This window comes from Silene latifolia, chromosome 5, assembly GCF_048544455.1.
Source record: "Silene latifolia isolate original U9 population chromosome 5, ASM4854445v1, whole genome shotgun sequence".
In the NCBI taxonomy this organism is placed as follows: domain Eukaryota; kingdom Viridiplantae; phylum Streptophyta; class Magnoliopsida; order Caryophyllales; family Caryophyllaceae; genus Silene; species Silene latifolia.
The window spans coordinates 15,827,883-15,899,189 of NC_133530.1; the positions used below are offsets into that span (position 1 = coordinate 15,827,883).

The 71,307-nt window shown below is 38.8% G+C and overlaps 5 protein-coding genes across 16 annotated transcripts in view; 1 reads left to right on the plus strand and 4 right to left on the minus strand.

Moving 5' to 3' along the window:
* Positions 1-1,487: 1,487 nt before the first annotated feature.
* Positions 1,488-9,067, minus strand: LOC141656838 (disease resistance protein RGA2-like). Of its 4 annotated transcripts, XM_074463911.1 has the most exons (3): positions 8,840-9,067; positions 8,489-8,592; positions 3,006-6,336 (listed from the first exon to the last, which is right to left on the minus strand). In XM_074463911.1, exon 3 carries the CDS (start codon positions 6,215-6,217, stop codon positions 3,266-3,268), a length of 2,952 nt encoding a protein of 983 aa, XP_074320012.1. In that variant the 5' UTR covers positions 6,218-6,336; positions 8,489-8,592; positions 8,840-9,067; the 3' UTR covers positions 3,006-3,265. The 4 variants fall into 4 exon arrangements, 2 of the variants coding, with proteins under 2 accessions (XP_074320012.1, XP_074320011.1); XR_012548579.1 differs by lacking the exons at positions 8,489-8,592; positions 8,840-9,067 and adding an exon at positions 1,488-1,984 and having other exon boundaries at positions 3,142-6,917; XR_012548578.1 differs by lacking the exons at positions 8,489-8,592; positions 8,840-9,067 and adding an exon at positions 1,488-1,984 and having other exon boundaries at positions 3,122-6,917.
* Positions 9,068-23,180: 14,113 nt separating this feature from the next.
* LOC141656839 (disease resistance protein RGA2-like) lies at positions 23,181-39,595 on the minus strand. 3 transcript variants are annotated; one of them, XM_074463913.1, is made up of 4 exons: positions 39,330-39,595; positions 37,067-37,716; positions 26,448-26,492; positions 23,181-26,407 (listed from the first exon to the last, which is right to left on the minus strand). In XM_074463913.1, exons 2-4 carry the CDS (start codon positions 37,069-37,071, stop codon positions 23,359-23,361), a joined length of 3,099 nt encoding a protein of 1,032 aa, XP_074320014.1. In that variant the 5' UTR covers positions 37,072-37,716; positions 39,330-39,595; the 3' UTR covers positions 23,181-23,358. The 3 variants fall into 3 exon arrangements, with proteins under 3 accessions (XP_074320014.1, XP_074320015.1, XP_074320013.1); XM_074463914.1 differs by having other exon boundaries at positions 26,448-26,481; positions 39,330-39,594; XM_074463912.1 differs by having other exon boundaries at positions 23,181-26,481.
* Positions 29,255-32,598, plus strand: LOC141657911 (uncharacterized). The gene is made up of 3 exons (XM_074465307.1): positions 29,255-30,099; positions 31,098-31,286; positions 32,404-32,598. Exons 1-3 carry the CDS (start codon positions 29,347-29,349, stop codon positions 32,596-32,598), a joined length of 1,137 nt encoding a protein of 378 aa, XP_074321408.1. The 5' UTR covers positions 29,255-29,346.
* Positions 39,596-44,798: 5,203 nt separating the features above from the next.
* Positions 44,799-51,217, minus strand: LOC141656851 (disease resistance protein RGA2-like). 5 transcript variants are annotated; one of them, XM_074463934.1, is made up of 4 exons: positions 51,016-51,217; positions 50,099-50,378; positions 49,159-49,403; positions 44,799-48,420 (listed from the first exon to the last, which is right to left on the minus strand). In XM_074463934.1, the coding sequence occupies exon 4, from the start codon at positions 48,299-48,301 to the stop codon at positions 45,335-45,337; it is 2,967 nt and encodes a 988-aa protein (XP_074320035.1). In that variant the 5' UTR covers positions 48,302-48,420; positions 49,159-49,403; positions 50,099-50,378; positions 51,016-51,217; the 3' UTR covers positions 44,799-45,334. The 5 variants fall into 5 exon arrangements, with proteins under 5 accessions (XP_074320035.1, XP_074320036.1, XP_074320034.1 ...); XM_074463935.1 differs by having other exon boundaries at positions 44,799-48,409; positions 50,099-50,437; XM_074463933.1 differs by having other exon boundaries at positions 50,099-50,437.
* A 16,488-nt stretch (positions 51,218-67,705) lies between these two features.
* LOC141656849 (disease resistance protein RGA2-like) overlaps positions 67,706-71,307 on the minus strand; it is a 6,235-nt gene continuing 2,633 nt past the window's right edge. The window contains exon 3 of one of the 3 annotated variants that reach the window (XM_074463931.1): positions 67,706-70,865. In XM_074463931.1, the coding sequence (XP_074320032.1) occupies positions 67,872-70,757 (2,886 nt within the window). In that variant the 5' untranslated portion in view covers positions 70,758-70,865 and the 3' untranslated portion in view covers positions 67,706-67,871. Of the gene's footprint in view, positions 71,050-71,307 lie in introns of all 3 variants that reach the window. The other 2 variants (XM_074463930.1, XM_074463928.1) reach the window with 2 other exon arrangements.

Consider the following 71,307-nt stretch of genomic DNA (forward strand, 5'->3'; position numbering starts at 1 on the left):
GTCTTTTAAACATTTGAATCTTCTCAACGAGGCACTTGATGACTTTGAGCTTCCTGTGAAATTTGAACCGCATAACAAAGATGTTAATCGGGAACTCCTTTGTTTGGCTGACCTTTTAGTTTTTAATGTTAATGGGAAACGAGTCTGTTCTCCTTTCAACCCTTTGGTCTCAGTCAAGAAAGGTAAGAAACTTTTGCTAGCCAATGATGTGGTTAATACGTTTGAAATCCCTTCTGTTTTGGATGAGCGTCTTATAGTAGCGTTCCTTTGGGTTATAGATGATGTTTCTTCTTCTCTTGCTGCAATTACAACTTCTGCTATTGATTCCGAAATCCCTTTTGTGAGTGATTCTGACATTAATATGGACTCCGAAAATCTAGTTTCTGCCACTGGTGGTTCTGGTTCTAACATTATTTTGAACTCGGAAAGCCTAAATGAGGCTTTGCCAGCTAAGGATGACTCTAAATCCTCCAATACTTTTATCTCAAGATATGGAAAATACTCCTTCACTAACAAAATACATCCTAATAATAATTTGCGTTTGTCATCCCAAGATTATGAGAGTTTGTTACTTAAGAGGAATCTCCTTTTTTACCATCAAAGATCTTTGTCATTCTTGAAGGTTCGTCCCCTTATCTCACAAATTTTATCCCGACGAGAACTCTCGTGAAGAAATTTCAAGAGAAGCAGCAGTTATCATTCCTTATCCTTTACATGAAGAACACTGTCAGTTATCTTCGCATTTGGGGTCTGAGAGTGATGGGTTGGGTCTTGTGGAGTCTGATTCGCATATTGCCAAGAAGAAACGTCTTTCGTCTGATACGTTTGTGGTTAACAAAGTATCCTTGGTTCAGTTTCAATTTGTTGCAGTCAAGGAGAAATCAGTCATTAAGAAATCGAGCATGGAGTGTTGTCGCAAGGTGCAGCATTCTATTCGCAGGGGTCGAATGGTTAGGTCAGGTGTTAATTCGAGGAAGAGATCGATGGTTTCTGTTGATAATTTACCTTTTTTTTTGCAGGTGCACGGAAAATGCTACTTCAAATAATGTTGCAGTTAAAAGGTCTAAAAGGAAGGAGGCAGATTTACTATAGTTCGAGGACTACTATCACCCATCTTTTAAGAAATTTCATATTTTAATTTCTGTTAGTTTGGCTTGTAATTTTCGCTCAGTTAGTCCTAGTTCTAGTAGTTTTGGGTTATCTAATTCCCCTAAGTTTGTATTGTAAGTTGTTTGTTTTTCCTGGTTGTTTAATCGTATACTGTGTAATATCGTCTTTATAGTTTCTCCCTCCATTCAAGTCCACTTTGCATGTTTCTCTTGTGCACACTATTCACAAACGGGTATTCAACTTCAATTTTCTCTCGATACATAAGTTAAAATATATTCATGTGAGATCTTATTTGATTCGTCTTTAAGAGTACATTAAAAATATCTAACTTTTGTAATTTTTGCAAATACGTAGCTAAAGATATTTACTACGTAAAAGTCGCGTTGACAAACGTAATAAAACAAACATGTAAAGTAGAGTTGAATAGAGTGAGTATAAAATAGCACAAGTTTATCTTAAAAAAAATAGGACTCCACTCCTCCAGTCCTCCTTATGTATGTGGATTTTATGGAAAAATCATATTTTGTGATGTAAATTTGTTATAGTGTTTTTTCACAAACTTATTTTACTCTTTCATATACGTCTTTTACAATTTTATCCCTGTTATTTCTTTTTCTCTCTTAATCAATTGATTTTTTTTCATCTTCCTTTCCTTCATTTCCCTACGGCAACCCGCTCTGACTAACTTACTCCAGTCAACCCGTGCTCCGGCCGACCTCACTCTCCAGATGATGACCATAATGTCGCCTTCCACACTGACGATGATAAAGATAACAGAACAAATCTCTTCGTCGGGATAACTGTTGGAGACTTGGTGCTAAGTCACTTGCTGCTTCCACTTGTCGCATTCCAATTTCCAAGTAACACGGCTCCCCTGCAACATTTATCAATTTGTGTTTCATTTGCATAATCTTCCCCTAGTAAATCAGGCCACTATTTATAAAATCAAACATCTCCACTATTTATTCGATTTATTAATTTACGAACTAAAGAAATCAAATGGATCCAACCATGTCCATGATAGTGATAAACAATTAAACATATTAATTTCACTAATTGATAAACTAATCATAATAATTTTAACAAAACATATTATTATTGATAAACAATTAACTTACTTCATTAAATGAAAAATTGTGATCCGTTGTTCAAGTTTTTAGAGCAAGTAGATCAATTTTAGGGAAAAAAAATATACATACAATAGTCAATTTGTTTAGGTTCAGCCTTTTAGGAAAAAAGGGTACGATTTGGAAAATTAATGAAAAGTGTATGTGAAAAAGTAAAGTCCGTATGTGAAAAAAAGTAATTCCGTTTAATAAAAGTACGTAATTTATTTTCGCATTACGTATTTTACTCATTACAGTACTTTTTGTACCAAACTTTCCATTTGTTTACCCTTCACTAAAAAAAACATTAAACCTAATTCTCTCTTCCTCCTCTTTGGTTGAAACCTTAGCCATCTTCAACCACATTAAAATTCTTCAATTATGAACGATTATTCAATTGACGAACGGGTAATTAATTCGTTATTTTATACTCCCTCCTATTCTTAATAACCCTCCCCTTTTATGGAGGGGGCACGGGAACTAAGGGAGGGCTCCTATTCTTAATAACCCTCCCCTTTTATGGAGGGGGCACGAGAATTAAGGGAGGGGAGTATTGTATTATATGGTAAAGTATTGTAGTGGGTAGGAGATTGGAGAGAGGAAATGTATTGTGTGATTAAAATAAGTATTGTTGTGGGGTAAGGTGATTAAAATAAGATAAAGTATGAGTATTGTGGGGTATTGTTGTGGGATGGGTGATTAAAATAAGTATAAAAGTTTGCCAAATAAGAAAATGGGGAGAGTATTGCGAATAGACGAAAAAGGAAATAGGGAGAGTTATTTAGAATAGGAGGGAGTATTATGACTATTTCTTATTAATTTGACTAAATTGAACATATGCTGTGGTATATAGAAAAAGGAAAAAAAATAATCAATGTAGTATAGTGCAATCATTAGAAACGTACTACACAATGCGGCATCTCACCACAACCGTCCTCTCACAAACGGCCACTCACAGGCGTTCAATTGACCACCGGTTACTCACCACCGTCGCATCCCCACTGGCAGCGAAAAACCCGGCCAGCATATCTCCTCCTTCGGTGTCGACATCAACAGCCGAAGTCATGGCGATTGGCGGGTCGAATAGTAATGTTGAGAATATGTTGAATTTTGGGCCAGTCTTCTCCTGATGGCGATTGGCATCTCTCCTCAAGCTCGCTTGAGCATCCTACAAGGCTTAGTGTCTTCAAGTTGGATAGGTTACTGATCTCGTGCGGCAGCGATTTCAATCTTGGGCATTTAAATATACGAAGGCTTTCGAGGGAGGTGAGGCTGTCAATCCACTCTGGAACCGCCTCTAATAATTCACAGGAGTCTATCCTTAGGAATGTCAAAGAAGACATACCTCGAAACTCCTCAGGGAGATGTTCCATTTGATTATTCGAAAAAAATAGGTGACGGAGCCAGGGAAGGTAGCTGTTGAGGAAAACGACAGGTTGTCTCTGCTTAGCAGGCATATTTGAAGGACCACATGTTTGCTCCACTACAGAGAGAGAATGTAAAGAAGAAAGACGTTGTAGAAACACTTGTGCCAATGAAATGACCACCTTCATGTCCATTTGCACACTCCCCAATTTGGGAAATGCAGGCATCGATTTCAGGAGTTGATTCTGACTGCAATCTTGAGCAGACTCTGTCATACTCCACCATCCCTTCAATTCAGGTATGTCTTTGAGGTAGAGTTGTGCCAGGGATGGGAATAAGGGAGCAGAAGGGCACTCGTTTGCGAGAACTACCATGTCACTTTTGTTGCTACTACCATTTTCTTCTATGTACTCCACCTTATCCAATCTCTCTAAGAATAGATATATAAGATGAGGGAGTCTTCCAAAGGAACACATATTTATGCATTCTTTGCACTCATCTATAGTAATACGAACCAGATTCGGAAGCCATAAATGGATTCCTTCCCTCATCCAACATGGCAACCTTCTTCCTCCATACTTATTTATATTCAGGTATTTTAGATTAGCACCGGGTTTGAGGTTCTCTAGCACCATCCCATCTTCTATATTGCTCTCTCTAAATATCATAGTAAACTCAGTAATCTCTTTCCTGTCCAGATTTGCAGCTTTGGCTTCTGACACTATATCCTTTGATCGATCATCCAAAATGATTTTCAACTCGTCCTTAAGATTATCAAGACAGCCTAGGTCTGCTAGGTCACACGCCAATTTAGCCTTGGATCCATAGGAAGTGAGAGAGGTTTTTGGTTTTCCTACGGCAAAATGGCCTAGTGTTTCAAGACTCGTCAAACTTCGCAACCCCTTGGGCATATGACTCAATTTGTCACAACCAAGGAGGTTAAAGTGTCTCAGCATCACTAGCTTGTTTATGTCCTCGGGCAACTCTTCAAGGCTTCGACAATAAGATAGGTTAAGTAAGTAAAGATTCACTAGCTCTGTAATTGATTCGGGGAGTTTACGGATAACGTTGTTCGAAAAATCGAGATACCTCAAGTGGATCAGTTTGCCTATTGATCTTGGCAGTTTATTAATCCATAGCCCATGCATCCGCAGTGCCCTCAAAGACTCAATTCTGGATGTAAATATATCATATAATTGGGAAAGTCTACTTAGATTCAAGAACACCCAATCCCAATCATTTGCTGGAAGAGGGAGAAGTAACGACTTCAACTGCTTTAGTTTTAATAGTGACGATGGGACTTCCCAAACCGAGTCGTCTACCATGTGGAATGATACATGACAGACTCTTTCATCAAATTCTTTTGTATTTGAATCTGCCATCTTATACTTATACCCGCCAATCGAGAGCACTAAATCATGCATCAGGTTGTGCATCTGAAAACTGTCAGGGCACTTATAATACCCATCCATGTTGTTACAGTAGAAAAATCCTCGACTTAACAAGCACAACACATATCCTTCTCCCACCTCTTCTGGATTTTGGTCTGTGTACTCGGCTTCACAATATCCCATGGCGATCCAAAGACGAACGAGAGTAGTTTTTTCGAATCGGAATCCCTTTGGGAACAAAGAGCAGTATACAACACAGAGTTTTAGCCTTGTACCTAACTGATCGTAACTGAGTTTGAGTGTGCCCATGACATCACTTCCATAGGAGGCAAAATTTGCAAGCTGAGCATTCCTAAAAGCTCGCCATTCCTGGACAGTATGTTTCCCCGCTAAAAGGCTTCCAATTGCCCGTATAACAAGGGGAACTTTAGGACACATCTCTGCAATCTCCTTCGCGATGGCCTCCACCCCTGGCTCATGCCATTCTGTAGCAGCCACATATTGAAAGAGGAGGAATGAATCATCATCTTTTAAATCGCCAACAATTAATGGGTCTTGGGTCCCAATAATTCTAGCCACTGTTTCGCTGCGTGTGGTAAGGAGAACTTTACTCCCCTGAGCCCCGACCCTGAGCAGTGCTCTCAGTTCTATCCATTTTGCTCTCAAACTGTCGTCATCCCACACACCATCCAAAACAAGCAGAAACCTCTTCCCAGCAATTGTTTGGTATACACGACGTTGGAGCTGATCAATCCCGCAGTCGAGAGCTTTTTCATCATCAGTGGCACACGTCACCATTTGCCGTAACACATCCTTGACATTAAAATCTTGGGTGGCGGAAACCCAAAGCTGCAAATCAAAATATGTTTGAATCCTTTCATCGTTGTACACATACTGTGCCAATGTAGTCTTCCCAACTCCACCTATTCCAACAAAGGAAGCAACAGGGAGGACACCAGCAGCAGGGGAGGAGTCTAACAGCGAGCTTACCATATTATCCCTGTCTCCATCTCGTCCAATTACCAAATCAGTACTCATATAAGACCCCGATACATTGCTCAATATTCGGGTTTGGTTCAAAGTTGAAGAGCTAACTATGCTTCCAAATTGGGCATAGTTTCTTGCAACGCGACTGAGTTCCCCCGTAATACCGTTGATTTTCCTAGCATCCTTGAAGGGGGATACAAGCTGGTTTGAAGTAGAAAAGAACAAGCGCGCCTCTTTAGTGAACTTACTTCCTCCCATGAGTTGTTTCTGCTTGGCTTTTGTAGCTTTTGCATCTTGGAAATCGATTAGTTTGGCAAGCCCACATTCAAGCTTCTCAAGCACGAGTCGTTGAGAATGAGTGCACACCTGGGATGAATCTGCATCAAGAAGTGCAGCTTCAATTGTATTTTTGTATTCCTGAAGCTCTTTTATTTGAGAATCAATATCAGCTGCACCAACTATTTTTTTCCAAACTTCAGAACCCACTTTCTCCCCAATAGTTTTGACCAACTCAGTCACTATCGATTCAGCCATTTCGTAATCCTAAACTGCCTTCTTAGGAAAAGATTTTGTGTATGGTATTGAGTAGTTGAGTAGATGTATTTAAAATGAGGATTTGTGAAATGTGAATAATAAAATCGTAAAACTCAAGTAGTTTTGTAGTGAAGAGGATGTTGATTGGTTTGAAGTGAACAAGGAAATTTCCAAGAATTACAGTGTTGGCTTGATTATTGTGTTGAATTTTTTTATGAACAGAAAGTCATGCATTCATTGACTGAAGGAAATTTCCAATAATTTTCTTTGGTTGTACCTTATTTACTACAGTACACTATATGAGGTTCACAGGCATTCAAAAAGATATGAGTGGTTAGCAGTGAGCTGATCAGTTGGCCTACCAGTTTTTGTATAGTTGGGGAATCATGAATTGATGTCGGCAAGGGTACGGTAAAAAAAGACAAAAAAAAAAAAAAACGAGCTAATGGCTTTATACTGTTGGCTTTATTATTGGGGAAAAAATGATATAGATTAATTGGTACCATTTCCAGCTTACTATCACTTATATTGATATAGTGAACAAGTAAATTTCCAGGAAACTAAGCATTACGTGTTGAATTTTCTTATGAACATAAAGTTACGCACTCATTAATTGATATAGCAATAATTTTCTTTCGTTGTCGATTACCTTATTTTCTTCCCACTTGCTACGCTATATGAGGTTCACAGAAATTCAGCACGATTATTATGTTAGAATTTTCTGTTGGCCTACAAGTTTTTGTATTATTGGGGACTCATGAATTGATGTCGGTAACGATACAGTAAAAAAAACGAGTTAATGATGTTACTAGTACGATATAACTTTGACTAGTGTTGGACACCGTTATGCAAATAAACATTGGAACTTCTGAGGTACTCGTCCAACACTAAGTACTGTATAATACTGATGTTTAGCAATGAAATTAATAAGGGTTATTTCATGACAATAATCCAACCTATGTCTCCCCTTCTTATATTAATCCACACCATGCTTTAACTGAGAATAATCTGATTTATGCACACATTATTCTCATAATACACTGAGTAACCGGCTACCCATTGATCAGGTCAATTTTTTTTTTTTACAAAAATAAAAATTCATTAAATCCACCCGAGATTCTTCTTCTCTCTTCTCTATCCATCAATTTCCAACCAATATATCACCTGCCATTCTGCAAACACGCTACCTATTTACTTTCTAATTACTTTAGCACTTTACTTATCCAAATTCACAGTAAGTTAGAGAAGATGGTTGTTCACAGTCGAAGATCGAGGACAAACAAGCAGTATTCCGTTGTAAAGACCGTAAAACCCTCATGAAATCTGCCGCACACACCAATACACCATCTACTCCATGTCTCGGAAACACGTCGGCGCCGCTCTTAGTTATTTCGCCGCCGGCGAAGTCCACGGCTCCACCCCAATCATCGTCTTTCCCTATCTTCCTCCTCCTCCGCTCCGGCGAATCTCCCAGTCCGCTCCTCACCACTCCTTCCGCCACCTCACCACTCCTTCCGCCACCTCACCCTTCGTCTAATCCAGCCAAATTAGCCCCAGAAATTCAAAACAAACCCAATTTTTAAGTTTAGGGGTTTTGATTTTTCTGGGTTTATTTTATTGGAATTTGCTGAGATCGATGTAGGGTAATAGGTCGCCGGCGATCAGTGACTCTGCCGGCATATCTCATAAGTGTTATGGTGGTGGTTTGTGAGGAGACGGTAGTGGCAGTAAAGGGGAATGAATGAATGATGGAGGAAGAAGAGAAATGAAAGAAGGTTATAGATTCAGAAATAAAATAGGAAAAAAAGGGGGCCACACTCTAATTACCTGAAGCTCACCCACGGTATCAGGTCATATTTGGGACGAGTTCAACGCAAGATAAATGGTGCAATAGTTTGGATTTTTCTGAGTTAAAACATAGTATGGATTAATATGAGAAGGAGGGGCATAGGTTAGATTATTCCTATGAAATAACCCAATTAATAAAGGATTTACCTCATCTTTCTTGGTATCAAGTCTTCTCTTCTAAACACAAAATTTCTCATCATGGCCTAGGTGTATGGAGTACGGTACTCCCGGAGGTCATGTGAATTCTTCACCTATATCATAAAATCCACAAATCACAGTTTCCATTCATTTCAGAAACACTTGTCAGAAATCGGTATCGCCGGAACAAAATGACTGAAACGTAGGAAAAATAATCGGGAAATTGAAAATTACTGTTTTCATTTTCAGATTCCATGGAAAACTAATCATAACATCTAAATTCTAAATTCCATGGAAAACACAAAATTCAGAAATCAGAAATTGAAATGGCGGAAAAGGAAGAATAAAATAGTTAGTTACCTATGATGAGAGAGTAAATGAGGAGGTAATTGTAGCGACGATTTCGTGGATTCAATTGTACCGAAGATTGAAATTAAAGATACGAAGGAGAATTGTTAGAACACTTTTGTTGATGATGACAAACCCACTCTAATCTTGCCTTAAGATGTTTTATTTCAGGATTTAGTCCAACCTCCGAATCAAGTGATTATTAAGTGATTGTGGTCAAAACATGTTAAACAAGCTACACAAGGATTGTGTTGTGTTGTAATAATGACTCACTTATGTATAGGTAAAAGGACTGTTGCTTCAACTCGTGTCACTTGGAAGAAGTCTTCATTTTCAAAATATTCATATTTCGAAAATACTGTTCCGGGTTTAATTCCAGAGCAGGTGTTTGTTACCACTCGTAGCTAGTAGAATGATGTCCTTGCTTGAATCCTCCTTGCGGTCTCCTGAAACGATGAACAAACTGAGGGCTCGGCTTTGGCCGAGCGTACTCACTCCGACGCTCAAGTCAGTGAACTTAGAGAGAGGTTGTTGTAACTCCGGCTAAGAGTGTATTGTAGAGATAAGGAAGATATTGAGGATGAATAGTGGTTATTAGGTCAATTTGTGGATCCTTTTCTCAATGAAGATTGAGGAGTATTTATAGGCATTCACCTTTTGTCACGTAGTGGCCAAGTGGCTATCGGTGAAAAGATCGTTATACCCTCGGCCGATGGACTGTGGCGGGCTCGCCGAGGGTCTTGGATATGAGTACGCGGTTGTGTCGGGCTAGCTGGTTCCTGCGGCGAGACCCAGTGTAATGGTAGCCGATGGGCTTCACCGGCTAGTCTGTCTTAGTCGTTGACTTTCTTTGTGAATACCCTTGACCTTGCTCGATGTGTTGACTTGGTCGTGGTGCGAATATCCCCATCAATTTGCCCCCGGCGTAGTCTATGCCGTGGTATGGGCTTCGATGTATGTGAACGTATATTCTGCGCAAGTATTTTTGCAAAATTTTGGTATCGGCTTCTTCTGAAGCATCGGCGTGGTTCTTTGTTAGGCCGTACCATACATCCCCCCTCCACATGGATGGATTTTGACGGCCGAAGACTATGGAGGCGGCGAAACAAGTTAACTGATGGGACCTCCCCCCTAAAAAGACAGATCCACACAAAGCTGACTATCGTCCTCATGGCGGCGGATGCGGTTGGGCCACGCGACGTTCATAGCCTTGATAATGGCCATGACGTGCTCATTCAAAGGAAACCGGAGCCCATACTCCAGATGCCTAATATACACGCCAATATGACCCGGGGGAGGACAGAGACCGCCTTTGACCCTCCTCGGGGATAACAATCTTATACCCTCACCGAAGGAGAAATGATCTCGAAAAGAGTCTCTCCGGAATCGCTTGCGAATTTATTTGTAAATACACGGTCGAGGCGTCGTGCGAGCCTCACCATGATCCGGATTAATCGTCCTTCCACCATCAACGGAGCCCCTCATCATCGTCATCATCCTCATCCTCCAAATCCTCCGGAGGGGCGGACCAACAACGGGAGAGGGAGACCTAGGGCCCCCAAACCTTAACGGGACGGCTTCTAGTATCTCCTCCTCGTCAAAGCGACGGGAACCCCGGCGCAGAAAGTACTAGCCCCGGCATCAACAGAGGACATGTTCGCAAATTACTAACGAAATATCTCACCCTTTCCAAGTATCTCACCATCCCGTCATCCCGAGCCTCAAACTCTCCTCTGATTTGGTTAGTAACCAAAAGTGAGTCTGTCTTCAACACAATGTGTTCTGCTCCGCGGCTCGGCCATCTCGACTCGGTTATCACCGTCGTATTCGGACTCGTTGTTGGACGCCGAGAAGGTAAATTTCAAAGCGTACTCAAACTCGTCTCCGTTTGGGCTGATGATAAGGATGCCGGCTCCCCATTTGTTCGTCGTGGAGGAGCCGTCGGTGTAAACCTCCCATACACTTGGGTTTGGCTCTTCTTGATATGTGCATTCGCCAGGAAATGCAAGTGCTTGCCCCTTTATCGAAGGCCTTGGTTTGTCTTGAATCAATGCCGAAGCCAGAGAGTTCTACCGCCCATTTGATAAGCCTACCGGATTGTTCGAATTTCTCCAAAGCTTTTTCCAAAGGCTGGTCGGTTAGGACCGTCACGGGATGAGCGGTCAATTTGTGGATCCTTTCCTCAATGAAGGTTGAGGAGTATTTATAGGCTTTCGCCTTTTGTCACGTAGTGGCCAAGTGGCTATCAGGTGAAAAGACTGTTATACCCTCGGCCGATGGACCTGTGGCAGGCTCGCCGAGGGTCTTGGATATGAGTACGCGGATTTGTGTCGGCTGGCGGTTGTCCGGCCGAGACCAGTGTGACAGTCGATGGGCTTCACCGGCTAGACTGTCTTAGTCGTTGACTTTGCTGTGAATACCCTTGACCTTGCTCAATGTGTTGACTTGGTCAGCGGTGCAGAATATGCCCCATCAATTTGCCCCCAGCGTAGTCTATGCCGTGGTATGGGCTTCGATGTATGTGAGCGTTTCAACGGTATTTAGTGTTTCCACTTTGCCTCTGGCTTGGCCGAGGTCTTTTCCCGTTCTTGTCCGAGTTGTCCTCTTACGTTTATTAATTGAGCGTTTCTTTTTGTTTGAGCCTTGGTTTGGCCGAGGCGGTTTAGAGTGTGCATCTCAACTGTTTTTAACGCTTTTAAGGCATTTTGATTTGCTTATCAACTGCGCTGGCCGCGACTGTCGCGGTGTCTGCTTTCTGATGGAGACTGCCGCTCTTGTCGGACGGCGATGAAGAGTCGGCGTCTGGATAGCGTGTTACGCGGCGTCTACCACTTTAAGTGATCTGCCAAGCGTCTACTATTTGGGGTGACGCCATAAAGACTACATTTCTTCATGGGGACCGCCGCTCTTGTCTATGCGTGTGAGTCAAGCGCCCGGATAGCGTGTTACGCGGCGTCTACCACTTTAAGTGATCGCCAAGCGCCTACTATTTGGGGTGATCGCCACGGCGCTACATTTCTTCATAACGATCGCCGCTCTTGTCGAATCGATGCGAGACGGGCGTCGGCTTGCCATTAACGATGCGCTTGCTAGCTCTTGTTTAATCGACAGATGAGACGGCGTCGGCTTTTTTAACGATCGCCGCTCTTGTCGAATCGACAAAAGATGAGGGCGTCGGCTTTTAACGATCGCCGCTCTTGTCGAAGTGACAGATGAGACGGCGTCGGCTTTGCATTAACGATCGCCGCTCTTGTCGAATCGACAGATATGAGACGGCGTCGCTTTTAACGATCGCCGCTCTTGTTAATCGACAAAGATGAGACGGCGTCGCCATTAACGACGCCGCTCTTGTTTAATCGACAAAGATGAGAGCGTGGCTCGTGCTTTATTAACGATCGCCGCTCTTGTTAATCGACAAGATGAGACGGCGCGTTCGCTTTTAACGATCGCCGCTCTTGTCGAATCGACAGATGAGACGGCGCTTCGGCTTCATTAACGATCGCCGCTCTTGTTTAATCGATAAAGATGAGACGGCGTCGCTTTTTAACGATCGCGCTCTTGTTAATCGACAGATGAGACGGCGTCGGCTTTAACGATCGCCGCTCTTGTTAATCGACAGATGAGACGGGCGTCGGCTTCATTAACGATGCCGCTCTTGTCGAATCGACAGATGAGACGGCGTCGGCTTTCTTTAACGATCGCCGCTCTTGTCGGGTGATGAGATGAGACGGCGTCGGCTTTTTTAACGATCGCCGCTCTTGTCGAATCGACAAGATGAGACGGCGTCGGCTTCTTTAACGATCGCCGCTCTTGTCGAATTGACAGTATGAGACGGCGTCGGCTTATTAACGATCGCCGCTCTTGTCGAATCGACAGATGAGACGGCGTCGGCTTCTTTAACGATCGCCGCTCTTGTAATTGATGATGAGACGGTGTCGGCTTCTTTATTCCTACCGGTGATTTGTGGGGAAAATGGACATCTTCATGGAGACTTGGTCGATTTTACATTTGATATTAACATGCGTCGGGATGCCCATTGTTGTTTTGGGCACCTCCGGCGCTATACAAGGTCTGTCGGTTTCCTAATGCCTTATCTAGAGGCGCTGTTCCCCGTCACCGTCGGTTGCATCCATAAGGTCGCCCTTCGGTTGTGAGGATGAGCTTTTCCCCTTTTCTCGATCGCTTCGCCACTTTGAGGGATTGCATGTTGCATCCTCCGCGAGATATCCGGATGTTGACCACCTCGTCCTTCTCGTCTGTGGAGACGAGCTTATGCGCTTCCCCGGTCGAGACATACATTAGTGTCGGGCTCGGATGGACATCACTGCGTCGGCATCGCTCGGAGTAACTCGGCCTATTAGGACGTTGTAGGCGGATGAGCCGTTGATGACGACGAACTCGGCTAGGACATTCTTGGCCGCATTCCCCTCGCCGAACATCACCGGTAGTTTGATTGAACCTGGGGTACCGGCCACCCGGAGAAGTCTGTATAGTGGATGGGCACAGGGGCTCAAGTCCTTGATTCTCGGGCCGAGGCGCGGAAGCACTCCGAACATGATGTTCGTGTAGGCGCTGTGTCTATCGACATCTCTTCACTAGGTGGTTGGATATTTCCAAGTTAACTACGAGTGGGTCATTTTGTGGGCGATGACTCCTCGTAGTCCTTCCTCCAATAGTCATATTGGGAACGCTGGAGGCGGCGGTCGCTGCGTTGGGCACAAATTTGATAGCCTGATACAGCTCGTTCAGGTGCCGTTTGTGCCCATGAGCGGACCCACCGTTCTCGTTACCTCCGATTACTACATTGATGACTCCTATCCGTTGAAAAACGGATGTCTTATCCTGGCCGCTGGCGTCCGTCTTCGGCCTTTGGCCACATACTTGTCGAGGCTCCCCTTAGGATTAGCTCTTCAATGGCATTCTTCGAGATCAGCGATTGTCGATGAGGTGGCGGCGCAACGTGGTACTCGCAGATCTTGGTTTGAGTCACCGTCTCCTTTTGGCTTGGGAGGCCGTTCCCACTTCGGCCCTCGTTTCGCTCGGGCGAAGACCTTGGCGGCCGATGCGACGGAGAGGGGTTTTGTCATGGTAATGCCTTTGGTAAAACATTCCCGAACTCCCCTCGGCGCCCGTCGGGCCCATTTCTTGGCGGATCTATCGAGACCGTGACCTCGTTATTGTCACGGCGTTTATCATCGGATCGTGACTGTTATTGTCACGGCGCCTCTCATCCGGACTATCATCCCGGCGCTTTTCCTCTCTCTCCGAGGGCTCGGCCTCGCCGGGGCCTACCAGTCTTGTGGTAATCTTCCACCTTGATGGCCTGGTCGGCCATCTTCCTCGCAGCGTCTAGGCCAGGCCCCGTGCTTGATGAGCTCGTCTTTTAAGTTTCCCTTTGGGAGGCCCTTCATCGTCGAAGCCGCCGCGATTCGGGATTGATTTCCGAATCTGCTTGGACCTTGCCGTCGAACCTCTTCATATAGCTTCGTAGAGATTCGCCCTCCTCCCCGCTTGATAGTCGGGAGGTCCGACGTCTCCACGACCGTCCTTTTGTTGCAAGAGTCTTGGGCTAAGAAGGCGTCCTTTAGGTCGGCAAAACAAAGATATCGAACCGTCGGGAAGCCCTTGTACCGGTTTTGAGCCATCCCATGCGAGTCGTTGGGAAAACTCGGCACCGGACCTCGTCAGGCTGCTCCCATACCGAGCATGTAAGACTCGAAAGCCTCGGCGTGGTCGGTCGGGTCGCTGTCTCCTTTATATGTGAACGCAGAGGCAACTTCGACTTGGTTGGCACGGCGGTGTCAGGACATAATCACCGAGGGCTGTTTGACCACGTGTCGGATGACACGCGGCGACCGACTCCTCGCGTTCCTAGTCCGGCTTCTCTCCTCGTAGCGGGAAGGACTTCTTCTCCGGCTCGGGCTTCTTCTCCGGCTCTCCGAGTCGGGCCATTAGTTCTCCGGGGGTGTGCCTCGTCGGTGTTGCGGCGCGATGTCCTCTCCCGAGTTCGAGAAGGACTTACGTTTACCACGACCACTTTGGGCTCCTCCGGCGTCTTGGTAGGCCGCTTCTCCAGTGCTCGTTCGGGTTTCTTGGAGTCATGTTCGGGCCCCTGTCTCTCGGACGGCTTCCGCCACTCGTGTCGGCGTGCCTATGTGAGCTGGTGTACTCCCAATCAGGTCCAGGAGTGTTTTTAGTTTTTTATGTCAACCACCCGTCCCATGATGGTGACCTGGTTGGCGGGCGGCGCGTGTCCGATGTTATCGGCATTCAATTCGGTTGGACTACTCCGCCGGTGGAGGGTTGTACTACTCCAGAATGATGAAATGTATCATATTGGTAGAATGTGGCTTCGTCGGTCGCGACTACCTCTTGTTGTTTCGACATCTTAGCTTTTTGGGTGGGTTTTTTGTGTTTTTGTTTTTGTTGTTTGGGAATGAATGTGACTAGCTTCTAGTTTGCCTTCCCCACAGACGGCGCCAATTGTTCCGGGTTTAATTCCAGAGCAGGTGTTTGTTACCACTCGTAGCTAGTAGAATGATGTCCTTGCTTGAATCCTCCTTGCGGTCTCTGAAACGATGAACAAGCGAGGGCTCGGCTTTGGCCGAGCGTACTCACTCCGACGCTCAAGTCAGTGAACTTAGAGAGAGGTTGTTGTAACCTGGCTAAGAGTGTATTGTAGAGAGATAAGGAAGATATTACCAGATGAATAGTGGTTATTAGGTCAATTTGTGGATCCTTTTCTCAATGAAGATTGAGGAGTATTTATAGGCATTCACCTTTTGTCACGTAGTGGCCAAGTGGCTATCAGGTGAAAAGACTGTTATACCCTCGGCCGATGGACCTGTGGCAGGCTCGCCGAGGGTCTTGGATATGAGTACGCGGATTTGTGTCCCGGTGGCTAGTTGTCCTGGCCGAGACCCAGGTGACAGGCCGATGGGCTTCACCGGCTAGTCTGTCTTAGTCGTTGACTTTGCTGTGAATACCCTTGACCTTGCTCAATGTGTTGACTTGGTCAGCGGTGCAGAATATGCCCCATCAAATACAAACTTCTATTTTCAAATATACATTTCTGATATTTGAATCTTGTAAAAGGTTATTGTTTAAGAAAAAGGATATTCTATTGGCATCTTTCAAAAGGTCTTAACTCAAAGTGGCAATAATTTGCATCATGATTTTTAGAAAGAAGAACTTGTTTCTTTCCAAATTTGTTCCTCTAAAATGTCCTCACTTGATTGTCCATCTTACCTTGACTGATTTTCAAAGGCCCTTTCAAGATAGTAACAAGGCTCCTTTTTCTTCTTTAACCTTTGGAAGAATGCTCTATTTTGTGCAAACTTGGGCAAGTCAAAATTATTTGTTTTCTACCTCATGTCTTGACTTCTAAACCCTAGTTTGCTTCCCTATAAAAGGAGCACTCTTCTCCTTCATTTTCTCAAGACTTTTTCCAGAGAATTTCAAAGTGTTTTCCAAACTTGTTTTTAAGAACTCAAAGCTTTTTATTTCATTTGCAAAATATTTTTAAGTCTTCCAGTGGCAACAGTCTTCACTACCGTTGCCTTAAGTATTACATTCTCTTGCCTAGAATCGATTGATCTATAAGTTGTCCTTATCAATTCTTTCATAGAATCAGTTTGAGGAAACTTGATCTTTGTAATCATTCTAGTAAGAGTCTTAAGTTTCTAGACGGAGTAGTCTTGAGACTTGTGTCGCAACCGGAGTAGGTTGTTGGTCCTTTTATTTGTAAGTATCTAAATAGTCGGAGTAGATCACTTAAACTTATTAATAAAAGAAGATTGGACGTAGGCCTTTATGAGTTGGCCGAACCAATTCAAAAGCATCGTGTTAATCTTTGTTACTTTAATTTCCGCTGCATTTTCATTACTCGATTGTTAATCCACGTTTTATTTAACAACGATCGACATCGTTGCTTTTGGTGATAGCCTTCTCTTATGAGCTAAGACATACAAGCAACGATCGGATCAACCGTTTGCCTTACAAAGAATCTTCTTAAACATCATGATACACTCTTAATGAATCAATATTACTTGATGTATCCATTTGTTCTTCACATTATCAACCAACTTGCTTTAATTCAATAAAGACTAAGTTAAAATTTTTAAAATAGTACCTAATTCACCCCCTCCCCCTCTTAGGTACTTGAATCCTAAACTCTTCAATTGGTATCAGAGCCTCGTGCTCTTGATCAAGGTTAATCACCTAAGAGTTTAAATCTTGGGAAATGGATTCCTCAAAACACTCCAAGATCCCGGTCTTTACCGGTGAGAATTTTGGGTGGTGGAAGCTCAAAATGGAGCACTACATCAAAAGTATTGATTATCAATGTTGGAAAATCATCGAGAACGGACCTCTTACTAAGGTCAAAGATGAGAAAGATTACAATGAAAACGATTTTAAATTGGCCGAGAAAAACTCGAAAGCGATGTCGATTCTTCAATGGTGTGTTGGTGGGGCCGAAGTGAGTCGGATTTCTGGATGTCCTACGGCTAAATTAATTTCGGATTCCCTTGTTCTTGCCTATGAAGGGACGTCTCAAGTTAGAAAACACCGTATTGACCTTCTCATGCAACAATACGAGATGTTTCACATGTCAAAGCACGAGTCCATAAATAGTTTTTCATCTCGCTTTTCGTGTATTATAAATGAACTAAAAAGCCTAGGGAGAAATTTCGAGTCCGAGGACACCATTCGAAAAATTCTTCGTAGTCTTACCACTAAATGACAACCTAAGGTTACCGCCATAGAGGAGGCCAAAGACCTATCCACTCTATCTCTTCATGAACTAATGGGATCACTAATGGTTCACGAGTTCAATCTCGATAAGCACTCTAGTGAGTCCTCAAGGGGAAAGAGTCTTGCTTTAGCATCCTCTTCAATTGATGATGAGGATGAAGAAGAAGATGAATTTGCTTTGTTCTCTAGGAACTTAGTTGGAATGGTGAATGGTCATGGACATAAGAAGGTCAACAATAACTACACGAAAAAACGCTTTCCAAAGAAAAGACCCTTCACCACTATTTAGTCCTAATATGTTGAATGGCGATGACATGAGACTATTTTCTTCGGTCCTTGTAAAACCTGCTTAGTTAAATCTTTATTAAGGTTGACGAAGAAACGGGAATTTTTTTTATTAGAAAGTGACACGTGTTCAAATTGACGTGGAGTAGTTCTTTCATAATTTCAATTGAGAAGAGATAGATTGTAGTGACCATCAGTGCATCATATAAGAAAGTTACCAAAAATAAGGGTAAAATTAATAAAAATATTTAAAAGATCATACATAGAATTGTTTGACCCTAGTAAAAGAACACAAATACTTTGGTGAGTAGAATCATCATCAACATGCTAGCGTTGAATCTATCATAGTGATTAAAGACATAAAAAACACTAATTATAAGAGGATATGGTTTCTTAAAATTAAAATCAAGAATTAGATGGTGGACTAAAAAGGCTTCCCTCGTATATTGTGTGAGTTACAAAAAACAAAGATATGTCTCATCTTTATACCTAAGCTTTATAATAATCCATTTGGTGGATTGCGCTTTAGGAAGTAAGGAGGACGGTCCATCCAGGAAAACATAAGAATTTTCCTAATGTAAAATCTACCACAGCAACGGAATTTTAGCGGACTATGGTTGTACCGGTACAATTATTCGGGCATAGTCCAATGCTCTCCGGGTTGCATATCCAAGAGTATGAGCACAAGTTTATACTATAGCCTATCTAACAGTAGGAGCCAACACAACACAGGTGAGGTGATGCTAAGCACACTTTTCAAACTACGTAAGCACGAAAGATTAGTATTCTTTTTCGGTAGTTGCTCTAACTTCCGTGTCCCAGTTTGTGTGAACAATAGAGGTAGTTACTATCATATTCTGTATTAGTACACCAATATCATATCTTCCAACAACTTTTAAGGCGGCCATCTTATTGAAAGGTACATACATAAAAACACAACCCTAAATTGGAGAAGATGCACACTGTCTAAAATAGATGGGAGTGTTGAGAAAGCATTAGGATGTTACCTTTTGTACGAAAATATACATGTAGATATTGGGCTGGAATGTAGTAACTATAACTACACTATAAACATAGAGAAGAATAATCGTTATTTATGTACAATCATGATAAAAGTAAAAGAAGTGATAGCTAATACAACAATTGAATAAGCTCCCTCCTCTAATGCTTATATTTCCAATTTTGTCTTATAATCACAAAACAACATTAGAGCAAAGATGATGGGATTGAAGGCACAAGCATATATATAATTTCATACTAATTTTATTCGTTAGACGAGATACTAAAATACAGAGTAGCTTAGATGAATAAGCTCTTATAATAATAGTTATTCAAGTCGCACTTTTTGTCTTATAATCACAAAACAACATTACTTAAAGCGAGCTGCCAAAAAAAAAAAAAAAAAAAAAAAAAAACATTACTTAAAGCGTCGTAAACTTCCGTCATTAGAGCAAAGATGATGGGATTGAAGAAACAGATCTTTAACCATATGGTTTATTCAATTTCATGTCTTAGGTACTTTCGAAAAGAGGAGTATAAACATCGAATTTACTACACTGTTGATCTTAAAAAATCAATTATGATCATTTTGGGAAAATTCTTAAGATAATTATTCAAAATAAAGGGCGAAATATATTCAGTACTAAAATCAAGATTTCAGGTAACTCTCACAATAAGTTGAATCAACCAACTTATGGAAGAAAAAAATTTCACCTCATTATCAACTCGGTCGGAAATAGTTAATTATTCGTGAACCCACCCAACATATAACAAACAGCTCTTCATTATCATAAACAATACCTTCTGATGAATTGTCACCCATAAATTCTAGGATTATATCCACAGTAAACCCTTTCCCCTACATAAATTGTTCCTAATGCCCACAAGAACTGATGACAATTGAACTATTTTACGGCTATAAGAATTCCAAAAATTGAAGCTTTATCTTAATGTTGGCCTTGCTTCCATGATGACTTCAGTTGTTATCCTAACTTGCTTCATTCTAGACCTCTTCCGGTTTCGAGTATTGTCATCGGATCCTAAGCAATAAGTTGAGAAGACGATATCAGTTACTCAATGTCATATCCAAATTTCCAAACGTAACAGTACAACGAAATGATGGTTGATGAAGCAGGATAATATAGTACAAAAGAGAAAATTAAAAACAAATGAAGATTTGTAAAGTTATACAGCAGCATCATATATATGAGATGCATACAGTCATGACTCAACATAATACATTCAAGAATCGAATCTGATATGAAAACATCACAACTATAAGTAACTAATGCAGTACAACATTATCTATGGATTGCTGAAAAAATAGATTATTATACAATAACAACATTAAAACCCATATAAGTACGTTCTATTAAAAAAATACTCTTAGTAATAGTATAAATTGTTAATAACTTTGCAAACTTGACCAAATAATAATAAACTAAGAATTATGTAACAAAGAGTAATATATCCGTCTTTGATGTATTCTTAGTAACTCTTTGCATGATCAACAATCAACATTATAGAATTTTAAACTCATAAATCATAAATGCCTTCTAAGAGGTAGAGTCAGTTTTTTTTAGGTAAGAAATCTAGGTTGATCCTCTAGGATAGGACCAACCTATATCATCCTTTCGAATGAGGGAGGTAAGTTGAAGCCACCGGCTATCAAACCACCTCGAAAGAGTTGGACATGAATGTCCAATAGTAGCCATGAAGTCAGTAACCTTGTTGGCTTCACGAAAGCAATGTTTAATTATCACTTCATCGAAAAAATGAAAGTCTAATTTTACATCCTTGATAATATTAGAAATTTCCCAAGGAATTTGCCAAGTACCTCGAATTGAGTTAAATAACACATAAATTATCACCCTCCACAATTAACTTTGAGATTCCTAAGTATTTAGCTGCTAAAATACCTTCTTTTAAAGCCAGAGCTTCCGCAACAAGGATACTATTGGATCCGCACTTTTTTGTTCCCAACAAAACGACTTTACCATTGTGATCTCTTATAGAATATCCTAAAGCAACTTTATTACCTTCTATTCTTGATCCGTCAAAATTTAGCTTTAGGAAACCGTTTCTAGGGTTTTTTCCACCAAATTTCTTCCTTACTAGAGTTGTTTCTAGCTGGCTCTTCTATCTCGGGATTGTTGAGATCCTTAAATCTAGTCACATTCCAGGTCTTAGTGCTATTATTACATAAAGTAATAAGTTTGCTGCTACTTAAATTAACATTATTAAATATATTTTAAGTGATGACACTACTACCTAAACAAAACATAATTGGTTGCTTTGGAAGTTTAGAACTGCAAGTTATAACATTCTAGTCTCAAACACAGTTTCTCAGACGAAGATATCTATATAGTTAAAATTATAACCTTCAATAAGCTAGCACCTTTACTAAACGGTCTGGCAGAAATTTCTACATAACACTATATCGAATTAAAGTGTGAAACTGTGAATATAGGTTTCTGAAAATGTTAGGTTTAAAGAATGGATGCTTTTGATGATCAAGTCGATGCAAAATTCCGGTGCGATTATCTTAATTCAAGAAGCTTTTGAGAAACACAATGTACATTAAACTTCCTCAATTCATTATCTTGTTTAAAAAATGCTCATGAGAAAGACAATGTATATTCAACTTCCTCAAACCCGTCATTTATGTGAGCCCTTGGGTTTTGGAACACCAAATTACTTTGTTATTTATAATCTAATTTAAGTATAAGCATGGTGTTACTAAAATACGGATTTTGAACATACCTTAATGACATATAAGATGGCATAGTAGCATTAACTAAGTCCGTAACATTTGGGTTTTACCATGACATGTAATAAGCAATTGATATATACTCAGCTCGTACTCCGTACAGTGCTCCCTACACTGTAAGGTGTGCCTATTCAAGATTTCAAGCAGCACTTTGTAGACAGATAATGAGTATGAATTTGCCATTGATGAATTGTTATGAATATGAAACTGAGAAACAAATAGAAGAGAAATAACACTATAAATTTGTCTTTCGAACTTAAGATTACACATAATCAATGCATATGATTATGTTTGATTATGTTATCCATAAGATATATGAAAAATGAATGAATTTATCATTAGAAAATTCATTAACTATGGTTCTTGAAAGGTAGAAAGGAGAAATTGGAGAAGACAGGGAATGGAGGTACTCGTATATTAGAATGACGGTTTGGTAAATGAAATTAAGTAGCAACGGCTTAGGGCTAATAGGTTAGGCGGGAAAATAATTAAGGAGGAAAGGACACATGTAAAACATGATGTCAGCTCGTTCTTGTTTTATAATTTTATATAGATATAGATAGATAGATATAGATATATAGATAGATAGATTAGGAGGCGTTTGGCAAAGGAGTAATAAGGAAAGGGAAAGAGAATGAAGCACCTCAATTGTTTCTCGAGAAAAAAGATTACGCATCGGATGTATTCCCTCAGTTGTTGAGTTTATATGTATTTTTTGAGCATTTAAAATTTACAAGTTCTATAATAATTTTTTTATAGCAAAACTCAAAATTAATTGAATTTATAAGTATAGTTTTTGACGAATTTTGTATTTTTTTCGCTTAATGTTTAAATGAATGAGCTCAACAACTTTATACTAAAAACTCCTATTTTTTAAAATAAAACTCAAAAAATTTATCATAAAATTAAAAATGTACAAAATCCTGATGAACTAGCTCTGATGTACAATCTATAATATCACAAATTCTCATTATAGACGGACACTATCCGTCTATACATATAGACGGATACCATTTTCCCTCACAAAATACCCATTTGCCCATAAAGTGGGAAGCACATGGGGGTGCCCCACCTTGTCCCCCTACCCATTTTATTAGAGGTCTTTACCCGTCTGTTCACCCCACCCGTCTATACCAAGACCTATTGCTATAATATACTGTCATTTCTCTTTGTTAGTGTTTGTTTGACACTTTTTTCTATTCCCTTTCCCCAATTTTTCAGAACGGGTTTACTCCAATTTCCTCTTTCAATTTTATTTTTATTGTTCTTTTTTTTTCTTCAAGTTCATTCAAAGTTTGAAATTTAAGTCTCGGTTTTAGTGACAGAGATACTTTTAGCACAACAGAATCAAAACCATAATTCGTTCTCACTCCTTCCGTCTCATTCAATAGTTTACACCTACTTTACTTTCTCTCCACAAAATAAAGTTAGTATAAACTATTCAGTAGGATTAGGGGGGAGTAGTTAAATTTATTTGATTTGATCAGTAATGCAACAAAAAAAAGTAATGGACAATTACAACACCTATGCAGACAACATGGACTCTGAAAATAATGGACACATGGTTACTTTACTTAGAGAGGGTGAATAAGTTTAACATAAAACACAACTTCTCATTTTATTGAACGGAAAACCAAAAATGAGAATAAATGTACCACTAGAATACCAGATACTCTTCTTAATCATCTCCATAGAAATTAACTCTTCACTTGATTGATTCATTTCATTCTTCCTCATTTTTAAGGGGTTCAATTCTAATGTTGGGAATATGTTGAATTTTGGGCCAGTCTTCTCCTGATGGCGATTGGCATCTCTCCTCAAGCTCCCTTGAGCATTCTTCAAGTCTTAGTGTCTTCAAGTTGGATAGGTTACTGATCTCGTGCGGCAGCGATTTCAATCTTGGGCATTCATATATTTCAAGGCTTTCGAGGGAGGTGAGGGTGTCAATCCACTCTGGAACGGACTCTAATGCTTCACAGTTGTATATTTCTAGGGTTGTCAAAGAAGACATACCACGAAACTCCTCAGGAAGACGCTCCTTTTGACTATCCCGAAAACATAGGCGACGTAGCATGGGGAGGTAGTTTTTGAGGAGGATGGCTGGTTGTCTCACATTTGAAGGACCGCATGTTTGCTCTGCTACATCCTCGGTTTTGCCACAAACAGAGAGAGAATGTAAAGAAGAAATACGTTGTAGAAACACTTGTGCCAACGAAATGACCACCTCCATGTCCATTGTCACTCTCTCCAATTTGGGAAATGCAGGCATCAATTTCAGGAGTTGATTCTGACTGCTATCTTGAGCAGACTCTGTCATACTCCACCATCCCTTCAACTCAGGTATGTCTCTGAGGATGAGTTGTGTAAGGGACGGGAATAAGGGAGCAGAAGGGCACTCGCCTGTTAGAACTACCATGTCGCTTTTGTTGCTACTACCATTTTCTTCTATGTACTCCACCTTATCCAATCTCTCTAACCAAAGAAATATAAGATGAGGGAGTCTTCCAAAGGAGCACATATTTATGCATTCTTTGCAATCGTGTATATAAATTTCAACCAGATTTGGAAGCCATAAATGGATTCCTTCTCTCATCCAACATGGCAACCTCCTTCCTCCATAGTTTTCTATATGCAGGTATTCTAGATTAGCACCGGGTTTGAGGTTCTCTAGCACCATCTCGTCTTCTATATTGCTCTCTCTAAATATCATAGTAAACATAGTAATCTCTTTCCTGTCCAGATTTGCAGCTTTGGCTTCTGACACTATATCCTTTGATCGATCAACCAAAACGATTTTCAACACGCCCTTAAGATTATCAAGACCGCCTAGGTCTGCCAGATCACCCGCCAATTTAGCCTTAGATCCATAGGGAGGAGTGAGAGAGTTTCTTGGTTTTCCCACAACAAAATGGCCTAGTGTTTCAAGACTCGTCAAACTTCGCAACCCCTTGGGCATATGACTCAATTTGAAACAGTTGAATAGGTTAAGGTGTCTCAGCATCACTAGCTTGCTTATGTCCTCGGGCAACTCTTCAAGGTTTCGACAATAAGATAGGTCAAGTAAGTAAAGATTCACTAGCTTGCTTATGTCCTCGGGCAACTCTTCAAGGAATTCACAGTTGGATAGGTCAAGTAAGTAAAGATTCACTAGCTGTGTAATCGAGTCAGGAAGTTTACGGATATAGTTGTCTGAAAAATCAAGATACCTCAAGTGGATCAGTTTGCCTAGTGATCTTGGCAGTTTATTAATCCCCAGCCTATGCATCCGCAGTACCCTCAACGACACCATTCTGAATATAGATATATCATTCAATGGGAAAAGTCTAACTTTGTACCAGCGGTTTACGGATGGAAGAGGGAGAAGGAAAGACTTCAACTGCTTTACTTTTAATAGTGACGATGGGACTTCCCAAACCGAGTCGTCTGCTAAATGGAATGATACATGACAAACTCTTTCATCAAATTCATTTGTATTTGAATCTGCCATCTTATACTTCAACCCAGCAATCGAGAGCACTAAATCATGCATCAGGTTGTGCATCTGAAAAAAGTCACGGTACTTACACCCATACCTGCCTGTAGAATAGAAAAATCCTTGATTTAGCAAGCACAACACATATCCTTCTCCCACCTCTTCTGGATTTTGGTCTGTGTACTCGGCTTCAACATATCCCATGGCGATCCAAAGACGAACGAGAGTAGTTTTTTCGAATCGGAATCCCTTTGGGAACAAAGAGCAGTATACAACACAGAGTTTTAGCCTTGTACCTAACTGATCGTAACTGAGTTTGAGTGTGCCCATGACATCACTTCCATAGGAGGCAAAATTTGAAAGCTGAGCATCCCTAAAAGCTCGCCATTCCTGAACAGTATGTTTCCCCGCTAAAAGGCTTCCAATTGCCCGTATAACAAGGGGAACTTTAGGACACATCTTTGCAATCTCCTTCGCGATGGCCTCCACCCCTGGCTCATGCCATTCTGTAGCAGCCACATATTGAAAGAGGAGTAATGAATCATCATCTCCTAAATCGCCAACAATTAATGGGTCTTGGGTCCCAATAATTTTAGCAACTGTTTTGCTACGAGTGGTAAGGAGAACTTTACTCCCCTGAGCCCCGACCCTGAGCAGTGCTCTCAGTTCGATCCATTTCCCTCTCAAACTGTCGTCATCCCACACCCCATCCAAAACAAGCAAAAATCTCTTCCCAGCAATTGTTTGATATAGACGCCGTTGGAGCTGATCAATCCCGCAGTCGAGAGCTTTTTCATCATCAGTGGCACACGTCACCATTTGCCGTAACACATCCTTGACATTAAAATCTTGGGTGGCGGAAACCCAAAGCTGCAAATCAAAGTATGTTTGAATCCTTTCATCATTGTACACATACTGAGCCAATGTAGTCTTCCCAACTCCACCTATTCCAACAATGGAAGCAACAGGGAGGACACCAGCAGCAGCGGAGGAGTCTAACAGCAAGCTTACCATCTTATCCCTGTCTCCATCGCGTCCGATTACCATATCAGTACTCATATAAGACCCCGTTACATTGCCCAATATTCGGGTTTGTTTCAAAGTTGAAGAGCTAACTATGCTTCCAAATTGGGCATAGTTTCTTGCAAAGCGACTGAGTTCCCCGGTAATACTGTTGATTTTCCTAGCATCCTTGAAGGGGGATACTAGCTGGTTTGAAGTAGAAAAGAACAAGCGTGCCTCTTTAGTGAACTTACTCCCTCCCATGAGTTGTTTCTGCTTGGTTTTTGTAGCTTTTGCATCTTGTAAATCGATTAACTTGGCAACTCCACTTTCAAGCTTCTGGAGCACGTCTCGTTGAGAATGACTGCACACCTGCGATGAATCTGCATCAAGAAGTGTAGCTTCAATTGTATTTTTGATATCCTGAAGCCCTTTTATTTGAGACTCAATGTTAGCTGCATCTACTATTATTTTCCAAACTTCAGAACCCACTTTCTCACCAATACTTTTAAGCAACTCAGTCACCATCGATTCCGCCATTTTGCTGTCCTCCCCGTCTTCTTAAGAGAAGATTTTGTATTTGATATCGATAACTTGATTTGGTGGATTTAGAATGAGGATTTGTGAGATGTGATAATAAAATCGTGAAACTGAAGTGGTTTGGAAGTTAAGGGGATGTTGATTGGTTTGTAGTTAAGAAAATGATATAGATTAATTGGTATCACTTTATTGATTCCAGCTTACTATCACTTTATTGATATAGTGAACAAGTAAATTTCGAGGAAACTAAGAGCACCCACATTGAAGAGGATACACCATCCTCTTAGGACTCTCTCTCATCTAAGAGGATGTCTTCTTCAATGCGATCATCCTCTAAAGATCCTCTTTCGAAGAGAAAAGGAAGACATCCCTATTTATGGAAAGATGTCCTTGTTTTTTTGCTTGTCGCGCATATATAAAGAGAAAAAGTGTGATGGGGTCCTACTTTAAAGGTGGAAAGGAGAGGAACACAACATCCTCTTTGATGTGGAGAAAAAGAGAGGAAGAGGATGAGAAATTGGAAAATGTGGCAAAAAATAAAGAAAATATTGTACCCAATGAAAAAATTGGAAAAATAAAGAGGAAGAAGACCTCCTCTTCAATGTGGATGCTAAGCATTATACTGTTGGCTTTATTATTGTGTTGAATTTTCTTATGAACATAAAGTTATGCACTCATTATTGTGTTGAATAAAGTTATCACTTTATTGATATAGCAATAATTTTCTTCCGACTTGCTACGCTAAATGAGTGGTTAGCACCTAGCAATAATTATTGATATAGCAATAATTTTCTTTTGACCAGTTGGCCTACAAGTTTTTGTATTATTGGGACTCCTGAATTGATGTTGGTAAGAGTACGGTAAAAAAACGGATTAATGGTGTTACTAGTACGATAACTTTGACTAGTGTTGGACACCGTTATGCAAATAAACATTGGAACTTCGGAGGTACTAGTCCAACACTAAGTACTGTATAATACTGATGTTTAGCAATTAAATTAATAAAGGATTATGTTAGACTTATTTTATTGATGATGACAAGTCCTTCGTTTAATTCCCTATGTTTGTTAAGCTGTTGACAGGTTTATATGGATAATACTTTCGCTGAAGACGTATGGAGCGTGTATTGCATGAAGACCTAATTTTTCGTCTCGGTCTAGTCATTTGTACGGATATGGAACTTGTGCTTTGGATTAATTCAAGATAGTATGGCTTATCTTTGAAATAGTTTTAACTAGCAAAAGGATTTTCAAATCATAAATACTTTGTTAAATTTGTTTTGAAAAGAAATAAATAAATTTGTTTTGAAAAGAAATAATTTATTTGACAAAGTATTGTTAGTGCTTCCATGTTTTAAGTAGTGCTTCCATAATTCAAGTAATGCTTCCTTCTTTTAGGTAGTGCTTCCACCTTTAAGGAGTGCTTCCTTCTTCTAAGGTGTGCTTCCCCTTTCCTACGGAGTGCCTCATTTTAAGGAATGCTTTCACTTTTCAAAAGCATAGTTGATTAGAAGTTTTCCACTATAAATATTCATTTGCTTGGCTTCTACGGAGTAGTAAACACATCAACAAAAACAAAAGAAATTATTTTTGGTGAAAATCCTTGAGAGCTTTAAACCGTGAGCTTCCCTTGTGTGCTTAAAACAATTTTTGCAAATCCCACTTTCATATGCTTTATTAGTTGTTTTGCAAAATTTCTTTTTAAGCCATCCTTTGAATTAATTTCTAAAGGATAAGTTCTCATATTCATTAGGAAATACTATCTCCATTGTTCCAATTGTTAAACCATATAAGGAGATATTTTATGTTGTAATTTTCACTTTTGTGAGAGAGAGTTTTTGGGGTACGGGTTGTACTCGAGTCGCACGATCGGGTTGATCGTGGGGGTTTGCTTTGTAATCGGGGTTGGTTATCAAGTAAACATTAATAAAAGAGAGGTGGACGTAGACCTTTAGAGAGTAGGTCGAACCACGTTAAAAATATCGTGTGTTGTGCTTTCTTTTGTTTGGTTTTCGTTTCATTTTGTTATTTGTTTTCGTTTATTCTCTTACGCGCTCAAACAGTACTGCACAACTCAGTTGTTTGAACAGTCACCGAGACTGTTCATATTGCCTGTGTACTAATCTGCGATAAAACGAAAACAAATCTTTTGCTTATTTTTCGAATTTTTAAAAAGGGTACTTAATTCACCCCCTCCCCCTCTTAAGTACCGGGTCAATAAACTCAACAAGTGGTATCAGAGCCTCGTGCTCTTGATTGCTTTACCGCATAGAGTTTGATCCTTTGAGTTTATTTTTATTTTCGAAAATGAATTCCAAATCATCAAATGTCCTGTCTTCGATGGCACGGACTATGGTCGGTGGAAAAATCGCATGATGCATTTCATTCAAGGAATAGATTATGAATGTTGGGTCATCATTCAAAACGGTCCACTTGCGATTACTGTCACTAATGCAACTAATGTGGTTAGTGAGAAAAATCCAAAGGACTACGACTCCGATGACTATAAGAAAGCGGAGAAGAATTCGAGGGCTATATCACTTCGCAATCCCAGATCGGTGATTCCGAGACTAGTCGGATTGCGGGGTGTAAAACGACCAAAGAAATTTGGGACAGTTTAGAATTAGCTTATGAAGGAACTGATAGAGTTAAGCAGCAACGTATCGATATTCTTACTACTCAATATGAGTCTTTCAAAATGTTTCCAAATGAGTCGATTAAAAGTATGTCTTCTCGTCTTTCAAATATTCGTAATGAACTTGCAAATCTCGGTAAAACCTATGAAACTCAGGAGATTCTCAGAAAAATTTTAAGGAGTCTTTCTAAAAGATGGTTACATAAAGTTACGGCTATTGAGGAGGGAAGAGACTTTCCTACTCTCACCTATGAGTCATTAATTGGTTCTCTTATGGCACACGAGAATGTTCTCGTAGATTATCCCGATGAGGAACCTAAAGCTAAGGGGATGGCCCTCAATGCCTTCTCAAGTGATAATGAAAGTGATCTTGAGGATGAAGTAGCCTTGTTGTCAAAACGAATTGCTAAAATAATTAGAAAACAAAATCAAGAAAAGTTTGACAATTTTAAATCTAGAAAGGCTAGTCCTTCAAAATTTTCATCTTCTTCTTCTTCTTCGTCACGACCTATCTCTAGAATGGGCTGCTTTAAATGTGGCGATAGGGATCATCAGATCCGAAACTGTCCTAAATGGGAAGAAGAAAAATCTAGAGATAAACGTGAGAAAACTAAGCAGGAGTACAAACGTGCTATGATTGCTGCTGTTTGGGGTGAATCTGATTCTGAGGATGATGAACCTTCCAAAGAAGAGAAAGAAGAGAAGCTCTGCCTTAGAACAACCTACAAGCCGAGATCACAAAGAAAGACTCAAAAGGACTCTCTAAGATGTCTCATGGCAAATTCGGAAGCATCAGAAAGTGACTCAGATAACGAGGTAAGTATTTTGAATCTTAAAGATCAAATTAGACTTTTGCCTAAAAATCAAATTATAAAATTACTAGATGAGGCACTAGATACTAATTATGAACAAGGTAGACGTCTTGATGCTATGCAAATTGAAATAGAGAGTATTGCAAGTGAGAACATTGATTTGAAATACGATCTCAAGAGTATGTCAAACGAACAAAGAGACCGATCTGTCCATGATGAACTTTCTGCAGAGAACGAAATTTTAGCCATTAAAGTCCACGACTTAACTAATGAACTAAATAAGGTTAAAACTCAAATAGACGACCAAATCTGTTCAAAATGAACTTTCTGCAAAAAACAAAATTTTAGTCAAAAAGGTCCATGATTTAACGAATGAACTAATTGAGATTAAAACAAGACATGTTACTAGTTCAAACACATATTATTCAAGTTTGTTCCAAGTTTGATAGACTCAATTCGATTATGATGCTTTAATCATTAAAAATAAAGACTTGTTATTACGAGTAAGCAACTTGGAATTTGATTTAAATAATGCTCGTAATGTGGCCGCTAAATGGGAAGGAAGTGAGGTGGTGTTAGACTTTCTAGTTAATCAATCTAAAAACACCAACAAGCTTGGATTAGGTTATGATCCACGTTCTGATTCCAAGCAATACGATCATCAATATCGTACCGTTTGGGTTCCTGAACAAAAAGTAAACACACCTCATGACCGTCCAAAACAGAATGACTCTGTTTCGATAGCATCAAACGACCGAACTTTATGAACGAGATTTTCGCAAGCGTAAGTACGTGGGCCTACCTGAATATATTCTTTGCAAATTTTGTGGTAAGACAGGACACGTATTTAATGCATGTAAAAAACGACTAAACTATCTAGATAAGAACTTTCGTGTTGTAAAGAAAATATGGATTAGGAAAGATGTCTTAGATTTGGTTCGTCATAACAAGGGACCCAAGCTTGTTTGGGTTCCTAAAACCTCTAACTAATTCTTTTTATAGGGCCTGAAGAGAGGAAGCAGCCGTTGGTATCTAGATAGCGGATGTTCACGACATATGACAGGTAATAGAAATCAATTTCTCTCTTTATCGGCCCATGATGGTGGAAATGTGACATTTGGAGACAACACAAAAGGTGAGGTTGTTGGTATTGGCAAAGTCGGTAAGTCTCACACACTTTCCATTGATGATGTCTTTGCTTGTTAGAGGTCTAAAACACAACTTGATTAGTATATCCCAATTATGTGACAAAGGGTACAAGGTTGAATTTCATAAAAATTTTGTTATGTAATAAAGGGAAGTACTAATGAAATTGTGCTTGAAGGTAATCGAGTGAATAACATTTATATGGTTGATTTAGAAAAAATTCCAAAAGAAACCATTAATTGTTTATCTGTGATGCAAAACGATCCTCATTTATGGCATAAGAGATTCGGACATGTCGGCTTTTCTTCAATGAACAAATTGTGCAAACTTGAACTAGTTGATGGTCTACCATCTATGAAATTTGAAATTGAAGGACTTTGTGATATTTGTGCTCGTTGTAAACATGTCCGAAGCTCTTTTAAGTCCAAAAAATTTGTTAGTACCACCAAGCCTCTAGAACTCATTCACATGGACTTATGTGGTCCGATGAGGATTAGAAGCCGAGGTGGGAGTCTTTATGTGTGTGTTCTAGTGGATGATTATTCCCGGTTTGTTTGGACATTATTCTTGCATGCTAAAAGTGAAACTTTTGAAGAATTTCTTGTCTTGATCAAAAAACTCCAAAACAAACTTGGTCGAAATTTAGTCTCCATTAGAACCGATCATGGTACCGAATTCAAAAATGATCCTTTCACGAGATTTTGCAGGGAACATGGCATTGAACACACTTTCTCAGCTAGAAGGACACCACAAAGAAATGGAGTGGTGGAAAGAATGAACCGAACTTTGGAAGAAATGTCAAGGACCATGCTACTTTGTAGTGAACTTCCAAGAAACTTTTGGGTAGAAAGTCGTGAACACGACTTGCTATATTCATAATCGTGTTTCCATTAGACCTATCCATAAGAAAACGCCTTATGAGCTTCTTTATGGGCATAAGCCTAATATTTCACATTTCCGCTGCTTTGGGTCAAAATGTTTTGTTCACAATAATGGTAAAAACAATTTAGGAAAATTTGACCCTAGAAGCGATGAGGCGGTTTTTATTGGATATTCAACAAATAGCAAAGCCTATAAAGTTTACAATAAAAGAACAATGTGTTTTGAGGAAAGTGTGCATGTAATTTTTGATGAAACTAATGTGCTTAATGCCGAATTGCAGGATGATGATGATTTTGAAATAGGTTTCATGCAAGATGATGCCCCTGAAATGGAAGAAGAACCCTCGTCCTTGGAGGAATCTAATGCCGAGACGTCCACGAACTCGGGGGAACGTAATGTAACAAAGACAAAGTGTCAAACGGAAGGAACAGTACTGGACTCGTGTAGCGAAGCAGAGGGGAAGCATGTCCAGTAAATGATTCAAATCGGGCGTCTAGCGGACTCCAAAGACGCCCGAGATTGCCAACGAAACAGAGATGATTGCATGCATACGTACATCGTTCGTAATTCAAGTGAACGTAACCCTTCGTTCCAAAGAGTTGGAAGCATCAAAGCTCACACCCTTTGCACGATGTCTTAACCGACATTCGTGACCGGAATTACGACAAGATCTTCTTATAAAAACTTTTGTGCTTATTATAGTTTCTTGTCTGAAATTGAACCAACTAATATTAATGATGCTTTGAAAGATCCAAATTGGGTTCTAGCTATGCAGGAAGAGCTCAATCAATTTGAAAGAAGCAAAGTGTGGCACTTGGAACCAAGGCCAAAAGATCGTTCGATCATAGGAACGAAATGGGTGTTTTGAAACAAGTTAGATGATGGAGGCGTGATTGTGAGAAACAAAGCAAGGCTCGTTGTCCAAGGATACAATCAACAAGAAGGCATAGATTATGATGAGACTTTTGCACCAGTTGCTCGACTTGAAGCAATTCGCCTTCTTATTGCCTTTTTGCGTTCATGGGTATTAAACTATTCCAAATGGATGTTAAGACCGCGTTTCTTAATGGCTATTTGGAAGAGGAAGTGTATGTTGAACAACCTCCCAGTTTTTTAGATAGTCGCTTTCCTCATCATGTTTTTAAATTAGATAAGGCACTTTATGGTCTTAAACAAGCTCCTAGAGCTTGGTATGAGAGATTATCAAAGTTTCTTATTGAAAATGGCTTTCAAAGAGGATCAATTGACAAAACACTATTTTTAAAACCGGAGAAGGATGATTTGCTCATTGTTCAAATTTATGTTGATGACATTATTTTTGGAGCAACTAATGATCTATTATGCGATTATTTCTCAAATCTTATGAAGTCGAATTCGAGATGAGCATGATGGGCGAATTAGGATTCTTCTTGGGATTACAAATCAAACAAACTCCTCATGGTATAATGATCCATCAACGAAAGTATATCAAAGAGATGCTAAAGAAATTTGGGTTGGCAGATGCAAATTCATTTGATACTCCCATGGTTGCTACACTAAAGCTTGACAAAGATGAAAAAGGTAAAAGTGTAGACGAAAAGGTATATCGAGGTATGATTGGTTCTCTTCTATATCTTACTGCAAGTCGACCAGATATCCTTTATAGTGTGTGTTTGTGTGCTAGGTTTCAATCAAATCCCAAAGAATCACACTTAATTGCTGTGAAGCGCATTTTTAGATATTTGATTGGAACCCAGGACTTATATTTGTGGTATCCTATGGATTGCGATTTTACTCTCACGGGGTATTCAGATGCAGATTATGCAGGTTGTTCAGTCGAGAGAAAAAGTACCTCAGGTGTGGCTACGTTTGTAGGACCGTGTCTTATTTCTTGGGCTTCCAAGAAGCAAAATTCGGTCGCGATGTCTACTGCTGAAAGTGAATATGTTGCAGCAGCTCAATGTTGCTCTCAGATTTTGTGGGTAAGACAACAGTTGCGGGATTACGGTATGACAATTAATTGTGTTCCTATTTATTGTGACAATACTAGTGCAATTAATATTTCTAAAAATCCCGTTCAACACTCCAAGACAAAACATATCGATATTCGTCATCACTTTTTACGAGACAATGTGGAAAAAGGAAACATAGTTTTAAAATTTTGTCCAACCGAAGATCAGTTGTCCGATATTTTTACTAAACCATTAGCTAGAGCACAATTTGAGAAAATCCGATTGGAATTGGGACTACTGAATAGCAGATCATAGTCAACGTCATCTAAACTAATCCCTTATATGATTGACTAGACAGGAATGTGAAGTACGATGAGTTGACAATATGTGCGCTTATCTGTTTTTAGCTTAAGCCTTGCATTTTATCACATCTTTTAGTAAAATTCAAAGCAATTTCTCGAATTTCGTTTCAAGATATGTTGAACTAGTAGATTTGACTTGATAATTTTGGCAACCTACTTATACTTTCTGAGGAATAGAGCTTTATAAACTGGTGACATTCATGACCGGTTTCATCTAGGATTGTGAGTAGTTACTCCCTGCATATCGTGTAACATTATTTGCACAAGTATGACATCTAATTACTTATTGCCTGCATACATTCGGGTTTGTGGATGGTATCACATGTTGGAAAATGCTTGCAATTCCCTTTTCTTACTTTTTAACCATTAGCTCCACATTAGCCAAAATTGCCAGTTGACCCATAAACTACACCCAAATTTAAGCCTACCTTGCGTTGAGCTAGCTTAGTGTTGTTTATTGTGGTACATGTATTATTGTATAAATTTTGGTTCGTATTATTGTTTTGACGTTGGTATTTTGAAAAATTGGAGTTATGGAGTTGAATTGGATTACTGGACTTTAGCAAAAAAAAAAAAAAAAAAAAAAAAAAAAAAAAAAAAAAAAAAATTGGTTTACTTCCCATGTTTTATTCATATTATTTTGGGGAATATTTTTATGCTAAATTCGGCATTGTACTTCGTTATGAGAGTTAGAAGATGGGATGCTCTTATTTGGTTAGGTAGCTCGCTCAACGGTTTACCTCCTCTTATCCATATTGTTTTGCCCCTTCTTCTCCTTAGCCTCACTTATCCAGATTTTGAAAGTATTCGGCATGTGATAGATCTTGAATGGTTGGAATGTGTGTGTACGGCAGCTAGAATTACTCATCATACTCAATTGCATGCACGATTATGCTGGTCGTAGTTTAGGCGAGTGACTATATTCTTTCTCTCTCTTTTACATATATACTTACCATTTGCTTTGCTGAGAGACGCGTGACCTGGGAGAGTCCGATTTTGATAGTCTTGCAAGGTCCACAGTTCAACTGTCTTTGAAATATGCATAAATTCGTTTGCTTTGATATTACTGCTGGTAGTTGATTCATATGCATTAAATTGGTTTAATTCTAATAGTCCATGTGTCTCTCTTTTTGCACTTCCTTCGCCTCTTTGATGATGTCAAGAGGGGGAAAAGTTTGAGATGAATGTTTGCACTAAGTAGTTGCTAGGATTTAGACCTTTGACCTTGGTGGTTTAAGCTCTTTTGACCTCTAATGCTATGGTTTATAAACTCTTTTAAATCTGATCTTATGCCGTTTCTAGTTTCCATATTTGTCTTGTGAAAAACTTGTCTTGGCCTACACTATTTTCACTTATGATTTATCTTTGGTAGCTTTGTTGAGGGGGAACTATTTCTTTAAGGAACTTGCCATCATCAAAGGGGGAATTTGTTAGACTTATTTTATTGATGATGACAAGTCCTTCGTTTAATTCCCTATGTTTGTTAAGCTGTTGACAGGTTTATATGGATAATACTTTCGCTGAAGACGTATGGAGCGTGTATTGCATGAAGACCTAATTTTTCGTCTCGGTCTAGTCATTTGTACGGATATGGAACTTGTGCTTTGGATTAATTCAAGATAGTATGGCTTATCTTTGAAATAGTTTTAACTAGCAAAAGGATTTTCAAATCATAAATACTTTGTTAAATTTGTTTTGAAAAGAAATAAATAAATTTGTTTTGAAAAGAAATAATTTATTTGACAAAGTATTGTTAGTGCTTCCATGTTTTAAGTAGTGCTTCCATAATTCAAGTAATGCTTCCTTCTTTTAGGTAGTGCTTCCACCTTTAAGGAGTGCTTCCTTCTTCTAAGGTGTGCTTCCCCTTTCCTACGGAGTGCCTCATTTTAAGGAATGCTTTCACTTTTCAAAAGCATAGTTGATTAGAAGTTTTCCACTATAAATATTCATTTGCTTGGCTTCTACGGAGTAGTAAACACATCAACAAAAACAAAAGAAATTATTTTTGGTGAAAATCCTTGAGAGCTTTAAACCGTGAGCTTCCCTTGTGTGCTTAAAACAATTTTTGCAAATCCCACTTTCATATGCTTTATTAGTTGTTTTGCAAAATTTCTTTTTAAGCCATCCTTTGAATTAATTTCTAAAGGATAAGTTCTCATATTCATTAGGAAATACTATCTCCATTGTTCCAATTGTTAAACCATATAAGGAGATATTTTATGTTGTAATTTTCACTTTTGTGAGAGAGAGTTTTTGGGGTACGGGTTGTACTCGAGTCGCACGATCGGGTTGATCGTGGGGGTTTGCTTTGTAATCGGGGTTGGTTATCAAGTAAACATTAATAAAAGAGAGGTGGACGTAGACCTTTAGAGAGTAGGTCGAACCACGTTAAAAATATCGTGTGTTGTGCTTTCTTTTGTTTGGTTTTCGTTTCATTTTGTTATTTGTTTTCGTTTATTCTCTTACGCGCTCAAACAGTACTGCACAACTCAGTTGTTTGAACAGTCACCGAGACTGTTCATATTGCCTGTGTACTAATCTGCGATAAAACGAAAACAAATCTTTTGCTTATTTTTCGAATTTTTAAAAAGGGTACTTAATTCACCCCCTCCCCCTCTTAAGTACCGGGTCAATAAACTCAACAGATTACCTCATCTTTCTTGGTATCAACTCTTCTTCCTCCCATTCTCTTCTAAACACAAAATTTCCCAGCGTTTTTCTCTGGCTTTCTCGTCATGGCCACCAAACAGGCAAACAACCTGTCTATCATCCCTCCCTTGGCAACATCAAACACAACATCCCCATCATCGTTGACATGTAAAAGGCTCACTATGACTCGTGGGCAGAGCTTTTCTTTAATACTGCACAGGCTTTCGAAGTCGGGACCACATTTCCGCTGCACCATTAGGAGATGAGGTTGATACATCCGATGACGACAAGTCCTCTATTAGGCCAGCCCTATGGACTCGTCTCGATGCCATTGTTAAACAATGGATTTTCACCACCATCTCCCAAGATCTCCTCCTCACAATTCTTCAACCCGGTGCCACTGCCAAACAACTTTGGGACCGCACTCACGACATTTTTCGTGACAACAAAGTACAAACACACTCACTCCGTCCCCTTGGAGCGTCAATTCTCAACCACCAGGCTTGACAATTTCGCTACAGTGTCCACCTATTGTCAGGCTCTCCAGAGGGCTTACCAACCTGTCCTGAGATGACAGCAATGAGACTATTCCCAAGAAAAGTTGTCTTCAAGAAAGCTATCCTAGAGCCATTGATGTGCGATGCCTCGTCTCTACATATATCACAGAAGAGGGATACATCAAAATCAGCAGAACAATAAATAAAACACTGTTCACATGTGAAAAACACCGATAAAACCACAAGAATGTAATCTCAGGGACTACGGGAATCATGATAAGATTTGTTAGCAGAACAGCTCAATAGATCAAATATAAACTAATCACAGAAGTTACCTTGATTTCTAAATTTGCAACAGAAATTTTACGTCATGATCTATTAAGTAATTCCCATAACGATGATCACTAGACACCTATCCTATTGTTGAAACTCGAAAGGGCACAATTTACAATCAAACATTCAAACATGACGACTATCTCTGCAGGAGTCTGGCTAGTTTCAACTCCGATAGGATCGTATTTTAATTTGACTTTTAGGCTAAGTAGCTGCAATTGATTACAATAACAACAAAATAATGTAAAACGTAATTGGTAGACCACAACTTACTAAACCATTGCGAATCACGTCTGGTAAAAATGATACAGTATTTTAACTCACAGACACAGATGCAACTATTTCTTCTTTATAATATGTACTTGAACTAAGCTCAAGCTCATGATAAATCTTGCAAGCCGATCTCAACATTTGCATTGATTTTGAACTGTAGTTATATTACTCTAGCAGTCTAGAGCTTAGGTTAGCTAACCATTCGACGGAGTAGTTACATTCCTACCAACAATTATGAAATGAACAACGGTGAATACATGTTAATGCCTTTATGAAGCAAAGAATAGAAAATCGTCTCCATAGTTGGATTTATGAGCTTATAGCTATCTTTCAGGGCTTGCTTGGGATGAGAGTAATTATTAAGGGAGTATTAGAGCTAAAATGAACTAAAAAATGGAGGAAAGGGATGGGGGTTGGAGGTAGAAATGGATAGAAATGGGGAAATATAGTGTAAAAGTCCCTCCATTAAGGGAGTAATTGTTACTCCCCTCCCCCCTCAAATAATGCATTACCTCCTTGTGGAGGTAATAATTCCTCCCTCAGCTCCTTTTTTTCCACCCCCCACAACCACCACTAACCACCAATCTCCTCCCATTTCTTCTTATTTTAGCTCCCATTACTCCCGTAATAATTACTCCCATCCCAAGCAAGCCCTCAGTGGTTATCTAGTTATGCCGAAACAATGTACTCGTACTTTACAACGCAAACATGGTGAGGCATCAAAGAATACACTGGTAGATGCCATTAAAAGCCATTGGAAAGACAGCCACTGCCAAGACTGGATTAATTATTAGTTATTACTCAGCATAAGGATACTGATAATCTAAGGATTTTGCATGGATAACGGAAATACAGTAAGGCAGGTTGCATACATTGCTCAACATATATACATAGCATACAAAATGTCACATTTTTTCGATTTCATCAATTAATAGAATCTGAAAACAGTATTTCCTTAATACGGAGTAACAAACCCTAAATTCTTCACCAATATCATCAAATCCACAAATCACATTCCATGTAAATAATCGGGAAATTGAAAATTACTGTTTTCATTTTCAGATTCCATGGAAAACTAATCATAACATCTAAATTCCATCGAAACACAAAATTAACAAATCACAAATTGAAATGGCGGAAAAAGAAGAATAAAATAGTTACCTATGATGAGAGAGTAAACGAGGAGGTAATTGTAGCGACGATTTGGTGTATTCAATTGTAGCGAAGACTGAAGTTAAAGATACGAAGAAGAAAAGGTAGGACAATATCTCCATTGTTGTTCATCAGAGAGGACTGAGAACAAGAAAGAAGACGTTGTACGGAGTAATTATTCGGTGATGGCCGATTGATGGATTTAGTAGGTCCTCCACGGGGCGAACCGGTATTCCGGACCGAGTTTTTACATTATTCTAATCGTTGCATTGGACCGAATAGATGTTTTCAATCAATTTACGGGTTTGGATTTACCTGGTTAAGTAGAGGTCAATAAGACTCCACTTCCCTCTGCCTCCACCTCATCCTTAATTTAGCAGGTTGTGAATTAAAGTTGTCTCAGTATAATCGTGCTGTTTATTACAGTACTTTCGTTTTATTTTTTTATCCGAGTAATGTTAAAGCCTTATTTCGTCGAGGCCTGTCTTTTAAACATTTGAATCTTCTCAACGAGGCTCTTGATGACTTTGAACTTGCTGTGAAATTTCACATAACAAAGATGTTAATCGGGAACTCTTTTATTTTGCTGACCTTTTAGTTTTAAATGTTAATGGGAAACGGGTCTCTTCTCCTTACAATCCTTTGGTCTCGGTTAAGAAAGGTAAGAAACCTTTGCTACCCAATGATGTGGTAAATATATTTGAAATCCCTTCTGTTTTGGATGAAGCGTCTTATAGTAGCGTCCTTTTGCTATAGATGATGTTTTTTCTTCTCCTGCTGCAATTACAACTTCTGCTATTGAATTGGAGGAAGATATGCCAAGTTCGAGATCTCATACAGGATGGGTTTGTTAATCAGAGTTGGAGTATTAGTCAAGGGGGTTATAGTGTCAGCTCTTGCTATAATTGGTTGAGAGTTAAAAGGAATCATGTTCCTTGGAGTAAGTCTGTATGGAATTCCATGGCTATACCAAAGCATTCTTTTATAGCGTGGATAATTGCCAATGAAGCTCTGATGCTGAAACATAAACTGTTCAAACTTCATATAAAGACCGATGATTTATCAGATATGCTTGAGTCAAATTGAAACCCATATACATCTCTTTTCGTAATGTATATACAAATATCGATTTTGCGATTCTTTGGGCACCGGTTGATTCCGATTTTAGTTGTCACTCTATTCTAGTCGATGTGCCAACAAGAGGTGGAGCAAACTAAGAAAGCAAGTATGTACCATTACCATCTTGGTGCGTGGTATCGATATGGAATCAAAGGAATGAAGCCAGGCTTAATGGACAAGTTCAGAGAGTTGAGAATGTAGTCAAGTGTATAAAGTCTAGTATTTCTCAGCGTTTTCATCATTGTAAACCACAAGTTATATCTGCTAAAGATACTTGTTGGTTGTCTAGAGTGCATCTTGTTTAAGCATTAGCACTAAAAATTGTATGGTAACCAAAAATGTACTTGTATTGCTGTGCTTCATGATTAATACAATTTCTTACCTTTTAGCAAAAAAAAACTTCTGCTATTGATTCCGAAATCCCTTTTGTGAGTGATTCTGACATTAATATGGACTCCGAAAATCTGGTTTCTGCCACTGGTGGTTCTGGTTCTAACATTTTGAACTCGGAAAGCCTAGATGAGGCTTTTCCTGCTTTGCCAGCTAAGGATGACTCTAATCCCTCCAATACTTTTATCTCAAGACATGGAAAATACTCCTTCACCAACAAAATGCATCCTGATAATAATTTGCGTTTGTCATCCCAAGATTATGAGAATTTGTTACTTAGGAGGAATCTCCTTTTTTTTTTCCATCAACGATCTTTGTTATCCTTGAAGGTTCGTCCCCTTATCCCCACAAATTTTATTCCGACGGGAACTCCCCATGAAGAAATTTCAAGATAAGCAGCAGTTCTCATTCCTTATCCTTTACATGAAGAACACCGTCAGCTATCTTCGCATTTTGGGTCTGAGAGTGATGAGTTAGGTCTTGAGGAGTCTGATTCGCATATTGCCAAGAAGAAACGGCTTTCGTCTGATATGTTTGTGGTTAACAAAGTATCCTTGGTTCAGTTTCAATTTGTTGCATTCAAGGAGAAATCAGTCAATAAGAAATCGAGCATGAAGTGTTGTCGCAAGGTGCATCATTCCATTCGCAGGAGTCGAATGATTAGGTCAGGTGTTAATTCGAGGAAGAGATCGCTGGTTTCTGTTGATAATTTACCTTTTTTGCAGGTGCACAAGAAATGCTACTTCTAATAATATTGCAGTTAAAAGGTCTAAAAGGAAGGAGGCAGATTTACTATAGTTCGAGGACTATTATCATCCACCTTTTAAGAAATTTCGTATTTCAATTTCTGTTAGTTTGGCTTGTAATTTTCGCTCAGTTAGTCCTAGTTCTAGTAGTTTTGGGGTATCTAATTCCTCTATGTTTTGTATTGTAAGTTGTTTATTTTTCCTGATTGTTTAATCGTATACTGTGTAATATCGTCTTTATAATTTTATAAAATAGTACAAGTTTGTCTTAAAAAAAATAGGACTTCACTCCTCTAGTCCTCCTTATGTATGTGGATTTTGTGGAAAAATCATATTTTGTGATGTAAATTTGTTATAGTGTTTTTTCACATACGGATTTTACTCTTTCACATATGTCTTTTACAATTTTACCCCTTTTATTTTTTTCCTCTCTCAATCAATTGATTTTTTTCATCTTCCTTCCCTTCACTTCCCTACGGCAACCCGCTCTGACTAACTTACTCCAGTCAACCCGTGCTCCGGCTAGGGATGTCAATGGATCGGGTTCGGGTCGGGTGAAGCCTCATCCGTCATCCATCCGTCCTTTTAAAATCTCATCCAACCCGTCCGACATCCGTTAAAACTTATCATCCATCATCCATCCATCCATCATCCATGGATGAAACGGGTGGATCGGGCGGGTGATAAACGGGTGTAGTGTATTTATATGTTTCAAGTTAAAAAAAATGATGATTTTTTATTTTTTACAAAAAAAAAGTTAGATTATTAATTTAGTTTAACTTTCCAGTGGGTAGGTTCACAAAATAACTATATTGAGAGTATAAAAATTTGAATATTTGAATATTTTATATCTTAATAATGTGTTATATGTAAAAAAAACATTAAATAAAAAGTAATAAAATCGGGTGATAGATGGATGGCGGGTGAAATTTCTTCATCCAACCCATCCGTCATCCGTTTCATCCGTCATCCATCAATCATCCATTTAAGTCGGGTTTTCATCCATCTTTTAGGATCGGGTGGATCGGATTTTGATGGATGCGGGTGAAATTGACATCCCTAGCTCCGGCCGACCACACTCTTCAGATGATGACCATGATGTCGCCTTCCACGACGATGATAAAGATAACGGAACAAATCTCTTCGTCGGGATAACTGTTGGAGACTTGGTGTTAAGTCACCTGCTGCTTCCACTTGTCGCATTCCAATTTCCAAGTAACACGGCTCCCCTGCAACATTTATCAATTTATCAATTTGTGTTTCATTTGCATCATCTTCCCCTAGTAAATTATTCGATTTATTAATTTACGAACTAAAGAAATCAAATGGATCCAACCATGATAGTGATAAACAATTAAACATATTAATTTCACTAATTGATAAACTAATCATAATAATTTTAACAAAACATATTACTCCCTCCCATTTCCTATGTTGTACCCTTTCCCTTTACATCCAATTTCATTGTTGTTCTCTCTTTCCTTTTTTGGACAAGTTTGTGTGGTCAAAAATCAACTACATGTGGGGTCATGTATAATGTGTGATCCAAATTGATTGTCTTAATTCTTGAGGGAAAAAAGAAAAGGGAACAACATAAGAAATAGGAGGGAGTATTATTTTTTATTTTTTTTGAAGGAAACAAAACATATTATTATTGATAAACAATTAACTTATTTCATTAAATGAAAAATTGTGATCCGTTGTTCAAGTTTTTAGAGCAAGTAGATCAATTTTAGGAGAAAAAATATACATATAATAGTCAATTTGTTTAGGTTTAGGCGTTGTTTGGTAAACAACATATTGACCAATTTTTAGCATATTCAAGGGGTTTAGCATGTTTTACAATATGCTGCTTACCCCAGCATATTGGTTAGCATATTGTAAAATAGGAAATTTTTCTCCATTTTACAAAGAAACGTAACAATCTACTAATCGTAATCTGTCAATTACCAAACACTCAAATTAATTTTGCTAATTATAATATGCTAGTCAAACCTTCTGATAAAATCTGTCATTTATAATCTGCTTTTGCAATTTGCTTATGCTGAAATTAATCCGCTATTTACCAAACATGACCTTAGCCTTTTAGGAAGAAAGGGTATTATTTGGAAAATTAATGAAAAAGTGTGTGTGAAAAAGTAAAGTCCGTACGTGAAAAAGTAATTCCGTTTAATAAAAGTAAACCCTGAAAAAAAATCTAAATACACTTTTCCCTTGAATACATATATTCACCAATACATCAATAACATATATATCCACAAATCACATTTCAAAATTATTAGCAACACAGATCGTTACCGAAAAAACAAAATTACAAAAATGTAAGAAATTTGGGAAAAATGAAATGCACCCATTCCTCAAAGAGAAAAAGGAACATACATCGGATGTACTACCTCCAACTTTTTTGTTTTTTTAGCATATATGTATTTTTTTGAGCTTATTACCTCAAACTTTATTTATTTTTAAGCAAATATGTATTTTTTTTAAGCATAATAAAGTTTATAAGTTAGATTTTAATATTTTTTCCGTCAAAACTCAAATTTAACTAAACTTATATGTAATATTTTTGAGTTTTATTGTAATTTTTTAGAGCTTAATATTTAAGTGAATAAACTCAAAAACTTCATAGGGAAACTCAGAAACTTTAAAACAAAACTCAAAATTTTTATTATAATGCTCATAAACTATACAATTGGAGGTAGTATATCAGATGTATAATCCTCTTACGATTCCTCAAAGGATAGTGCTACGACGTTAATTCGGTACAACCGTACAACCCTAATTAAAAATAATAAAAGATCTAATTAAAATTAACCTAAATTTCAATTTTGTGCCAATGGTAGAAGGGTAGAATTGTAATTCAAAATTTTATATTTCTCCCACCAAAATATCTACTGGGTTCTTTGTTTTCCAACCCATGCACTTAAATGGAGTTTTAACTCTCATATGCTTTCAAATCCGCAAAAGTGGTAATTTACCCATTAAGTTTGTTTAATAGTGAAAACAAGCCCTTTAACTCGTAAAATTTCATGTTCATTCAAAGTTTGAAACTTAAGTCTCGAGTTTAATGGCATAGACACTTTTAGTATAGCGGGGTCAAGACCGTAATTCGTTCCTAGTAAAATTTGTTTGATTTAATCTAAACTGAATCTAAAATTGTTTGATTAGATAAGGAATGCAACCAAAAAAAAAAGTAAGTACTGGACAATTAGGACACCTATGCAAACAAAAGAGACTGTAAAATAATGGGCACATGACTTAGACACGGTGAATAAGTTTAAACATAAAACACAAATTCTCATCGGGATACTTATTGAACATAGAATACCTAGGGAACCAAAAAATGAGAATAAATATAAAATGACACTGGATTTTCGGTCTATTTTTCATATCTTATCTTGTGGCTCGCTATCTCTCCAGTTGACACAAAAGTATTAAATATTAAAAATAAATATTTAGATACTCCGTATTACAAAAGGATGACGTGTCAGACTTATAATAGAGATACTCAAACAAAGTAGTGGAAGGTATTCCATCAAATACATGCTCTTGTTAATCGTCTCCATAGAAATTAACTCTTCATTTGATTGATTCATTTCATTGTTCCTCTCCATTGCTCTCCTATTTCCATTACCTTCCATTACTTCTCAACGGCCAAGATTTTGTTGCGGAACGATCCAACGGGCAAGTGTTTTGATGAGGTAAAAAGAGTGTAATAATTTTATATTAGTGTATTAGAAGTAATGGATCATCCATTACTTATGAAATAATGGAGAGGAATAGAGGATTCATATCCCTAATTCTAATGTTGGGAATATGTTGAATTTTGGGCCAGTCTTCTCCTGATGGTGATTGACATCTCTCAGCAAGCTCCCTTGAGCATTCTTCAAGGATTAGTGTCTTTAAGTTGGATACGTTGCTCATCTCGTCCGGCAACAATTTCAATCTTGGGCATTTATCTATAAAAAGGCTTTCGAGGGAGGTGAGGGTGTCAATCCACTCTGGAACCGCCTCTAATGCTTCACAGTTGTATATTCGTAGGGTTTCCAAAGAAGACATACCTCGAAACTCCTCAGGGAGATGTTCCATTTGATTATTCGAAAAAGATAGGTGACGGAGCCAGGGAAGGTAGCTGTTGAGGAAAACGATAGGTTGTCTCTGCTTAGCAGGCATATTTGAAGGACCACATGTTTGATCTGCTACCACCTTCGTTTTCCCAACCACAGTGAGAGTAGCTAAAGAAGAAATACGTTGTAGAAACAATTGTGCCAATGAAATGACCATCTCCATGTTCATTGTCATACTCCTCAATTTGGGAAATGCAGGCATCAATTTCAGGAGTTGATTCTGACTGCAATCTTGAGCAGACTCTGTCATACTCCACCATCCCTTCAACTCAGGTATGTCCATGAGGGTGAGGTATGCAAGGGACGGGAATAAAGGAGTGGAAGGGCACTCGTCCGCTAGAACTACCATGTCACTTTTGTTGCTACTACCATTTTCTTCTATGTACTCCACCTTATCCAATCTCCTTAAATCTAGAAATGTAAGATGAGGGAGTCTTCCAAAGGAGCACATATTAATACTTTCTTTGCAGTCAACTATTTCAATACGAACCAGATTCGGAAGCCATAAATGGATTCCTTCTCTCATCCAACATGGCAACCTCCTTCCTCCATAGTTTTCTATATTCAAGTATTTTAGACTAGCACCAGGTTTGAGGTTCTCTAGCACCATCTCGTCTTCTATATTGCTCTCTCTAAATATCATAGTAAACTCAGTAATCTCTTTCCTGTCCAGATTTGCAGCTTTGGCTTCTGACACTATATCCTTTGATCGATCCACCAAAACGATTGTTAGCTCGCCCTTAAGATTATCAAGATAGCCTAGGTCTGCTAGGTCACACGCCAATTTAGCCTTGGATCCATAGGGAGTGAGAGAGATTCTTGGTTTTCCTACAGCAAAATGGCCCAGTGTTTCAAGACTCGTTAAACTTCGCAACCCCTTGGGCATATGACTCAATTTGTCACACTTAAGGAGGTTAAGGTGTCTCAGCATCACTAGCTTGTTTATGTCCTCGGGCAACTCTTCAAGGCTTCGACAATAAGATAGGTTAAGTAAGTAAAGATTCACTAGCTGTGTAATTGATTCGGGGAGTTTACGGATAAGGTTGTTTGAAAAATCGAGATACCTCAAGTGGATCAGTTTGCTTATTGATCTCGGCAGTTTATTAATCCATAGCCCATGCATCCGCAGTGCCCTCAAAGACTCAATTCTGGATGTAAATATATCATATAATTGGGAAAGTCTACTTAGATTCAAGAACTCCCAATCATTTGATGGAAGAGGGAGAAGGAACGACTTCAACTGCTTTAGTTTTAATAGTGACGATGGGATTTCCCAACCCGAGTGGTTTACTATATGGAATGATACATGACAGACTCTTTCATCAAATTCATTTGTATTTGAGTCTGCCATTTTATACTTAAACCCGCCAATCGAGAGCACTAAATCATGCATCAGGTTGTGCATTTGAAAATAGTCAGGGCACTTATACCCATACCTGCCTGTAGAATAGAAAAATCCTTGATTTATCAAGCACAACACATATCCTTCTGCCACCTCTTCTGGATTTTGGTCTGTGTACTCGGCTTCAACATATCCCATGGCGATCCAAAGACGAACGAGAGTAGTTTTTTCGAATTGGAATCCCTTTGGGAACAAAGAGCAGTATACAACACAGAGTTTTAGCCTTGTACCTAACTGATCGTAACTGAGTTTGAGTGTGCCCATGACATCACTTCCATAGGAGGCAAAATTTGCAAGCTGAGCATCCCTAAAAGCTCGCCATTCCTGGACAGTATGTTTCCCCGCTAAAAGGCTTCCAATTGCCCGTATAACAAGGGGAACTTTAGGACACATCTTTGCAATCTCCTTCGCGATGGCCTCTACCCCTGGCTCATGCCATTCTGTAGCAGCCACATATTGAAAGAGGAGTAATGAATCATCATCTCCTAAATCGCCAACAATTAATGGGTCTTGGGTCCCAATAATTCTAGCAACTGTTTTGCTACGTGTGGTAAGGAGAACTTGACTCCCCTGAGCCCCGACCCTGAGCAGTGCTCTCAGTTCGATCCATTTCCCTCTCAAACCGTCGTCATCCCACACACCATCCAAAACAAGCAAAAACCTCTGCCCAGCAATTTTTTGATATAGACGCCGTTGGAACTGATCAATCCCGCAATCGAGAGCTTTTTCATCAGTGGCACATGTCACCATTTGCCGTAACACATCCTTGACATTAAAATCTTGGGTGGCGGAAACCCAAAGCTGCAAATCAAAATATGTTTGAATCCTTTCATCATTGTACACATACTGAGCCAATGTAGTCTTCCCAACTCCACCTATTCCAACAAAGGAAGCAACAGGGAGGACACCAGCAGCAGCAGAGGAGTCTAACAGCAAGCTTACCATCTTATCCCTGTCTCCATCTCGTCCAATTACCATATCAGTACTCATATAAGACCCCGATACATTGCTCAATATTCGGGTTTGGTTCAAAGTTGAGGAGCTAACTATGCTTCCAAATTGGGCATGGTTTCTTGCAACGCGACTAAGTTCCCCGGTAATACCGTTGATTTTCCTAGCATCCTTGAAGGGGGATACAAGCTGGTTTGAAGTAGAAAAGAACAAGCGCGCCTCTTTAGTGAACTTACTTCCTCCCATGAGTTGTTTCTGCTTGGCTTTTGTAGCTTTTGCATCTTGGAAATCGATTAATTTGGAAAGTCCACGTTCAAGCTTCTGGAGCACATCTCGTTGAGAATGACTGCACACCTGCGATGAATCTGCATCAAGAAGTGTAGCTTCAATTGTATTTTTGATATCCTGAAGCCCTTTTATTTGAGACTCAATGTTAGCTGCATCTACTATTGTTTTCCAAACTTCAGAACCCACTTTTTCACCGATACTTTTAAGTAACTCAGTCACCATCGATTCCGCCATTTTGCTATCCTCCCCGTCTTCTTAGGAGAAGATTTTGTATTTGATATAGATAACTTGATTAGGTGGATTTAGATTGAGGATTTGTGAGATGTGATAATATAATCGCGAAACTGAAGTGGTTTTGAAGTTAAGAGGATGTTGATTGGTTTGTAGTTAAGAAAATGATATAGTGAACAAGAAAATTTCCAGGAAACTAAGCATTATACTGTTGGCTTTATTATTGTGTTGAATTTTCTTATGAACATAAAGTTATGCGCTCATTAATTGATACTCGTAGCAATAATTTTCTTTCGTTGTCGAGTACCTTATTTTCTTCCCACTTGCTACGCTAAATGAGGTTCACAGAAATTCCTTTAAGCAGTTGGCCTACAAGTTTTTGTATTATTGGGGAATCATGAATTGATGTCGGTAAAGGTACGGTAAAAAAAACGAGTTAATGGTTTTACTAGTAAGATAACTTTGACTAGTGTTGGATACCATTATGCAAACAAACATTCGAACTTCTGAGGTACTAGTCCAACACTAGTACTGTAAGTAATATTTATACTGATGTTTAGCAATGAAATTAATAAAGGATTTACCTCATCTTTCTTTGTATCAAGTCTTCTTCCTCCCCTTCTCTTCTAAACACAAAATTTCTCTGCGTTTTTCTGTCTTTCTCGTCATGGCCACCAAACAACCTGTCTATCATCCCTCCCTTGGCAACATCAAACACCACATTCCCCATCGTCCTTGAAATGGAAAAGGCTCACTAAGACTCGTGGATACTGCGCAGGCTTTCGAAGGGACCACATCTCCGCTGCACCATTAGGAGATGAGGGCATTCCTACCAACAATTATGAAATGAACAACAGTGAATACATGTTGATGTCTTGATAAAGCAAAGAAGAGAAAATCATCTCTACTTATGCCGAAACAATGTACTTTACAACGCAAACATGCTAAGCCATCAAAGAATACACTGGTAGATGCCATCAAAAGCCATTGGAAAGAGAGACACTGCCAAGTCAGGGTTAATTATTAGTTATTACTCATCATAAGAATACTGATAATCTAAGGATTTTGCATGGATAACGGAAATACAGTAAGGCAGGTTGCATACATCTGACTCCCTCCCTTTACCCCGCAATTTACAAGTACCTTTGAGGCAATGGGGTAATGTTGTTGTTGATCATGTAACGGGAATTCAGAGGAGGGGGATGGAAAACATACATATGCCTTTAGTTGTAAGGAGGACACCGACATCAATCTACAATTTTTTTTAACTTTCAAAGTGTAAGAATTAACACCAAAATAGCTTTCAGTCGAGCTGAAAGTGAAAATTGAAAATTTAAATGTATAAAAGAGGAAGTAATTAATATCTTAAGTTAACACTAATTACAGCCACCTTATGAAAGGTGAATATGACCAAAGCCTCGGCAATTTTTGCAGACGAAAAATTCTTATGTCATCCTGGAGGACCGTATACTCTTTAAAGCCTTTATAATATTCCAAATACAATGTCTCCAATCTGGGAAATACCTTGTAGAAACACTTGGGCCAATGAAATGATCAACTCCATGTCCAAATACAATGTTTCCAATCTGGTAAATACAGGCATCAATTTCAGGATTTGATTCTGATTTTGATCTTGAGCAGACTCTGTCATACTCCACCATCCCTTCAACTCAGGTATGTCTTTGAGGATGAGTTGTGTAAGGGACGGGAATAAGGGTGTGGAAGAGTACTCGTTTGCACGAACTACCATGTCGCTTTTGTTGCTACTACCATTGTCTTCTATGTACTCCACCTTATCCAATCTCTCTAAGTTTAGATACCGTAGATGAGGGAGTCTTCCAAAGGAGCACATATTTATGCATTCTTGTGAGGATAGCACGAAAGATTAATAAAGAAGATTTATAAATACATATGCCAATTCATAAGTGTAAAGAGGACGGTCATCTTAACTAGCAGTTAATAATTTTCTTAATCAATCTAACATTCAAAGCAATCAAAATCAACAAATCTTCTTCAACCTAAGCTCTGCGCACATTGCTCAACATATACTCCCTCCGTCTCAGTCTATAGTTTAGACTTGCTTTATTTCACCCTAACATAATAAAGCAGGTGTAAACTATTCACCGGGACACAGAGAGTACATAGCATACAAAATGTCACATTTTTTGGATTTCGTCAATAAATAGAATCTGAAATTCTTCACCAATATCATCAAATCCACAAATCACATTCCATTCATTTCAGAAACACTATCAGAAAATCAGTATCGCCGGAACAAAATGACTGAAACCTAGGAAAAATAATCGGGAAATTGAAAATTACTGTTTTCATTTTCAGATTCCATGGAAAACTAATCATAACATCTAAATTCCATGGAAAACACAAAATTCACAAATCACAAATTGAAATGGCAGAAACGGAAGAGTAAAATAGTTAGTTACCTATGATGAGAGAGTAAACAAGGAGGTAATTGTAGCGACGATTTGGTGTATTTAATTGTAGCAAAGATTGAAGTTGAAGATACGAAGAAGAATAGGTAGGACAGTATCTCCATTGTTGTTCATCAGAGATGACTGAGAAGTGAGAACAAGAAAGAAGACGTTGAACTGAGTAATTATTCAGTGATGGGCCGATTTATGGATTTACTAGGGGGTCGTTTGGTTGCATATAGGAATTTGTATTACGTTATAAAACACGTGAATTTGGAATTCATGTGAATTACAAAAATATGTTTGGTTCTTGTGGAGGAAGTACGATTCGTGAAAGATTCTAACTTACCTAGGAGGGGGTAAGAACTCCTCCATCGTTGTGGAGGAATTTGAATTCATGGGAACTTCCAATTCATGTGAATTGGGGTAACCAAACAACATACCCATTTTGCAATTCACATGAATTTAAATTCCTACATTATTTAGTGGGTAACCAAACAACCCCTAGGTCCTCTACGGGGCCAACAAGTATTTCGGTTCGAGTTTCGGTATTATTCTAGTCTTGAATTGAATGTCCGAATAGATATTAGAGTATCCGCAAAGGTGAGGCTCCCCATATCTTCTCTTTCCTTTTCTTATTCGTCCACCTCATTTTCCACTAACTTTTCCATTTACTCTCCCCATTTCATAATTACATTTATGCAACAATGGGGTTCCCCAATTCACACACAAAAATTTGGGAACCTCCCCAAAAGTAACACAAATTGCCTTACTTTTTTTTGGGGAGCTCCTCTAAAAATAGTGGAACCCCAAATGTTGGGGAGCTTTGTGCAACAATGAGGAGCCCCATATGAGGAGAGAGAGGACATATGGGAAGGCACCTCCCCATCTTTGCGGATGCTCTTAATCTCCCCACGCGATTAAAACCCTGTTTTTTTGGACTTTTCTTTATTAATTTAAGTTAAGTTCAGAAAAGTTAAGCAAAAATAAGTTAAGTTCAGCAAAAATATATTAAGTCAAGTTCAGCAAAAATAAGTTAAAAAAAGTTAAGCAAAAATAAGTAAAGTTCCGCAAAATAAAATTATGTTCTGAATAGATAAGCTAAGTTAACTATAAAACTCATACCCGTTTTATATTATTGACGAGTTTTGAAAAAGTTACGATTTTCACAAATTCTCTTGTACGATTGTCTCATGTGCGACCTTTTTTTTAAATAGTGACCAATCGCATAGGATAATTAATATTTACCCAAAAGTAGTCATTATTAACTAAAAAGTGGTCACATTTTGCAAAAATACACGGGATAAGACCGTTACATAGAATAATTCTCATACAACTTTTATTAAAATTGAAGCAAAAAAACAAAACATTAATTATTTACTCTAAACATCTATAAATCTATAAATATTATAAAAACACAAACAACCCATATATTATTTTCGCCATGTCAGAAATCCTCTCTTCCCATACTGCCAGGTCATCAGCACAAACACAATCTTGCTTTCACGCTTTCCTCTGTTGAAGGAAAAAAGCATGACCGACCAACTTCCCTTTCTAACCTTCATTACCACCAATTAAATTACCATTAAATGGGTGTTTAATTCACCATTAAACGGGTGTTTTAACTCACCAACTCGAAGCTTCAAATTCACCATTAAATGGGTGTTTATATTAGGTATAGCTTAGGAAAGTTAGTTATAAGCAACTAACCGATTATTATCGATCTAGGCAAGTTAAACAGGAAAAAGAACTAAAAACAAACAGTATGATGTTGCAGTGTATATTATCTATTGTTTGCCATTCATGGAATCGGGCTGCTCGTGCTTGCAATAAGTGAACTATTACCCACTTTCGTTTCGGCTTCGTAATGCATTGTCCTCCTGATTGGCTGCTTTTGGGTGAAAACTAATGGAATAATACTCATAGATTTCCTTTTTGAATTTGATAAATCCCTGCTTCAATTTTTCAACAGCTTCAGACGTCGGCTTGCTCATATTTTCGCTAACCTTAGGAGCTTCTTCAAGGCAGCAATGGCTTCTTCTGCAACTGTGTTCCTTAGCATTCACATATATAATGTGATAAATACGTACGTTATTCAACTACGCTATGTCTATGATATGACTCCAAGTTAAGTACTACCATAGTTATCTAGACTATGGTAGTTAAGATTGGTTAAGTGAGATAGCTCTCCCTATATAAACTAAGAGAGCTCATTGTACAAATAGAATTTCTGTAACAATAACAGAATTATTCATTCAATATTATACAATCAACAATATACATTCATATTCATACATTTACAAGATTTTACATAGTATCAGTGGTAACGATTTTTCTGGGGTTTTCAATTGGGGATATTCATCTCTGCTTATAATCTTGGGTGTTTCTATTCCATAATTCTTCCCAAGATTTGTAGGTATCTTCGAGTGTTCATCATCTCCTTTGTGTGTTCTATTTTTTTGTTCTCTTTTACGCTTCCGCTATTTTCCTTAATATTTTGTATGAATATTACGGGAAATTGTTTACCAAAGAATAAAGATTGTGAAATATTTATAAAATATGGAATAGAAATATCCGGAACATTCTGACTCGGGATTTGGCGGTTATCAGAAAATGAAGACGGTTTTAGGTCCGGACTCTAAATGTACTCTAATTACTGTCAAAACGACCGTATCGACACGTAGATGACAACTAAGAGGTAGACATTAGTGTTTGAGCAATCACTTGACGATAAACTTACGAACTGTCACAAATCGTTCCGCGTACCAAACATGCGGCCCAATCATCACCGGGTGGTTTGCGGGAGGTGCAGAAATGAGGTATCTACAGGTGTTACCTGATCACTTAAGTCGAGAGTTCCAGAAGATGAGCCTTGAGGTAGTTATTCCTGGTACTTTAGATTTGAGTGCGATGGTTGCTGAACCCGAGATCCTTCATGAGATCCGAGTTAAGCAAAGAGAGGATGAATACTTAGAAGGAGTTCGAGTCGCTATAAGCGAAGGACGTGCCAAAGACTTCGACGTTGGACCTGATGATGGTCTACGATTCCAAGGTCGTTGGTGTGTGCCTAGCTGTGAGGTCTTAAAATGTAAGATTCTCAAAGAGGCTCATAGTACTCCCTATTCGGTTCATCCTGGTGGTGATAAGATGTATAAGGATCTGGAACTAAAGTTTTGGTGGCCGGGTATGAAGAAAGAGATCGCCGAGTTTGTGAGTCGTTGCTTGGTTTGTCAGAAGGTCAAGTTCGAACATCAGAGACCTGGTGGTCTACTGCAACCCTTGGAGATTCCCACTTGGAAATGGGATTCGATTTCGATGGACTTCGTTATGGGTTTGCCGAGGTCGCCGAGGGGAATGAATGCGATTTGGGTCGTGGTTGATCGTTTGACTAAGGTCGCGCATTTCATTCCGATGAAGGAGACTTGGAGTCTCGAGGAACTAGCGAATGCTTATCAGCGAGAGATCATTCGTCTTCATGGGGTTCCTAAGGATATCATCTCCGACCGTGATCCGAGGTTTTGTTCTCAGTTTTGGAAAAAGTTTCAGTTAGCTTTGGGTAGTGAGCTTAAGATGAGTACGGCTTTTCATGCCGCAACTGATGGTCAGACTGAGCGTACGATTCAGACGCTCGAGGATATGTTGCGAGCTTGTGCTTTGGAGTTCCAAGTTAGTTGGGAGAAGAGTTTACCGCTTGTGGAATTCTCCTACAACAACAGTTACCAAGCTAGTATTCAGATGGCTCCGTTTGAGGCACTTTATGGAAGGAAGTGTCGTAGTCCTTTGTGTTGGGACGATTCTAGTGAGGCTCTCGTTCTTGGTCCAGAGTTGGTTCAGGAATCGATTGAGCAAGTGAGGTTGATCCGCGAGAAGCTTAAGGCAGCCCAGGATCGACGGAAGACGTATGCAGACTTGCGGCGTAGGCCGATTGAGTTTGAGGTTGGCGATAAGGTTTTTCTTAAGGTTTCGCCGATGAAAGGTGTTAAGAGATTTGGGCTTAAGGGCAAGCTTAGTCCTAAGTACATTGGACCGTATGAGGTGCTCGAGAGAGTTGGCGAGGTAGCCTATAGGTTGGCTTTACCTCCGAATCTGTCGAAGGTTCACGATGTGTTCCATGTGTCGCAGTTGCGCCGTTATCGCAGTGATCCTTATCATGTTCTACAGGCTGATGTTATCGGGTTCTATGGAGGAGTCAGAAGTTCGAGCAAGAGACTTGGGAAACCGAAGCGTCTATGCGAAAGAAGCATCCACATCTTTTCAAGCGAGGTAGTTCTCTTATCAAGTTTCGAGGACGAAACTTCTTTTTAGGGGGTTGGATTGTAACACCCCTAATTTCCATAATATAATTCTTTAATTTTATTTTCCCATATTTCATATTTTATTTTCTGGGAAAATATCCGTCTTTTATCTTTTGGGCACGTTGGGCTCGAAAAACGATGAAGACCCGTCCCTCCCTTGGGTCTCACGTGTTTTTGGTGTAGATGGGTAAGTTTTGGGCCTAAACCTAGAATAAACCCATGAGCTTCTCTATAAATATAAGAAGGGAAATCAAACCCTTGCTTCTCTTTTCTCACAAAACCTTAAACCTAAATTCTCTCCTCCTCTCTTCCTCCTTGTGCCGCGCGCCCCTCGCCTAGGGTTTTGTGCCGTTCTTCTTCTTCCTCCTTCCTTCATCATATTTCGTGCTTAGATCGATCCTACTTCTTGGATTTATCTATCTTCTTCGTAAGTTTTTATGTTTTCGCATAGTTTTATAGTTTTTATAGTTTTTATATATATATATATATATATATATATATATATATATATATATATATATATATATATATATATATATATATATATAGTTAGTATATTTATTAGATTCGTTATCTTTGGCACGTGGATGATTCAATAAAGGCGTGGAGATTGCACCTGGAGAAGACGTTTATATCGTTGAAGACGATCTTTAGGATTATTTGCTTAATAAGGTAACTAGGTGTTTTCCTTTAATTATGTTTATGCCAATTGATGTAATTTACATGATTTAATAATTGATTTGTGTAATTGGTACGTGTTTGATTGTTTACTATCATGTTAATAATGTTTTCGCATGCTTGTATATGTTTTAATGCTTTAATCATATATCGTATGTTGGTTATGTGTTTATTATGGGTGTTATGAGCGTAATTAGGGTTTACGAATAAACCCTAGTGGCGGCATGATAGGCGGCCGAGAGTTCTCTTCAAAGTTATAGCTAAAGCTAGTATAACATTGATGATGATTCAAGTGTTATAGCTGAAGTTAGTACAACTTTGGGTAGTTACTCTAGTTATGGCTGGAGCAACTATAACATTGAAGTACGAGTTAAGGTTATAACTGGAACTAACGTACCCTGAGATTTATGGCTCAAGGTTATGGTTGAAACTAGTATAACTTTGAGTTTCGTGTCAAGGTTATAGTTGAGGTAAGTATAATTTCAAGTCATATATGTTGAAGTTATAGTCGAAGTTACTATAACCTCGCATCCAGGGTTCATGTTATGGTTAGGGTTACTATAACATTGAATGGTTAAATACTAAAGTTATAGTTGAAGTTACTATAACATTGGTTGCGTATGCTTGCTTCACATGTTGTGTTGTGTTCAACGTGTTATATCCTTTTGTTGCATATGTCCTTGGTTACTCTTATTCATATGTTGGTAGGACAGTCAGTTAAACTGTTCTATTGTGTGGGTCGTGATGTTATTCACGTATGAGTTGTACAGTCAGTTAAACTGTGCATTTGCATGAGTTGGACAGTCAGTTAAACTGTTCTTCTGAGTTGAGTCGTGATGTGGTTCACGCATGTCGTGTGCAGTCAGTTAAACTGTGCATATTTGTTTGTTGGCTAAGTCGAATAGATGACGGTAATATCAGTTAAATACTATCGGAATGAATCAAGAGCTGCTCTTCGGAGGTTTATTGGTCTATGTTCGGGGGTGGCCAGATTCGTCAGTTAAACGTTCTAGGTCCCGAGTGTCGTTCGATGTACAGTTAATGCATCGAGAGGTCGGCCAGGTCTTTGCATATAGGCGGTGGTGATACGCTATACATAGTGCCGTGGAGTATCGATTAAATACTTCACAACCGATGGTTCGTCGATTAAACGTTCCATCGCTAGTTCATCGATTAAATGTTCTAGCGGCGTTCGCTCTATTCGCTATGCTTTGTTGCTAGCTTTGTGCCTTATGTGCTGTGGATCGTGTCTACTTGGGTTTTGTAGGTGTCCATGGTCTAGTTCTTGCTTATGGTCTAAGTTCATATAGTCTCATTCGTCTAGTGTGATGAGTATCATGGGTAGTAAGTCAAAGCTTGATTTTCATGAGTATAGATGATCTCACATGTTTACTGTTTATGCATTTCAATTGTTATTAATTGTTGGTTATATTCAATTGTTGTAAACATGACTGGGAGAGCATCTAGTTACTCCCGACTGATTGTCGACCCCCTTCTCAGGTTGTTCAGATGTTTGCTGTTTTGATGATGCTTGCTTGGGGAATGTGCGAAGCGAGCTTAATAATAAATTAGGAGTTTGCTTTTATATTTTGAGAACCTTAATAATGTATTAGTTTGGTTTTGGATTTAGTAGCAAACCGGATTGGTCAGGTGTTTCCGCCACCTAGACCCATTTATTATCACATACTCTGATAATATCTTTATATCATATGTTTTCCTTTGTTTTATAATCCGGGTTGTTACAGTAAGGCAGCAGAGAAAGACCTCTTGCGAACCCTCTGAGGCCCTGTTTGTTACGCGTGCAAGATCCATCAGAAAAGAGCAAGCATAGGTTCAAGGTGCCATATGAGAGGAGCGTGTTGACCCGACCCGGATTCGATCAACGGTTACTTGAGTGTTTTTAGTGGAAATAATTATTTTTACTAATATCATTACTAATATTGACATTACTATTTATTATTGTTATTAAGAATATTATTAGTAAAAAAATACTAAAAATATTAATATTAGAATTATACTATGAATATTAATAATATTATTATAGATGATAATAACAATAATATTAAATATTATTATTATTATTATTAATATGATTATTTTAGTTCAATTCAGCTCAATTCAGCTTTATTTAGTTCAGTTCAGTTCAGCTCAGCTCTATTCAGTTCAGTTCAGCTCGGCTCCATTCAGTTAAGTTCAGTTCCATTCAGTTCAGTTCAGCTCAGCTCCATTCAGTTCAGTTCAGCTCTAAAAAGCCAGAAAGAATAGGGCCTTAGTAGGTCCTCGACGGGGCGAACTGATATTCTGGATCGAGTTTCGGTATTACTCCGAACATACTCCCTCATAGTCGCTCATTTCTTCCCCTTTTATTTTGCACTAGAGATAAAGGAAATGATTTTAGACCACACAATCATTTCAGCTCTAAAAAGCCATAAAGAACAGGGCCCTAGTAGGTCCTCGACGGGGCGAACTGGAAGGAAATCTGACTACCGTGAAAAAGGAAAGAGGGAAGAAATAGCCGACTTGGAGAGAGTATATTAATTCAGATGTTTTCAATTGATTTACGGGTTTGGATTTACTTGGTTAGGCCTACAGTAGGACTCCACTCCTCACGTTTAGATCGGGCAAACAGGTCAATCGAGCTTTTCTAAAAAAACCTAATTAAAATTAACCTAAATTTTAATTTTGCACCAATAGTAGAAGTGTAGAATTGTAATTCAAAATTTTATACTTTCCCGACCAAAATATCTACTGAGGTTCTTTGTTTTCCAACCCACGCACTTAAAAGGAGTTTTAACTCTCGTATACTTTCAAATCTGCGAAAATGGTAATTTACCCCCGTTAAGTTTGTTCAATAGTGAAATCAAGCCCTTTATGTTTCATTTGTAGCAATCAATCCCAAAAAAATTAGTCAAAAAGAAAATTAAACTCTATTGATTTTTCATGAATATTTCACTAAAATTCATTTTATAATATAATTAATCAAATATAAATTCAATTTATTTTAACCTTATAAGTTTTATATAATATATAATTATAATAGCAAGTAATTCTAAAAAATTTAAGACATTTATTGTAAATGTAAAAATAGTTTATGAGATTTTTATCATATTTTTATTTTGTTTATTATAGATGGATGTAAAATTATTCTTTATATGTATAAATTAAGTTCATATATAAATTAGTAAAGTTAAAATTAGTATTTTTTTAATGTATTTATTAGTTGTATAATATGAATATAAATTGATTTTTTTTTGAAATTTTAGTGAAAAATAAAAATCGGGTTGAATTTCACCTTTTGTTAAACTTAAGGGGCCATATTGCTTCAATTAAAACTTAAGGGTTTGATTTCACTATTGAACAAACTTAAGGGAGTAAATTAATACTTTCCCACTTTTAAATCCAATTGAAGATTAGATTGTACTTTCTCCATTTACTTGTATTCTATACGTTTCATAAAATTTCAAGAAAAATTCATGAAAATTTCAAGAAAAATTGATATACAAACTCATGTTTACCATATTTAGTGAAATAATATTAAAAATATTTCTAGAATTAGTTTATTAAGTGTGCCCTAATTAGAAAAACTGAATTAATTAAAAAAAATATTAACATAATTTTAAGTAAATGATAATTAAGTAGGTAGTAGCAATAGCCAGATAGTATTTTTTAAAATCATGAGATTTTCCAATGCCTATGTTTTCTAACTGGCAACCAAACGACCCCTTAGAATATGTAACACAAATTATTCTATAGGACCATTTTATGAATAAGACTATCCCATTTATAAAAGGCCCAACTAAAATAATTAATATACATTTAAAAATAGGACCATTTGTATAAAAATATTTTATTTTAATAACCTAATATTATATTTTGATAACTTGCACATTTAAATATGTCCGGGTTCATCCTAAGATATTGAGTTATCAAAATAAAATTAAAATTTCAAATGTAATTAACAATTAAGTATGGGCTATTCTTTTATTGGAACAGTCCTATGCTATAGGACGGTCCTATAAGAGAGTTTCTGAATATGTAATATTTTTGTATGATTTTATACGAAGTATATTGTGATATTGTGCATTATTAAAAGATAGTTTACCAGATGAGCCAGTAGATAAACAAAGAAGAACGTTTAATATGATAGACACCGATAAAAATGGAAAGCACAAGTTTAATATGATAGACACCGATAAAAATGGAAGCTTGTGCGCCTTCTTAAGCTCGGACATGCTCTTCCAGATTCTATTAGTTTTTTAATGGAAAATGAGTTGGCGTCATCGGGTGACCCGATAACAACCTGACCCACCACCATCGTAACACACCCCATGTAAATATAGGGTATTCACCTTTGGGCCCATTTTGTCCTCACTTAAGCCCAAAAGCACAAGGTTTTGTTACTGAGTGGTGGATGAAAGCCCTTATAAATATCTCATAAACCACTCAATTTCCCGATGTGGGACAACTTCTCTCTCAATCTCTTGGGATGTTACAGACCCAACTCTCGGCGTCACCTTCTCACATGTAATAAGTGGGGACCCCTTCAATAAATGATGCATGTGAGATGGTGACATCTAATCTCAGTGTCACCCGATGACGCCCTATCATTACCATTCTTTAATTTCTTCTGTTCGTTTTAACAATTCCTTTTACATTTGTATGTTATGTCAATAAATTTTCTGTAAGACAGTCTCACAATAGGTTTAAGTTGGATTAGCTCGAAGCATATATCCATTGAATTTGGATGCTTTATTTTTTGTTAGCCTTTTGTTGATTACACTTGATAAATCTTGGTGTCAATCTATAATATATCAACGTGTGGAACTGTAGTTTGTAAAGTTATGCGAGGTGGTATTTATAACCTGGGTTTAAACCCCGTCGACATCAAAATTACCCTTTCGGCTCTATTTACACACTAAAAAAACAATGGGATCATTATGGAACTTGGGTAGGAAATTGTTAAGTAGCGTATCTTCTTTTGATACAAATCGACGAATTAAAATGCTAATTAATCGGTTTGTTGCTTGTTCGTATGTCTTATATTATTATTTGTGTAATAAAAGGCGGATATCGATGAGAACGAAACCTTGGAGTGCGGAGAATTCTTGACTCTTTCAATACACCTACAAAAGATGGGAGATAATGAAGTTTTGCGACTGCAATCAAGTACTTTGACAAGAATTATAGTGGCTACATTGAGTTCCAAGAATTAAAAGATGAGTTACTCTCTGATGATTTCGGTACCAAAAGTGAACAAATCATACGTGAAACTCTTTTTGATGCCGATTAGGACAAGGTACACCTTTGATTTTACGGATATGGCTAGGATTTTGTCGGATTTGGACTCAGAAATCTCATTCATTTTTAGGCCATGTAAATCTGTAACTATAAATTTTGATTCCGTCACCAGAATTCATTGATGGTATGGTGACATTGATTATGCAGGATGGTCGCATAAGCTACGACGAATTTAAGGCAATGATGTGTTCGGGAATGGGAATGTCATCACGTCAATATTCGAAGGCCATGCTTAATAATAAATTGAGCTTTAAATTGTTCAAAGATAAAATCTATACAAGTGAAATGATGAAATGTTTAGGAGAAATTTTTTTAGAATCAAAATATAATTTTGGTTGATTTTTTCTCTCTTGTCGTTCTATTATTCTAAAACAAAACAAAGGAACGTAATTGATAGATGAACCATCTCAACCAAAACCTTAAGGTGATGGTTGAGGCCCAACTATTATAAATATTCCTATTACGCTCCCTCACTCAAATGCCCGTTGGGCTTGAAGAGTGGTTAGTTGTGCACCGGCTCCCCTGTACCGTGTGCTGGGTTTCCACTTCGAGTTTTTGAGGTTGCCAGGATTTGAACCCGTGACCTTCGGTCACACTGGCTCTGATACCATGAAAGAAGATTAATGACTGCCTTTCTCATTAACAGAATAAGAGTATTTATACAAATTACAACCTCATATGAATGAGATATTCTAGGCTAATATTATGTAACTAATTATACACTAAATAAGGAAATGTAAATATTAACACATTTACATATATTCTAACACACCCCCGCAGTTGGAACGGGAGGACTTCGAACGTTTAAACTGTCCCGAAAATCATCAAACAAAATCAAGGGAAGACCCTTAGTAAAAATATCGGCAATTTGATGACGGGACGGAATGTGACGAATACGAGCTTCGCCACGCTCTACTTTCTCACGGACGAAATGGATATCCATTTCTATGTGCTTTGTCCGTTGATATTGAACCGGATTACCAGAAAGATAGATAGCACTCACATTGTCGCAATAAACCAAAGTGGCTTTCGGCATTGGAATTTTCAAGTCCACGAGTAAATTTCGGAGCCAACAAGATTCGGAGACGACATTTGCAACGCCTCGATACTCAGCTTCAGCACTAGAACGTGATAAGGTTGGCTGTCGTTTCGAGGCCCATGAAATAAGATTGTCTCCTAAAAAGACACAATATCCGGAAGTAGAACGACGTGTATCCGGGCAGCCACCCCAATCAGCGTCGGTATAAGCCGTGAGAGCAAGGGGAGGTGAAGGACGAATCCATAGACCAAAAGTAGTCGTACCACGGATATAGCGAAGGACGCGTTTGAGAGCATTCATGTGCTCTTCCATGGGATTGTGCATGAACAAACAAACTTGTTGCACGGCATAGGAGATGTCGGGCCGCGTAAAAGTAAGATATTGCAAAGCACCCGCAAGACTACGATATAGAGTCGGGTCCGAGCAAGGGGGCGAAACAGCAGCACTAAGTTTAGGCTTAGTGTCGACGGGAGTGACAGCCGGTTTACAGCTTGTCATACCAGCACGGTCGAGTATGGATTCCGCATACTTGGACTGAGAAAGAAACATACCAGAGTCATGTAATTTAACAACTACACCCAAGAAATAGTGAAGGCACCCAAGGTCTTTCATTGCGAACTCGGAGCGTAATTGACCCATGATGTGGTCACGAAGATGAGTACTAGAGCATGTCAATATAATATCATCAACGTAAAGCAAGAGATAGGCGAGATTGTTACCACTATGAAAGACAAACAGGGAGTGATCCACCCGACTGTGAGTAAAGCCAATTTTGGTGACATAATCCGCAAAGCGCTTAAACCAAGCACGTGGAGCTTGCTTGAGACCGTAGAGTGATTTCTTGAGAAGGCAAACAAAATCAGGATTTTTCTTATCTCGATATCCAAGTGGTTGATGCATATAGACAGTTTCATTTAGTGTCCCATGGAGAAATGCATTTTTAACATCAAGTTGATTGATAGTCCATTTCTTCGAGAGAGCAATACAAAGAATTGTCCTTATAGTTGCGGGCTTGATAACTGGACTAAACGTTTCACCACAATCAATGCCAACCTGTTGCGTTTTTCCGTCACCTACAAGACGAGCTTTATACCTTTCAAAAGAACCATCAGAGTGCACTTTGTGACGAAATATCCACATAGACCGAATTACATTAGCATTAGACGGACGAGGAACAAGTTCCCACGTCTTATTATCAATCAAAGCATTATATTCGTCATCCATAGCCATTTTCCAATTAGGGTCATTTAGGGCCACGGTAGGGTTGCGAGGAATGGGTGATATAGCAACGGTGTGGGCTAAATTTTCTTCGTCGGAAGAGTCAGAGGAGTTGGAAAAATATCTGGGATTTGGTTTATAAATGCCATGAGTACTTCGGGTTGCGGGTCGTGACGTGGCAGCAGTGATGGGTTGTTTTTGTGGCTGGGTAGGAGGAGGTAAAATAGGGGCTGCAGTAGCATTTGTAGCAGGGGCAGGGGAAGGGGTGTTAGTCGTAACAGTAGCAGGCCGAGGGGAAGGAGGGTCAGCAGGTGTTGGACCAGGCCGAGGGGAAGGGGGGTCAGGCGGGTTTGTGTTTCGTAATTGGTGAAGGACATACGGAGACGGACTATCATCCAAAAAATCATAACAGCGGGAGTCGGAAGAATTTACTTTGGAGAAAGGAAAGACTGACTCATCGAATATAACATGACGACTAATAGATATTTTATTGGTAGACATGTCATAACATTTGTATCCGCGGTGATTAGAAGGATATCCAAGGAAGACACAAGGGCGAGACCGGGGTTGTAATTTATGAATCGTCGTAGATGGAATTAACGGGGAACATAAACAACCAAAAATTTTGAGGTGACTATAAGTTGGTTGACGCAAATATAGTATGGATGTGGGAGATTTATAAGCTAATAATTTACTTGGAAGGATGTTCGATAAATAGGTAGCTAATTCTAACGCGTGATGCCAAAAATTGACGGGTATTGACGCATGAAACAGTAAGGTCCGAACAATGTTGTTGACGGATCGAATTTTGCGCTCGGCTTTTCCATTTTGGGACGAAGTATGTGGACACGAAAGACGGAAATCCAGTCCGTGTTGGTCACAAAAACTACGTAATGGGCCATTTACAAACTCGGTTCCATTATCACATTGAATAGATTTAATGTTGCATTCAAATTGAGTTTGAATGAATTTATGTAGTTTCAATAGATATGTGCTGACATCGGATTTTTTAGCAATTGGGAAAGTCCACAAATAATTACTAAAATCGTCTAATATTAGCAAATAATAACAATGACCCGATGAACTTGGAACAGGAGAGGTCCAAAGATCACAATGCAAGATATCAAACGGCTTATAAGTATGCGTAATAGAATTAGCAAAAGGTAATCGAATTAACTTTCCAAGAGAACAGGACTGACAAATGTTTGTAATTGAATGTGAATTACAATCTATCAATTTATTATGCTTAAGAGAAGATAAAATGGGCTCTCCAGGATGACCCAAACGAGCATGCCAAAACGACGGAGCTAGCGCGGCAAACGTGGAAGGGGATGACTCGATTTTAGTGGCTGCGGAGATGGGATAAAGGCTGCCCCGACTGTTACACCTCATGAGTTGCGTCCCCGTCCGTAGGTCCTTCACACAAAATCCAAATGGGTCAAATTCAACACTAACTGAGTTATCGGTTGTAAATTTTCTAACAGAAATTAAATTTTTGACAAGTTTGGGAGCATGTAGAACATTTTTAAGGACAAGGGGAGGGTGAGGTTTCGGGATGTGGGATTGACCATAACCGCTAATTGGAATAGATTGACCATTTCCGACAATTATACCATTATTTATGCTTGAATTAACATAAGACGAGAGAGTACCTTGTTGTGCCGTCATATGCGATGTCGCTCCAGTGTCCATGTGCCACGGTTCAGGGGGTGTAAGTCCCAGCGTATACATAGCAGCTTCAATGTCAGTTTGACATGGAATTGACCCATCAGTCGATACATATGCTTGAGCAGGACGAGGCCCAAGTACACCAGCCTGTGCGCGAGGCATATAGGGACGGGTCCACGGGCCAGATGGATATGGGCATGGTGGGTAACCCCAAGGAGAGGCAGGCCACGACCATGGTCCATATCCACTAGGCCATTGAGGCGCGGCCAGGGGAGCAGAAACAGAGGAACCAGGCGTAGCAGCAGTGGTTTGCGCCTGTTTCTTGTTGCCCTTGTTGTGACCGTTCTTCTTCTTGTGACGACCACCCTTGTTGCTATTTGGTGATGAGGAGCGAGAAGATGTAGAGCCGCTGTCTCCACCACCGTGTGCATAGAGGGCCGAATTAGTGGCAGCCTCTTTTGCGAGACCAGCCTCCTCAAGCGTAAGCATAGAGCGTGCTCGAGAAAATGAAGGCAGGGGATCGCGCTGGCGAATGATGGTGCCGACGTTCTTGTATGCTTCAGTAAGGCCGGAAACCATTTGTAACACCAGGCGAGTGTCACTCACCGGAGACCCGACATTCTTGAGTTGATCTGCCAGGGACTTCAAACGCTGACAGTAGGCGGTTGCCGAGGAAAAATCCGACATTGAAATGTGAGAAAATTCCTGCTCAAGAGTCACGGCCCTAGAATTCTTGTTATCCTGAAAGATGTCACGGATACGGTTCCAAGTTTCCATAGCCGTGGTATCTTCTTCAACAATAGTTTCTAATAAGTCGGTAGTGACGGTGGAATAGATCCACTGGAGCACCGTCACATCTAGGGTTTCCCAAAGTTCGTCATCAGTTTGCTTCATGAGTGCACTGGCGGCGCCTTTGGGTTTAACAATATGATGGAGCACCCGATTCGATTTTGCGTGGTTCGTAAAGAGAATGACCCACAACGGGTACTGATCATTGTCCAACCCTAGTGTGACGGTGACGTGATTCTTGATGTTATTCAGAGCAAGAACGGGATGGAATGAAGATTTAGCATTCGCATCCGGAGCCATTTGTGTGTGACGAGAGGTCGAGAAAAATAAGAGAGAAGAAGGAGAGGCGGAAGCGTATATTTGAATCGGATTAAAACCCTAAGTAGATGAACCATCTCAACCAAAACCCTAAGGTTTTGGTTGAGATGGTTCATCTATCATAAATATTCCTATTAGTAATTTTGGAAGTAATAGCCGAACAAAAATAGGTTACACAATACACATGACCTTTATTTATGGCACTATTGGGGGCGTTTGGTAAAGGGGTAATAAGGAAAGGGAAAGAGAATGAAACCCCTCATTTCTCGAGAAAAAGACTACTCATTGGATGTATTACCTCAGTTGTTTAGTTTATGTATTTTTTTGAGCATTTAAAATTTACATGTTCTATAATAATTTTTTTATGGCAAAACTCAAAATTAATTGAATTTATAAGTATAGTTTTTGAGCAATTTTGTATTTTTTGCTTAATGTTTAAATGAATGAGCTCAAAAACTTTATACTAAAAACTCTTATTTTTTTAAATAAAACTCAAAAAATTTATCATAAAATTAAAAAGAGATATTCTCTTCTGTACCCAGTACCCCTAAACTTTTTCATTTTCTAAGGTGTACCACTCATTTTTCACAAAAAACTTTGACCGACAATAATTCTCTGTTATGAGTTTAAAAAACAGTAATTTATTTTTCAAACCAATTATCTCGTCAAGACCTTGAATTTGAAAAAAAAAAAATCACCTCTTTTTAAACTCGTAGCCGGTAGTTATGGTTGGTCAAACATTTTTAAACGAATAAACTTTGACCAACCATAATTCCCGATTACGAATTGAGACGTTGGTGAATTCTTTTTCAAACTGAAGACCTCTTAACTTGTAAAAAAAAGATCGTATTCTGAACTTATAGTCAAGAGTTAATGACGGTCAAAGTTTTTTGCAAGAAAACAGGGGTATATCTTAGAAATTGAAAAAGTTGAGGGGTACACAAAAGAATATCTCAATTAAAAATGTACAAAACCCAGATATACTATCTCTGATGTACAATCTATATACTGTCATTTCTCTTTGTTAGTGTTTGTTTAACTCTTTTTATTCCCTTTCCCCTATTTTTCACAACGGGTTAACTCCAATTTCCTCTTTCAATTTTTTTTATTGTTTTTTTTCTCATGTTCATTCAAAGTTTGAAATTTAAGTCTCGGGTTTAGTGACATAGACACTTTTAGCACAACAGAATCAAAACCATAATTCGCTCCCACTCCTTCCGTTTCATTCAATAGTTTACACCTGCTTTACTTTCTCTCCACAAAATAAAGCTAGTATAAACTATTTAGTAGGATAGCGGGAGTAGTTAAATTTGTTTGATTAAATCTAAACTGAATCTAAAATTGTTTGATTAGATCAGTAATGCAACCAAAAAAAGTAATGGACAATTAGAACACCTATGCAGACAACATGGATTCTGAAAATAATGGACACATGATTACATTACTTAGAGAGGGTGAATAAGTTTAACATAAAACACAACTTCTCATTTTATTGAACGGAAAACCAAAAATAAGAATAAATGTACCACTAGAATACCAGATACTCTTCACTTGATTGATTCATTTCATTCTTCCTCATTTTTGGCGGGTTGAATAGTAATGTTGAGAATATGTTGAATTTTGGGCCAGTCTTCTCCTGATGGCGATTGGCATCTCTCCTCAAGCTCGCTTGAGCATCCTAGAAGGCTTAGTGTCTTCAAGTTGGATAGGTTACTGATCTCGTGCGGCAGCGATTTCAATCTTGGGCATAGAAATATATGAAGGCTTTCGAGGGAGGTGAGGCTGTCAATCCACTCTGGAACCGCCTCTAATGCTTCACACTTGTCTAGAGTTAGGCTTGTCAAAGAAGACATACCTCGAAACTCCTCAGGAAGATGTTTCATTTGATAATTCCAAAACCATAGGTCACGTAACATGGGGAGGTAGTTTTTGAGGAGGATGGCTGGTTGTCTGTGCTTAACACCCACATTTGAAGGACCGCATGTTTGCTCTGTAACAACCTTGGTTTGGCCACAAACAGAGAGAGTTTCTAAAGAAGAAAGACGACGTAGAAACACTTGTGCCAATGAAATGACCACCTCTATGTCCATTGTCATACTCCTCAATTTGGGAAATGCAGGCATCAATTTCAGGAGTTGATTCTGACTGCAATCTTGAGCAGACTCAGTCATACTCCACCATCCCTTCAACTCAGGTATGTCTATGAGGTAGAGTTCTTCTATGTACTCCACCTTATCCAATCTCTTTAAGATTAGAATCTCAAGATGAGGGAGTCTTCCAAAGGAGCACATATTTATGCATTCTTTGCAGTCAACTATTTCAATCCAAACCAGATTCGGAAGCCATAAATGGATTCCTTCTCTCATCCAACATGGCAATCTCTTTCCTCCATAGTTTTCTATACTCAGTATTTCTAGACTAGCACTGGGTTTGAGGTTCTCTAGCACCATCTCGTCTTCTATAGTGCTCTCTCTAAATATCATAGTAAAACTAGTAATCTCTTTCCTGTCCAGATTTGCAGCTTTGGCTTCTGACACTATATCCTTTGATCGATCCACCAAAACGATTTTCAACTCGCCCTTAAGATTATCAAGACCGCCTAGGTCTGCAAGATCACCCGCCAATTTAGCCTTAGATCCATAAAGAGTGAGAGAGTTGCTTGATTTTCCCACAATGAAATAATTCAGTGTTTCAAGACCCGTCAGTCTCTTCAACCCTTTGGGCATATGACTCAACTTGTCACAACCAAGGAGGTTAAGGTGTCTGAGTGCCACTAGCTTGCTTATGTGCTCGGGCAACTCTTCAAGGTTCCCACAGTTGGATAAGTCAAGTAAGTAAAGATTCACTAGCTGTGTAATTGATTCGGGGAGTTTACGGAAAAGGTTGTTTGAAAAATCGAGATACCTCAAGTGGATCAGTTTGCCTATTGATCTTGGCAGTTTATTAATCCGTAGCCCATGCATCCGCAGTGCCCTCAAAGACTCAATTTTGGATGTAAATATATCATATAACTGGAAAAGTTTACTTATATTCAAGGACTGCAAATAATTTACTGGAAGAGGAAGAAGTAACGACTTCAACTGCTTTAGTTTTACAGCCTGAGGAAGAAGTGACGATGGGACTTCCCAAACCGAGTGGTTTACCATGTGGAATGATACGTGACAGACTCTTTCATCAAATTCATTTGTATTTGAATCTGCCATCTTATACTTAAACCCGCCAATCGAGAGCACTAAATCATGCATCAGGTTGTGCATTTGAAAATAGTAAGGGCACTTATACCCATACCTGCCTGTAGAATAGAAAAATCCTTGATTTAGCAAGCACAACACATATCCTTCTGCCACCTCTTCTAGATTTTGGTCTGTGTACTCGCCTTCAACATATCCCATTGCGATCCAAAGACGAACGAGAATAGTTTTTCGGAAGTAGAATCCCTTTGGGAACAAAGAGCAGTATACAACACAGAGTTTTAGCCTTGTACCTAATTGGTCGTAACTGAGTTTGAGTGTGCCCATGACATCACTTCCATAGGAGGCAAAATTTGAAAGCTGAGCATTCCTAAAAGCTCGCCATTCCTGGACAGTATGGTTCCCCGCTAAAAGGCTTCCAATTGCCCGTATAACAAGGGGAACTTTAGGACACATCTTTGCAATTTCCTTCGCGATGGCCTCCACCCCTGGCTCATGCCACTCAGTAGCAGCCACATATTGAAAGAGGAGCAATGAATCATCATCTTCTAAATCACTAACAATTAATGGTTCTTGGGTCCCAATAATTTTAGCAACTGTTTTGCTACGTGTGGTAAGGAGAACTTTACTCCCTTGAGCCCCGGCCCTGAGCAGTGCTCTCAGTTCTATCCATTTTGCTCTCAAACTGTCGTCATCCCACACACCATCCAAAACAAGCAGAAACCTCTTCCCAGCAATTTTTTGATATAGACGCCGTTGGAGATAATCAATCCCGCAGTCGAGAGCTTTTTCATCAGTGGCACATGTCACCATTTGCCGTAACACATCCTTGACATTAAAATCTTGGGTGGTGGAAATCCAAAGCTGCAAATCAAAATATCTTATAATCCTTTCATCATGGTACACATATTGAGCCAATGTAGTCTTCCCAACTCCACCCATCCCAACAATGGAAGCAACAGGGAGTACACCAGCAGCAGCGGAGGAGTCTAACAGCGACGTTACCATCTTATCCCTGTCTCCATCTCGTCCAATTACCATATCAGTACTCATATAAGACCCCGATACATTGCTCAATGTTTGGGTTTGGTTATAAGATGACGAGCTAACTATGCTTCCAAATTGGGCATGGTTTCTTGCAACGCGACTCAGTTCCCCCGTAATACCCTTGATTTTCCTAGCATCCTTGCAAGGGGATACTAGCTGGTTTGAAGTGGAAAAAAACAAGCGTGCCTCTCTGGTTAACTTACTTCCTCCCATGAGTTGTTTCTGCTTGGCTTTTGTAGCTTTTGCATCTTGGAAATCGATTAATTTGGCAAGTCCACGTTCAAGCTTCTGGAGCACGTCTCGTTGAGAATGACTGCACACCTGCGATGAATCTGCATCAAGAAGTGTAGCTTCAATTGTATTTTTGATATCCTGAAGCCCTTTTATTTGAGACTCAATGTTAGCTGCATCTACTATTGTTTTCCAAACTTCAGAACCCATTTTCTCACCAATACTTTTAAGCAACTCAGTCACCATCGATTCCGCCATTTTGCTGTCTCCCCGTCTTCTTAAGAGAAGATTTTGTGGATTTAGAATGAGGATTTGTGACGTGATAATAAAACCACTTTATTGATATAGTGAAGTTAAGAGGATGTTGATTGGTTTGTAGTTAAGAAAATGATATAGATTAATTGGTACCATTTCCAGCTTACTATCACTTATATTGATATAGTGAACAAGTAAATTTCCAGGAAACTAAGCATTACGTGTTGAATTTTCTTATGAACATAAAGTTATGCACTCATTAATTGATACTCAGCAA

Bases quoted from the DNA above. Each gene is read 5' to 3' on its own strand.
- LOC141656838 (XM_074463910.1), bottom strand. From the start codon at position 6,493: ATGGCTGAATCGATAGTGACTGAGTTGGTCAAAACTATTGGGGAGAAA. The intron at 4,575-4,670 runs GTATCTCGATTT...TTATTGTCGAAG, and splicing joins GGCAAACTGATCCACTTGAG to CCTTGAAGAGTTGCCCGAGG.
- LOC141657911 (XM_074465307.1), top strand. From the start codon at position 29,347: ATGTTTCCAAATGAGTCGATTAAAAGTATGTCTTCTCGTCTTTCAAAT. The intron at 30,100-31,097 runs GTAAGTATTTTG...TTCTTTTTATAG, and splicing joins AAAGTGACTCAGATAACGAG to GGCCTGAAGAGAGGAAGCAG. The intron at 31,287-32,403 runs GTCTTTGCTTGT...GCCGAATTGCAG, and splicing joins ACACACTTTCCATTGATGAT to GATGATGATGATTTTGAAAT.
- LOC141656839 (XM_074463912.1), bottom strand. From the start codon at position 37,102: ATGGGAGGAAGAAGAGTTGATACCAAGAAAGATGAG. The intron at 26,482-37,066 runs GTAATCTGTTGA...GATTCATCGCAG, and splicing joins TTGATACCAAGAAAGATGAG to GTGTGCAGTCATTCTCAACG.
- LOC141656851 (XM_074463932.1), bottom strand. From the start codon at position 48,577: ATGGCGGAATCGATGGTGACTGAGTTACTTAAAAGTATCGGTGAAAAA. The intron at 46,671-46,766 runs GTATCTCGATTT...TTATTGTCGAAG, and splicing joins AGCAAACTGATCCACTTGAG to CCTTGAAGAGTTGCCCGAGG.